This window comes from Mchenga conophoros, linkage group LG20 (genome assembly GCF_057382185.1).
Source record: "Mchenga conophoros isolate Kocher_MC1m ecotype Shallow Benthic linkage group LG20, M_conophoros_male_GT1.1, whole genome shotgun sequence".
NCBI classification, from domain to species: Eukaryota; Metazoa; Chordata; class Actinopteri; order Cichliformes; family Cichlidae; genus Mchenga; species Mchenga conophoros.
Genome location: NC_140545.1, coordinates 14,272,688 through 14,344,776, shown reverse-complemented (window position 1 = coordinate 14,344,776; position 72,089 = coordinate 14,272,688). Strand labels below are relative to the sequence as shown.

The 72,089-nt window shown below is 40.5% G+C and overlaps 3 protein-coding genes across 4 annotated transcripts; 2 read left to right on the top strand and 1 right to left on the bottom strand.

Annotated features, from left to right (window-relative positions):
* The first annotated feature begins 23,584 nt into the window (after nucleotides 1-23,584).
* Nucleotides 23,585-28,166, top strand: krt5 (keratin 5). The gene is made up of 9 exons (XM_085260450.1): nucleotides 23,585-24,216; nucleotides 25,540-25,748; nucleotides 25,845-25,905; nucleotides 26,017-26,112; nucleotides 26,238-26,402; nucleotides 26,491-26,616; nucleotides 26,750-26,970; nucleotides 27,087-27,145; nucleotides 27,279-28,166. Exons 1-9 carry the CDS (start codon nucleotides 23,692-23,694, stop codon nucleotides 27,503-27,505), a joined length of 1,689 nt encoding a protein of 562 aa, XP_085116576.1. The 5' UTR covers nucleotides 23,585-23,691; the 3' UTR covers nucleotides 27,506-28,166.
* Nucleotides 28,167-31,485: 3,319 nt separating this feature from the next.
* Nucleotides 31,486-54,914, bottom strand: LOC146550507 (mitogen-activated protein kinase 14A). 2 transcript variants are annotated; one of them, XM_085260458.1, is made up of 13 exons: nucleotides 54,811-54,914; nucleotides 46,372-46,689; nucleotides 44,791-44,920; nucleotides 43,899-43,957; nucleotides 41,224-41,335; nucleotides 38,331-38,360; nucleotides 34,724-34,771; nucleotides 34,431-34,545; nucleotides 34,240-34,311; nucleotides 33,395-33,474; nucleotides 33,133-33,211; nucleotides 32,719-32,892; nucleotides 31,486-32,509 (listed from the first exon to the last, which is right to left on the bottom strand). In XM_085260458.1, the coding sequence occupies exons 2-13, from the start codon at nucleotides 46,503-46,505 to the stop codon at nucleotides 32,448-32,450; spliced, it is 1,095 nt and encodes a 364-aa protein (XP_085116584.1). In that variant the 5' UTR covers nucleotides 46,506-46,689; nucleotides 54,811-54,914; the 3' UTR covers nucleotides 31,486-32,447. The 2 variants fall into 2 exon arrangements, with proteins under 2 accessions (XP_085116584.1, XP_085116583.1); XM_085260457.1 differs by lacking the exon at nucleotides 54,811-54,914 and adding an exon at nucleotides 46,877-46,920.
* On the top strand, nucleotides 52,399-62,705 carry LOC146550506 (uncharacterized). Its single transcript, XM_085259882.1, has 10 exons — nucleotides 52,399-52,784; nucleotides 55,673-55,885; nucleotides 56,216-56,351; nucleotides 56,823-57,361; nucleotides 57,922-58,238; nucleotides 60,343-60,524; nucleotides 60,632-60,766; nucleotides 61,759-61,808; nucleotides 62,098-62,312; nucleotides 62,449-62,705. Exons 1-10 carry the CDS (start codon nucleotides 52,399-52,401, stop codon nucleotides 62,703-62,705), a joined length of 2,430 nt encoding a protein of 809 aa, XP_085116008.1.
* Nucleotides 62,706-72,089: the final 9,384 nt, after the last annotated feature.

The following is a 72,089-nucleotide window of genomic DNA, read 5'->3' as shown; positions in this document are numbered from 1 at the left end:
TCCCCTCTAATAATAAATGGAGAACGGGTGGAATCTGTCTCCAACTTTAAGTTTCTAGGCACAAACATCTCCGCTGATCTCACCTACCCAAACCAAAGCCCTGGTAAAGAAGGCCCAGCAGCAGCTGCAGTTCCTTCATGTCCTGAGAAAGAATAACCTGGACTGGAAGTTGCTTCTGACCTTTTACCACTCCTCAGTGGAGAATGTGCTCTCCTGCTGCCTGGGTGTTTGGTACACAGGGGTCAATTTAATTCAATTTATTTATACAGCGCCAAATCACAAAAACAGTCACCTCAAGGCGCTTTATATTGACAGGTAGACCCTAGAATACAATACAATACATAAGAGAAAAATCCAACAACCATATGCATGTTGGTGAAGGTGGGAATGAAAAACTCACCTTTAACAGGAAGAAACCTCTGGCAGAACCAGGCTCGGGGAGGGGCGGCCAATCATCAGCGACCGGTTGGGGTGACAGAAGAAAGACAGTATAAAACACATGCTGTGGAAGAGAGCCAGAGATTCAAAACAAGTATGACTGAATGCAGAGAGGTCGATTTACATATAGTGTAAGAAAGGTATAGTAGGTGTAGTATAGTAAGGAAAGCGACTGAAGAAGAAATACTCAATGCTGGAATCCCCCAGCAGCCTACACCTATTGCAGCATAACTAAGGGAGGATTCAGGGTCACCTGGTCCAGCCCTAACTATATGCTTTAGCAAAAAGGAAAGTTTTAAGCCTAATCTTAAAAATAGAGTTAGTGTCTGTCTCCCAAATCCAAACTGGAAGCAACTGGTTCCACAGAACAAGGGCAAGAAAACTGAAGGCTCTGCCTCCCATTCTTCTTTTAATACTCTAGGAACTACAAGTAAGCCTGCAGTCCGAGACCAAAGTGCTCTATTATTTCTACTATAAGGTCATTAAGATAAGATGAGCCTAATAATTCAAGACCTTGTACTACTTAACTTCTGAGAACAGCAAGGCTGCGCAGAGGGTAAATTAACACTGCCCCAAAAACATTAGCTGCCCTCTGCCGCCCCTGGAGACCATCGCAAGATGGAAAACTGGGGGCATCACAGGTGACCCCTAGCACCTACCACCTGTTTGAGCCGCTGCCCTCTGGCTGACCCCTCAGGTCAATCGGGTCCCACAACTCCAGACCCACAGCTTCTTCCCCTGGGCCATTCGGAATGACAACAAATACTATCCCTCCACATCCCACCCCTTCCCAACTACCTCACCAATCTGACCCATGGTCTGAGTAACCATCACTCAGGCCACTCACACATGGACTCTATACTCAGACCAAGTTCCTTTGCACTGCTTCCAAGCACTTTGCTCTTCAAAGTGTTCTTTTCTATTTTTTATATGTTCCTCTAGACCACAGGTGTCGAACTCCAGGCCTCGAGCGCCGGTGTCCTGCAGGTTTCAGTGAGCTCTTAATCCAACACAACTGATTTAAATGGCTAATCTACCTCCTCAACATGCCTTGAAGTTCTCCAGGGGCCTGGTAATGAACTAATCATTTGATTCAGGTGCGTTGACCCAGAATGAGATCTAAAACCTGCAGGACAACGGCCCTTGAGGACTGGAGTTCGACACCTCTGCTCTAGACTGTATATATCTCTTTTGTTTGCTATTTATTTTATATATATATATATATATATATATATATATATATATATATATATATATATATATATATACATATATATATATTAGGGGTGCAACGATACACAAAATTCACGGTTCGGTTCGGTTCGATACTTTGGTGTCACGGTTCAGTGGATCTGCGCTGGACAGTGCAGCCTAGGCGGAGTAGTCGAACACAGATTCACTGAGCGTTCAACACAGACAGCATCGTCAGAAGGGAAATTGATAAAATAAATTACAAATGTTGTATTGTTCGATACATATGCGTACCGAACCGAAAGCACTGTATCGAACGGTTCAATATCGATACGAATATCGTTGCACCCCTAATATATATATATATATATATATACATACATACATACATATATATATATATATATATATATATATGCACATACATATATATATTAGGGGTGCAACAATACACAAAATTCACGGTTCGGTTCGGTTCGATACTTTGGTGTCACGGTTCGATATTTTTTCGATACAAAAAAAATGTTCATGCCTTTTTAATTTGTCATTTATTAAATTTTCACGGCACATTCCGCACCACATCTCTGTGCGTTCATCATTTGTTTGAAGCCAGCTCACCTCCTGCAACTACTTTTCCGAGAATACGCGCTTCTTTTGTGGTTCGGACTCCTTCTGACATTTCTTTGGAGGTGGAGGAACATCACAGTAATTGCTTAAAGGAGCTTGCTTCTTCGACATCTTTAAGAGTTCTAAACAAATGTCTGTCCTCCTCCTTAAAATCTTATGTATGCAAACACGCGTTGCAACTTCTTATCTTGTGCCCATTTTTTATTTTGACAGCGAATGCGCACCTGCGGACCACTTATGTGCAGCCCTGGTTATTTCGCTTGTCATATTGCAGCCACAGAAATTCTTTTGTCCATGAAACCATAAAGCTGCACTTTCTTTTTGCCTTATAGTCTGATTTGTCATAACTTTTCCGTTTTGTGGTAAGTTTTTCTTTGGCTGTCACTTCTTCACCCTGACCTGTCTTATTTGGCTCAGCAGAACTAAAATATTGTGGCGAGCTCAGACAAGAAGGAGACGGAGGTATCGTTTGGTCTTCCCGTGAGCTAGCCAGGGAGCACAGCCGTTTATTGACATCTGCAGAAGAACACTGCCGCTAGCTAACTGCTCAGCGCGGCAACAGCACAGCAACAACAACAACAACACCACACAGGGCGCCCTCTGACCCCGGAAGGACACACCGTCGCAGCGAGAGGGCGTCACCCGTCACTATGGCAACATAAACAAAACATAACTGTACAAACAGAACCCCGAACAGCCCTGACCCGCTACATAGCCCCCACCTAAGGGGTCAGTCGTTCCCGACGACCCCATTACCCCACACAAAGTCATGCAAATGTCCAGGTGCCTTCTTTTGGCGCACCGGCCGGTCACGACCGGCGGGGTAAAAGTCACTTGGGTCAGAACATGGGGTGCCACCATCATCCCACTTCTGACACCAATGTGGCGAGCTCAGACAAGGAGGAGACGGAGGTATCGTTTGGTCTTGCTTCCCGTGAGCTAGCCAGGGAGCACAGCCGTTTATTGACATCTGCAGAAGAACACTGCCGCTAGCTAACTGCTCAGCAGGGCAACAGCACAGCAACAACAACAACACCACACAGGGCGCCCTCTGACCCCGGAAGGACACACCGTCGCAGCGAGAGGGCGTCACCCGTCACTATGGCAACATAAACAAAACATAACTGTACAAACAGAACCCCGAACAGCCCTGATCCGCTACAATATATATCCTGCTGCTTTTACACACGCACTCACATAATGCTCAGCGATTCTCTGCACGATCAACCTCTCACATGTTTAAACTTGCTGCGGGAGATTTCACTTGTCATGTTTGCATAGTAAGCTAACGATTGATAAGACAACGTCAGAGGAATTGGTGCGCAAATTATCATCACTCACCAATCAGTGCTGTCGCTCTCTATACACAGTTCGCGCGATTGCAAAGTGAAAGCAAAAAAACAAGCGCAAATTCAAACGCGATTTCAATATGTCACATATTGGCAGTGGCTCACCGATGCCAATGACATAATTACCCGGCTACATTTCCGAAAGAATGCAAAAGCATTGACATAGATTTTTCCTTCCTACAATAGCCCGACGGGCAGGGTAGCCCGTCTGAAAAAAATCGCTAGCCCCAGGACGTCGGGCTAGCGATTTTGCGAGCCCTGTATCTGATTGAGGAATCACTCATCTTTGGAAAAGAGAGTTTATTACAGAGAAATGCCTCTTTCCAAAATAAAAGCTATACTATCCGCTTCTTCTGGGCTATATTCTCAGCAGCATAAGGAGAATCATGTGCTAACAGCTGTCTAAATGACTCGGCTAAAGTTAGTAGCATGCTTGTTGTTTTTGTCTTTGCACTAGGATGATGTAAATGTGCAGTCATATTCGTTGTGTTCCCACTAGTGCTTTCAGGTTAATCTCGTTGAAATGACCTTAACGCTACAACACGGCAAATCTCCGTTAACGAGCTACCGCCGATCGCCCTGTGCATGGGGCTAGACGGCCAACACGTTAACGAGCTAACTGCGCTAACACACTAGTTCCCACCTATGTAATTGAGCATTGCACGGCACATCCAACATACTGTTTTACTTTAGTCCATGACTCGCTTACCTTCAGGGTCATACGTCACATGAAAACCAAAATAATTCCAAACGCCAGATCTGAATGAGAGTGGGGGAGGTCCATGTTGCAAGGAGAGCTTAACTTCTGTCTCGCTAGCTTGCCCTGCGCTCTTCCTTCTGACTATGCTGTCTGTGTTGAGCGCTCAGTGGATCTGCGCTCGACAGTGCAGCCTAGGCGGAGTAGTCGAACGCAGATTCACTGAGCGCTCAACACAGACAGCATCGTCAGAAGGAAAGTTGATAAAATAAATTACAAATGTTGTATTGTTCGATACATATGCGTACCGAACCGAAAGCACTGTATCGAACGGTTCAATATCGATACGAATATCGTTGCACCCCTAATATATATATATATATATATATATATATATATATATATATATATATATATATATTAGGGGTGCAACGATACACAAAATTCACGGTTCGGTTCGGTTCGATACTTTGGTGTCACGGTTCGATATTTTTTCGATACAAAAAAAATGTTCATGCATTTTTAATTTGTCATTTATTAAAATTATAAATATATATTTTAACTCAAAAGTACAGTTTTTAAATTTAACCCTAACCCTTGTGCGTGTTTTTTATTTTGACAGCGAATGCGCACCTGCGGACCACTTATGTGCAGCCCTGGTTATTTAGCTCGTCATATCGCAGCCACAGAAATTCTTTTGTCCATGAAACCATAAAGCTGCACTTTCTTTTTGCCTTATAGTCTGATTTGTCATAACTTTTCCGTTTTGTGGTAAGCTTTTCTTTGGCTGTCACTTCTTCACCCTGACCTGTCTTATTTGGCTCAGCAGAACTGAAATGCTTTTACACACTCACTCACATAAGCTCAGCGATTCTCTGCGCGATCAACCTCTCACATGTTTAAGCTTGCTGCGGGAGATTTCACTTGTCATGTTTGCATAGTAAGCTAACGATTAATAAGACGATGTCAGAGGAATTGGTGCACAAATTATCATCACTCACAGATCAGTGCTGTCGCTCTCTATACACAGTTCGCACGATTGCAAAGTGAAAGCAAAAAAACAAGCGCAAATTCAAACGCGATTTCAATATGTCACATATTGACAGTGGCTCACCGATGCCAATGACATAATTACCCAGCTACATTTCTGAAAGAATGCAAAAGCATTGACATATATTTTTCCTACAATAGCCCGACAGGCAGGGAAGAGATAGATTTTGGTAGCCCGACTGAAAAAATCGCTAGCTTCGGGACGTCGGGCTAGCGATATTGCAAGCCCTGTATCTGATTGAGGAATCACTCATCTTTGGAAAAGAGAGTTTATTACAGAGAAATGTCTCTTTCCAAAATAAAAGCTATACTATCTGCTTCTTCTGGGCTATATTCTCAGCAGCATAAGGAGAATCATGTGCTAACAGCGGTCTAAATGACTCGGCTAAAGTTAGTAGCATGCTTGCTTTTTTTTGTCTGCTTCAACGTGTCTTTGCACTAGGATGATGTCGGCGTAAATGTGCAGTCATATTCGTTGTGTTCCCACTAGTGCATTCAGGTTAATCTCGTTGAAATGACCTTAACGCCACAACACGGCAAATCTCCGTTAACGAGCTACCGCCGATCGCTCCGTGCATGGGGCTAGACGGCCAACACGTTAACGAGCTAACTGTGCTAACACACTAGTTCACACCAATGTAATTGAGCATTGCATGGCACATCCAACATACTGTTTTACTTTAGTCCATGACTCGCTTACCTTCAGGGTCATACGTCACATGAAAACCAAAATAATTCCAAATGCCAGATCTGAATGAGGTTCAATTTGCCTGTTGCAAGGAGAGCTTAACTTCTGTCTCGCTAGCTTGCCCTGCGCTCTTCCTTCTGACTATGCTGTCTGTGTTGAGCGCTCAGTGGATCTGCGCTGGACAGTGCAGCCTAGGCGGAGTAGTCGAACACAGATTCACTGAGCGCTCAACACAGACAGCATCGTCAGAAGGAAAATTGATAAAATAAATTAAAAATTTTGTATTGTTCGATACATATGCGTACCGAACCGAAAGCACTGTATCGAACGGTTATCGATACGAATATCGTTGCACCCCTAATATATATATATATATATATATATATATATATATATATATATATATTACTCCTGCACAGTGGTGTGGAACAACCACAATTTATTAAATAATTATATAATTCTAATTCTAATTTATATAATTTTATTATACAGTGACAGTAAAGGGCTATTCTTCTTCTTCTTATAAACTGCACAGCTTGGTGTAATTTTCTTATATACTTAGCGCAAACAGCTAAGTAATTACTTTTTTAGTATTTCCTGGGCTGGAGTTCCAAGTCACCTCAGTCAATGTGAAACGACTGGCCCATCAGAGGCATCGCTCCCAAGTCATGAAATCAAAATTGTCCTTTATGAAACCCGGGCACGAGTGAAATGATTGGACAAACCAACACTATGGTCCACCGACGAGTTTAGTTTAGCAGAAAGGTATACCACCGTGTGCTGTACCTTGGAGTCGTGTGTGTTAAGCTTGCAATAGTTTGAGGTGACAGTTGAGAGTTTGGTGGGAGAAACTTTGATGAGCTAACCGCTAGATACCTGGGGCAAATAAGGTTTCAGAATATGTTCATGTGTTTACATGTGTTGCATGTGATAGATCATGACTCAGTGTTTGAAATTGTAAAAACAAGTCAATTACATCACAAGTGTAATATTTTATTTTTCATTTCTGCAGCAGTTTTATATTGCAGCTAACAGTAAACATCTAAAACATATTTTCTGAATACTGGATGTTTATAGTGGATCTGCCATGCTAACTGCAAAGCTAGAAACCAGCTTTACACCCTACTGAGGGCAGAATGCATCACCTCAGTGTTCTCCATTGTTTTGTTGTTTGCGTCGCATGCAAATTATCCAGTGGGACTTTTGGCCACACTCCTATAATGACCCCAAGCACATTATGTTGGTACTCAATCAACTTAGTTTTTATCCTGAGGTGCTTACTGTAACAGATTTAAAAATAGTATCCTGCGTTCTCACTATAGCGAGAATGGTTGGGAGGCATGCGGCAGGCCCAAGCGTCAGCCCAGGAGCATTAAAAGAACAAGCCATCAGTCCGTCAACAGCTTAAGCGTCTCTATTTTGTCTTTGTGAACTAAACTCAAAAAATGTGCCAACAATAACAATCAGAAAGACGCTTTGTGTGTTGAAAGCAACTCTAGTGAATATCTGCATAGTTGCTCTTGTGAAACTTCCGAGAGAGCACAGGGATATATTGTTTTACCCCTTAAAGATTCATTGTCTATATCTGGACTAGTTATTTGTGTTATGTGTGTTGAGTGCTACAGCCCTTAGCATTATCAGCACTTCAACTAATCTCTAAACAGATACCTGCAGCATGTGGTGTATTCATAATTGTCTCTGGTACATTTGTTGGGCAGTATGTGTTCATTGTTTGATTGTGTAATTACGTGTTAAGCACTGGCAAAGCATGCCAGGAGACGGTAATACAGTGAGTAAAGAGTTGGTCTTACCGCACACAGTGGTCCCGCGTACTTATTCAGATTCAGAGTAAGAATCACAATGTTACTGAATCTGTGGAAGCTCCGCGATAGCCACCACACAAAGTAACGAATAACGAGCCTATCTAAATCCCAGTAACGAGTAACGCGTTCCTGGTTTTGGCATAATAACTAGTTACCGTGCTCGTTACCACAATAATAACGTAGTTACTGTAACGCGTTATTATTGTGGTAACGACCACGGTAACATGCAGGGGTGTCGAACTCCAGGCCTCGAGGGCTGGTGTCCTGCAGGTTTTAGATATAACCAGCGTAATAACGCGTTAGTCCCAACACTGGTTATATCTAAAACCTGCAGGACACCAGCCCTCGAGGCCTGGAGTTCGACACCCCTGCATTAGACCTTCAAATGGACCGGTACTTATGCTACAAACCTCATTCGACCAATCATACAAGCATTTTTTTTGTCTAACATCCATCCACACGCACACACACACACACACACACACACTCCAGTGGTTGCACAATCACCTCAGGGCTTAATGTCTTGTCTAAGTAAACACTGACGTGCAGACTAGAGTAGTTGGAGAATGGATCTACTGACTTTTTGAGCGATGGACAACCCGTTCTGCCTCCGGGATTGTTGAATATTAAATCTAGATGGGAATGCAAATTGCAATGATCTTACACACGTATTTTTTGAATTATCATAACTGGCTTAGGTTACAATTAAGCTCATCTTATCATACTCCACAGTAATTACAGCTATTCTGAATAACTTTGTCATATTCTTGGAGTATAGTCAAATACTGTGTAATGTTACATTTTATTACAGTTGATTTTTGTTCCTGTTTTTTCTAGGATTTCCTAGAATTCTCTCTCTCTCTGTTTCTGTCATATTATTTTGTTTGTGTTGTCCGTGGGTTAGAAATGGGGGAGAACTAAAAGATATTCACCACAAACACCTCATGCCAAACATAGTGAGGCATGGCGATGGAGAGGTGATGATTTGGGCTTATTTTGCAGTCACAGGACCTGGGTACCTTGCTGTTGTTGAGTTTAACATAAACTCCTCTGTTTACCAAAGTATTCTAGAGTCAAATATGAGGACATCTGACTGCTAAGGCTTGGTCCACACTGGGTCATGCAACAGGATGATGATACCAAGCACATGACAACAGTATGGCTGAAATAGAAAGGATTCAAGCTTTTGCAATATTCCGATCAAGGTCCAGACATCAGCCTGACTGAAATGCTGTGATGGGACCTTAAGAGATCAAATTGTGCCCACCTGACCTTGCTACAAGAGGAGATTACTTCCGATTGGATCACATCCAAACTCGTCCCACATCTCTGTAAAACCTAATGAATTTTGATTGGATCTTGTATTTCCAGATAACTTTGATCTTGTTTGGTTTGTCGACGAACTTTTAAATATTTACATCTTACATCTTTATCAGACCAAGAAATGTTGTTGACAAAAACTATTAGTAAATAAAATTAACATTGGCATGATCAAATGACTGAAACTTAAAAAATTAGAGACTGATATAGCCATGCAGAAAATTATGACTTCATGTTATTGCTCCTGAAGGTGGTTCTGCAAGCTGCTGAAGCACAGGGCTTGCTATGTTTTTCACACACACTGCTTCTGCAATTCAGCCAAATGTTTGTTAAATAAAGATCAGATTTTTTTATACCCTCATACATAAATGTTTGAATTTAAAAGAGGATGTGCTTTCTTTGACACTGCTGTGACAGCTTCAGTAGTCTTATTGTTTGGTGGACCTGTTTTTGTTTCCTTTTGTTCATAAATGTGGGATGTCTGTTGACATAAGTTTTTGGTTGGAGGGAGCATGTAGCTAAAGTGGTAAATTTACATGTATTTTATTAATTCAGCTCTTATCAAAAGGCACCGAGGGAGTGAATTAAAGTGCAAAACGTCTTTTCTTTTTGGTATTTCTCCACTGCAATTTCTTTTTACTTACAACATACATGTACACAGTGTTGGGGAGTAACGGAATACATGTACCACCGTTACGTATTTAAAATACAAAATATGAGTAACTGTATTCCGTTACAGGGTGACGCTCTCGCTCTGCTGTTTCCTGGGTGAGAGAGCGCCTTTTTGTTGTTGTTGTTGTGCTAAGCTAATAGGCAGAATGCAGAATGTAGGTTCATGGGCACTGTAGTCCGTGCTGCAGGGAGAATGCACTGCCATACTCGTTATGTGTCTGTGAGCGCGAGGTGGGAGAAAAAGGAGAGTCGAAAAGTACGAGTTGTCATCGAGCAAAAACGGGAGCTGGAAGCATGTAAATATACAGTAATAATAACCACTGCAGCCAAGAAGAGTGCCTGACGAGCCCAGTTGTAAGTAAGCTATTAAGACTCGACTGTACACTGTGCTCGTGTTTTCCTCCGAAAACAATAAGTTCCGTTGGAGCAGCCTTTCAACGCCTCTCTCTGTCTCTCGCAAGCAGACAGACCCACACAACAAAGTAAAGCTATTTTTCGGCTACGAGCCCGACACGGAACCCGTATTAGTCAGAGGTCCCTTTACTATGGTTTGGAGCCGCGGACCTTCAGTAATAGTAATAAATCACACAGCAATAGTACATAAGATGTTAAGTAATCCAAAGTATTCAGAATACGTTACTCTCATTGAGGAACGTAACGGAATACGTTACAGAATACATTTTAGGGCATGTATTCTGTATTCTGTAATGGAATACATTTTAAAAGTAACCTTCCCAACACTGCATGTACACTAATACTAAGCTATCTGCAACAAGCTTAAATGAGCTGATATACTAGCCAAGCTAATTTATCATATTAGTACCAATCATGTTGAAAAATCATGTTGAAGTGTGTTTATATTTTACTAATTAACATTTAGAAAAGCTTGTGAAATAATGCGAGATTATAGTCTGACAAGATGAGACCAAAACTGAACTCTTTGGATAAGATAACACACTATGTTTGGAGGTAAAAAGGGCGTGCATATCAGTCAAAAAACATCATACCAACAGTGAAGTTTGGAGTTGGGAACATCATGGTGTGGGGCTGGCACACTTCATAGCATTGAAGGAAGGATGAATGGAAAAATATATTGAGACATTCTTGATAAAATTTTGCTGCAATCTACCAGAATGATGAAAATGAAATGAGGACCGACGTTTCAGCAAGACAATGATCCTAAACACACACTCAAGGAAACTCTCAGCTGGTTACAGACAAAGAAAATAAAGCTAGAATGGCCCAGCCAATCAGCTGACCTGAATCCAGCGGAAAATCTATGGAAGGAGCGTACTCAACCTTTGGGACTTTAAGACTCTGTGAAAGAATTCCAAGAAATTGATTCTGTTCATCTGGACGTAACCTTTTCAGTGCGGGAAATTGTGTGTTATATACTTTTCTCTGTGTCAACGATCATTATTTATGTATGATAATCTCCATAATTTATGGAAATCAATGGTTTGATTTTTTTATATGTATAAACTGGATGTATTGTTACTGAAATATGTTGAGGAGTTCATGTAGATAGCAACTTTAGAAATATATTTACTTAGAAAATTGGTGATGTGTATTTGCTGCATGAAAAAAAGGATGATATTTATCTGGATATGAATGCTAATAAAAGGATATTGTGATTAAGCTATTTACACAGCTGTATAAGACATGCAAAACCTGAAGCAGTTGCATAACACTGCTCATGTTTTCCAGTATGGCTTGCAAGCTTCTACGCAACATGCATTATTTGCATTTACAGTGATGTGAAAAAGTGTTTGCCCGCTTATTTATTTCTTCTATATAGTTTTTTTTGCATGTTTGTCACATTAAATGTCTCGGATCATCAAACAAATTTCTATATTAGACAAAGACTACACAAGTAAACACAAAATGCAATTTCTGAATAAATAATAAAAGATTATCATTAACATAACATTAAAATGAATTAACTATAGTGTATCATATCTGTGGAAACCTTAGTTTTAGTGTTTTAATGAGGGAAACGTCTCCAACTCAATACGTTCTCTATGTCCTGAGTGACCTTATTTGAATTTATGTGTACAAGCAGCAACATTCAGAATGTCACATCAAATCCTTTGAACTCTTGGAGGGAGTGATATAGTGACAACCTGGAATTAATAATACCACGTAAGAGGACTGATAAAACTGGCTGTGAATGTTTACAGTGAAACCCACAGTCTCTCCCATAGGTGAAGCATGGCTCCAGGGCTCTAGAAAGTGCTTTAATTATCTAACGGCCAATGAGGAAAGGCATTATATAACAGCTGAACAACAGCAAGTAGACTCATGCACTGAGAGCAAGCAGAACATAAAGCTTCCTGTAACTCATCTCTGGGATACGCATCAATCATCTATACACAGGCACACAGAAATGAATTCAATAAATGATTTCCATCTGTAGTGTGCACATTCTTGTTAAAGTTTCATGCAATATCCTGACCTGCAGTGTGTGTATAATTTATGGTTTAGAACATGCCTGTAGGATTGCCTGAAGTAGTGACACTGCACACCTGTGCTACTTTTCATGACAACATGTTGGTATTGCCTCTTTATGTTGTTATATCTGGCATTTATGCATTTGGATCTCACTTTTTAAAAATCTCCATTCCATAACTCTCTGCAGTTTGCACTGATGCGAGGTTGCATTTCCCAACATTTTTAAAAAACTTCATACACATCTGAAGTCAGTGCAGACCATTTTGGTACAAGGTACTGAAGTCACACGTCACTGAACAGCTCATTATTTCAAAATCTGAGAATAATGCATCCCAATTCGCTTATGCACTGGGCGACGATCTGTGCCTCAAGGCGGTGAGTAAAATTTGCCCGCAGGACTTTCTCAATCCAACGTTATTTATAGTGCACTTTAAAAACAACATGGTTAACCAAAGTACTTTCCAAAGACAATGCTATAAGTTAAAAGTAAATAGTAAAACATGAATAAAATAGACAATAAAATATCCAATAAATAAAATTAACAAAACAGCAAAGATTAAAAGTGACCAAAAACTGGTTATTGCTGACTACAAGCTGACTCTGGTACTACTCTGGTAAAATGACAAGTGTTGGGACCAGCCTACCATGGAGAGGCAACTTATTCCATAATTTGGGAGCCACAACAGCAAACGCTCAGGCCCCCCAGGTGTTTCAGTTTTGAAATGGGGACAGCAAGGAGTGACTGGTCAGTTGATTTAAGGGACCTTTGTAGAGTGTATATGTGTAGTAGGTCTGCCGCTTAAGTAGGAGCAAGCCCATTTAAAACTTTGAAACAATAAGATTTTAAAATGACTTCTAAAATGGACAGGCAACCAGTGTAAAGAGGGAAGAACAGGGCTAATGTGCTTGTGTTGGTGTATCCAGCAAGCGAGCAGCAGCATTCTGGACCATTTGTAAGCATGATAGTGAGGCCTGATCCATACCAACATAAAGTACATTAAAGTAATCGAGGTGAGCGGTCACAAATGCATGTAAAACTATCTCTGAGTCACAAAAAGAGATAAAAGGTTTGACTTTAGAGAGCTGCCTTAGCTGAAAAAAGCTAATTCTCACCACTGTGTTTATCTGTTTACCCATTTTAAGAGTTGTGCCAAATTTCACTACAAGGTTGGTTTGACACAGGATATAAAAGGACCCAAGTCAGATGGTGGGACTACATGACCCAAATATAATGACCTCAGTTTTGTTTTCATTAAAACATAATGAAAGACATTTTAAAAATAGACCTGAAGGGGTTAGGGTACTCTTTGACTGTAACTCCATTACTGTGATGATCTGAGTGAGTGTCAGCAGTTTTGGTGTGTTTTTTCTGTGCCTGCTCTGGTTCTCTGATATCCTTTGATATGGAAGCAGAAGCTTGTTTCCAAACCTGCATCACCCAACTGCAATCCATGAGCGGCAATCAGTAGGCCGGCATTTAAGACCAGCTGAGCCTTCCACTCACCTCCCATGGTGGTCATGCGGCTCTTACAGCTCTTGTTGTTATGTGCCTCGTCGTTTCTGACTGCTCTTAACTTGTGTGTCCAGTTTGTTTTGCCGTTCCTGGAACAACTCAACTCCACTCACCTGCAGCTCTCTTGGCTGGTCGTCTGGCACTACGCACCTGCTCAGGCTGTATAATCATCGCTGGCTATCTGCCATCACTCATCCAGTCAGGCTACACCCTTTGGCCTCTGACAGCTACCGACTAGAAAGTAAATTAAAAATAAAGAACTAAAATTTGTAAAGATGAGAACACAAGCTTTATGGGAATAGTCAATACATCATAGTAGCACAACAAACCATGATATGAGCTAGAAAGAAAATGTAAAGTTTACTGAAAGATGAGTTGTTTTTTTTAATTTACAGCCAAAATTACAAAATAAGATAATTAGGCCTGTATGGATCTTTGTTGAGAAATGGTATCATTATTTTCTCCAAAATTTTGGGCTCCTTTTCAACTAAACTCATCCAGTTCTCTCTTATCATTTTCCCCCTCCCAACCCTCCCCCCTCCTCTCCAATCTTGTCATCCTCCTCAGAGAGCCATGTGTTGCACCGGACGTTACAGACTCCACCACCCACCTACCCACTCCTCCTCTCCACCTACCCCACCCATCCCTCATTAACCCACCTTCTTTCTTTGACTACCTTTTGTTTTTACAGAACCCTAATGGCAGTTTTTAAGACACATTGTGATGTGTAAAAAAATTAAAGAGGAAAAAAAAAAAAGAGAGAAATGGTATCATTATGTGGAAATCCCACGCAATTCCAAATTACTGTGCGGGACAAAGCCCAGTGCATATATTAATTTTCAGACTAAATGCCTTCCAGTCATCGTTTTTGTTGTTTTGTTTTTTGTCCGTTATTAAAGAAAACAAGTTCTGTTGAACTAGAGTTCAGCAGAAACCCAAAATCTTTGCACAAACCGCAGGTGCACTGTTTCCAGGGTGTGGTTTGCATTTCTCTTTAACAGTCTCTACATGCATGTAAACTACAAATCTAAAAAAAAAAAAATACACATGCTTAAGCATTTTGTACCATGTGACATTCTTCACTGGAATAATAAATTACCTTCACCTAAGATATATAGCTAAATGCATCACCCACACATCAGACCAGCCCTTACCTCAAGGGGTAAGTTAAACCTCCAGGGGCCCTTTCAAAGTAAAACGACAAAATGATCTTACTTTTTGCAGTCCTGTTTCCAAAAAGGTTTTAAAATGCAAATAAAAGAAGAACAGAGTGATGCAGCAAAAACAAAAAATAGTCTTGGGCAAGAAAGTTGCATCACCTCTTTTCTGTACCTGCTTTTGGGAAACGAACGCGACAAAAATCGGTAGTTTTAAAAGATTGTTGTTGTTACATATAGCATTTGAGGCGTTCGACGGTCTGAGGCCTCCTTTGTCGTATTTGCGCTTTCATAATGTGCCAAAAATATTTCAGTGGTGACAGGTCTGGAGTGTTTACATGAGTTTAAGCCCTGACTCGATTGAAATATGTTTAGAAGGTGGTTTGGCATGGTCTTGTTGTAATAACCAAGTTGTTATGCACGCTGACCTTTTGGCCTCGTTTTGAGAGCTGTCTTTCTCTGTGCACCACGTTTGTTTTCATGCTTTTCACACCTTACTGCCTGGCCTCCCCACACCTGAATGTCACCACAGCACATGCTCCGATTGTTCACTGGTAGGGCTTGCAACACTCGTTGCAGTTTTACAGCTTTGTGCTCGATGCTGTGATTCAGCTTCTTTAATATTGCTCAACATGCGTTCCCTGAAATGAACGTGTTGCAGACCTGCTTTTTCTTTAAGGTAGAATAGGCTTTGCAGTGTTTGTCTGGCAGTGTATGTTACAGGCCATGTTCACACTAATACGTTTTCGTTTAAAAAAACGCATCTTTTTCTCTCCGTTTTGGCATCCCGCAAACACTGAGACGGTGTTTTTCGGTCAAGGGAAACGCGGCGTTTTGAAAACATTTGAGAACGCCGTTTTCACGTCACAGTGTGGACAGCAAACCCGGAGCCTTTTCATGTGATGCAGTCATGTGACCAGTTAAACTAAGATAGCGGAGGGCATTGTACAGCAGTTGTTTTGTTTGCTCTCAATTTTGACAGCCCTATTAAAGATTTGTATCAGTCTGTACATGCTCTGCAACTTGCTTTTGCAACTTTTTCCTTTTGTGTTACTCGCAGCAGCAACTCCACCTCATTGTCAGTCCATTTAAAAAAACTCGGTGCTTTTCCTCAACATTTTGCCGCGACATTTCAAAGAGCGGGAAAGTAAATAAACGGCACAATAAATGAGGCAGGGCGAATCGTCTTGCGTTTCACGCATGCGCAGTAGTGGAACATTAGTGTTTTTGGCTGTTTCAATGTGGACAGACAACGCTGTAAAAAAAAAAAAAAGCTGAAAAGGCTAGTGTGGACGCAGAGTGTTTTCAGACAAAAACGCCATTTATCTGGGCTAGTGTGGACGTAGCCACAGTCACTACCATAAATGTCGGTTTTTGCTCACTACTCAAGCTTTAGATGCCAGAGTTACCTCCAGTGGCCACTTCTATATTTCTCGTTAACGGTTGTAACACAGAGCCACCCCTGAAAAACTCACCTGTGGCAGTGATAACAAGCCCACTCCTGGTCCCTTTCCTCTTTAGCCCAGATGGCATGCACGATTGCATCTCTAACTGCAAGAATTTTCCTTTTCTTCAAATTTTAATTAGCATTTGCATAAAATGCTCATTCAACCTTTTACTTAGTGACAAATTCCTTCACATATGTATCTCCACCTCAGCCTCTTATGCCTGTTTTACCCCCAGTCATGTAACTAAGCTGTGATGTGCTCTGTCTGATATGTTTTTTTGAAGCATTGCACACATTTTCCAGTCTTTATTATGTTTTTTTTTTTTTTTGTGGGCGTTGTTGGCCTTCAAATTCAAAATGAGCATTCATGTTTCACAAAGAAAGATAAAAAAACAAAAATTCAAATTTAGTTACAGTTAAGTTTGATATGTTGTCTTTGCAGCCTAGGAATGTTTAAGTTTGTGTTCTGCGCTGATACCCACAGGTTTAACCTTGGCTCCACTGTGCCAGTTTGCCCGGTGGCTGTTGTAGGACTGGGTGTGGTTGCGGAGGTGGAGCTGAGTGTTTTTTTTGTCAGATACTGCTTGTGCAGCAAATTTTTGGCTTGCTAAAGGAGCTGTAAAGCTGCGAGTTATGTGCAGCATTATTGCAGCACAATGGTGTGTTTTAGCCCGCTCTGCAGTCTTTAAGTTTTAAATGTACAAAAAAAATATGTTTATTAATTTATGACCATCAAAAGCACAGGTGGGGAACTCCAGAGGGAACATTGGATGCAGGTGTCCGCCACTATCTGTGCGTTGCACACTTTAGTCAACACACAGATAAGCTGCGCGAGTGCGCAATTGCGCACTGCTGGCACGGTCACTGCGCACAGAAAATCTGTGTTGCGCACAAAAAAAATCTAACCTGAATTGAAATTAAAATTAAAACTTTAACAATTCTGCTTTGCAGTGTTAGTCAGTAAGTCACTGGCTGCTCCCGTATGGGATTAGAACGATGCCACCTTATCCCATAGTCCAGCCAATCACGCGATTCACATTCGTATATACGCAGCTAATCAACGTCGTTGACAGGCTATGACAGCGTCCTTATGTGCCGACACCGGTGTTTTAGCTAACAAAGTGGCGTGGCTGATGTGGAGTGAAGCCACGTTAACGACAACGTGTACAACCATTGGAGATGTGAGCAGGACAGACGGAAAACGTGTGGACTTTATACAAGTCTTAAATTGTGTTGATAGGTCACATAAAACCAGAGTTATGATAAAAATATATGCAATGTTTGTTTTTCTTCCGGAATACTATCGTTGTTTATATTTACTGCAAGAAGAAGCGGTAAAAAGGAAGGAAAACGCTTGAGAGCACTCTCCACCTGTGAGCAAAAAACCCCACCCTTTCCTATTCATCGAAAAATGTATCATGTTGACCAATCAAAAAATGATATGGCAACATGGCATTTAGTTGTTTAGGAAAGGGGGAAGTTCTGTAAATAGTTTGAAATGTTTATTTAAAAAACACCTTGGCTGCATTTTTAGGTAAACAGCTGCAAAAAACTTTGTTGTTTCCATAACTCAGTTACTTTTTGAAGAAGTAACTATATAATTAATTGCCCAGCATTGCTCATTATATACTGTATTTTGCAGACAGAGAGTTACAGGAGTCTCTCCCAGACCACAGACTCATACTCATAATACAAATCAGAGCTTTATTAAAAAAAAATAAAAAAAATGTCACTGTAAGTGAGCTAAAGCAGTTAATTAAAAGTAGTCTAACATAAATATAATGCTGTAATTTGATTATTTTAATAAACCATGTAACTTGGATGGATTCGATGCTGGCATGACCCACACATCTAATGTTGCTCACAGTGGTCCAAGGGACCGCTCAGGGAGTTGGTGTGTTCGCTCAGACACATGAAAAATTAGAGGGAACATTGCCAGCATCAGTCACTTTAAGGTGATTTATACTGTAAGGCAGAGACCCTACCTTCCTGTTTTGACCTTCCCTGGCTTTGTTAAATTGAGTTTGCTCCTCACTGAGCGACATCAAATGAAATAATTTTAGCCTAAAAATAAAGCTGCAAGGGATTGATGCCTAATTGTTGCATTTTCATTCAATTGAACTAAAAGAGGCCATGTGTCCTTCAGAGACAGAACATTACCCTCCCTGCATTTGTCCTCATACCGCATCTTCCTAATTCATTTTAAGGTGTGGCAGCTAGCTTAATCTTTCCATTATAGAATCTGGTAGAATTCCCCTCTGGCTTGATGGACTCACTCCACTAACACTCCCTTGTAGTGGCTTTTGTAGAACAAGCATGTGTATGTGAAAGAAGATTAGGGAGTAGTAAATCTGTGCAGATTTAGTCAGAACCACACCTCAGTCACAGAAACTTACACTAAGACCTGAGTAAGACTTCTTTTTGTCCAAAATGCTGTTTTCTCTTTGCACTTTTATCATTTGTCTCACTCCAGCAGCTGTGTCGTGTACTTTCACCTGTAGTCCATTACTTTAAGAAGTGAATGGCATTTTTGTTCTTTTGACTGACTAATGTGAACAAAACTGACTTAAAACAGAGACATGCTGCCTTTTTTAATGCATGCATTGAAAATGCATGATAGAAAAACAAAGTGATTGCCAGAGAGTTTTGTGCTTATACACCTGATCAAATCCAGTAATGTGCATCAGCTGCATGAGGTGTATAGACTGTATGCTGGGTTATAACATTGCATTTCATAGATCCAACTCTAGTTTTCAGGGTCTTTCTTCATTCCTGAACAAGCAATGTCTCAGTAATTAATCTTTCATGGACAGATTAGCAGGGCAAAAATCTTAAAGTTAACTAGTGCCAGGCACTGTGACATATGTATTCCCCTTGCTCTAAGGCCGATAACAAGAAAAAAGTTAGAAGTCCTCTGCTTTTTTTTTTTTTATCTCTGTGCCAGCAAGATAATGCAAAAACTCCAAATCCAAATGTTCATTCTAAAAAGTTCTTGTATAATCTTAGGAAAATGCTGTTTTGTGATAGATACAAAAACTTTAAATTAAGTTTTACTTCATTTAAAGTTTTTGTATCTATCAAGTTGGTTTTTTTTGTTCTTTTTACTCCATGTTCTAAAAAAATTGAAGTGCAAAATTCTCCTCTACTTAGTGCAGCCCTAAGTCTCATTTAAAGCCTGGAACAGATGACATTCACTACATTTAAAAATAAATAATCTATAATAGTAGGAATAATAATGCAGAAATCCTGTTGTAATGCATATGAAGTTGCTTTTCCTGTAATATTATCTGCTTTTACTAACATATTGCAGACCTATGCAGGCAAATATAAATTTGGCATTTGTCCACTGTTTGTCAAACACTTTATGGATGTCAGTATTATTGTGAGAGAGCACTAAAGTAACATACCGTACTTGTCATATATTAAGCAGAGGAATAGACTGGGACACTTGTCATTATGTTTTTGTATAAGTTCAGGTTCAAAATGCAGCTTGACTATTTGATTTAGCTCCATTATGTCAGTTCATGAACTTCTGACAATTTTAGTAAAGTTTAGTTTTTGATTTGACCCCACACCGACTCTTTCTAGGTGACATCTTCAAACTATCATTTTAACCAGACCGTAAGATGCCTGACTCACCTGATTTGATCACTAAGGTGTAAGGAAGTCTAAATAACTGAAAAACTGTTTGTGTTTTTGGAAAACGTAACAACATGGCCTTTTTACTAAAGTTCAGTGGTGAAGGTTGCCGGCAAATCAGATCCGAGATACAGTTAGGTGTAAATTGTCAAGTTTCAATATTGTATAATACAAAAGCTGTCCTAATTGACACCTGAAACTTAATTACGCTTTCTTCCCCAGCGGTCCCTCTTGCCAAGTTTCAGTAGAGTAAACTCCCATCTCAAGCTTGGTTCTCACAGAGTAAATGAGCTTGTGAACATTCCACTACGTGTTCTGACTAGAAAGCTTGAAAAGCCACCCGTCACATCATCTGAGATGAAATACAGTCTTGCAGAGTGTAGGTGTCACTGCCCAGAGTTTAGTTTTCATTTTAGAATCCAGTCTCTGTCAGTGTAGTTTATTCTAATGATGGTCAGGGGTTTTTACATTTGACTTTTGCAGCTTTTTTTAATGTCTGGGTCCTCGTAGAGTACTATAGCTTTTAAATAAATGTGACCTTCCTGTTACCAAATATCCTTCTAATTTCTAACACAGTTTCTTAGTGTTGCCATGAAGAACAATAAATATGTTGTTAGGTGTGTGGTTTGGGAGATGTCAGAGTTGTCATACTTTCCTCACGGGTTTTGATCATCTAATCAGTTACAAGCCTAGGCTAACTGAAGCCCTTTTTCCTGGAAGTAAGTTGTTGTTTGTTTTAGTTCTAAAGTAAGCAGTACAATTTCATCTTAAATGATCCAATAAATGACTCAAAGACAGCATAAAGGTCATTTGATAACTGCTGCAGCTTGCACAGTGTGCAGCTCATCCCTACAGAGATAGGGAAAGGAGTTGGAGTCGTTGCCTGAAAGGAACCAGTTATATTGGTCTGAGCATGTCTTTGCCTCCTTATTGCCTTCAGCTGGAGGTTTTCCAGGCACGTTGAACTAGGGAAGACTCATAACCCGCTGGGGAGTTTTTAAAATCTCCTATGGAATAACTGGCTTAGCCTGCTACTACTGTGAAATAGCTCTGGGAAAGAGGCAGAAACATGAAGGATGGCTTGAAGAAAGTTTCAAGTCCCCACAATCTGACCAACATGGGGAAACCAACAGCAAAACCTAAAATACTGCAGATTTCAAATTTTGGGTTAACGTGTCTGACCTCATGGGCCTCAGGCAACTAATTACGCCTTGATTCTAGACAAGCAAAAATGACAAATACTATTATATTTGATATTTGAGTTGTCGTCATCGTGTGGCGCTCTGAAGTCTAAAACGGTTTGTTTGGCAAATGCAAAATATAAATTTACTGCTCAGGTAGTGAAGTTAAAATGGAAAAACGTTTGATATAACTTTATAAGTTTGATAAGTTTCATTCTGTATTTATCTTGCATATTCCTGTACACTGATACAGCGATTATCAGCGTTGCCTCACAGAAAGGGTTCTGGGTTTGAACATAAGTTCATTCTCCATGGTCGAGGGTGCAGCTGTGAGTTCTTGTCAGTCCTAGTGTTTATGGCCTTGTCATCTTGTACATCTAGTAAGGCTTTATCAATGCTAAAACGAATTTACTGCTTTTAGAGCGACATATGGCCCCAACCAGAAACATCTTTTTCAGAGAAGGCCTCACATATTTCAGCAAGGCGATGCTGTTTTTTGGAACTGTGATCATGAAACTAACGGCATTGGCACTGCTCAGATACACACATTTGTCTACATATAAGATAAATGATGGGTCCTTACGGTTTCAAACTATTTAGACTTCACTTTGTAGAATTGTGCTCTGTTGGAGCATTACATCATGTGACACACCCAGGTAAGATTGAATCACAGCACTTTTTATGTGCTAACAGAACCTAAAGTTGAATACTTCTAGCAAAGTATGATCAGCTTTGCAGCTGCAAAATAATGCTTGAAATAAAAACATAGTTATAACTTCCTTTTTCAGGTCTGCCTGAGCATATGCAGCCTGCCAGGACAAACTGGCTCATTCTTCATGGTGGTGGTGGTTGGCGATGGTGGGAATTCTTGATGCATAATGAAGTCCATGGATTGCACATACAAATAGTGTTTGCAGCAAACATTTTGTAGGCACAAACATATTTTTTGGCATGTTTCCCTCCTGACTAACGCAAATTTGTGAATGTGCAGTAAGTGGCATAGGAGCATAGTTCTTCCACTAGACAGTGTTGGAAGTGAGAGTGAACCACTGGTATTTTAATTTGGGGTGTGACTCAGTTATGCCCTGGAGCTTGTTTAGAAGCTACTACAGTACAGAGGCTGGGAAGCCAACAGCTATACTGGAGTTGTTAAGATGGTTTTAAACAGGTACCAACAGTTCCAGCTCTGTCGGAGCAAGAAATCGACTCTACTTTTGGCTTCTTGTTCTTCCAAGCTGACATTAAGTTAAAAAAAGACTTGCAATGGACCTTTTTCTTAAGATTGAAATATCTAAACCGATGCAATACATTTACTCAGTAAACCTGGGTGAGTGTATTGTGTATTGAAAGCATTGTGCACAGTAGCCTCAAGCACCCGCAAGCTGCAGGCCTGAGCACATAAGCAGCACGGGGTGGATTCCTTCATATGCTCGCTGTGCATAATGTGGAAACCATGTTTCATTGAAATGACCACCATTTATTCTCCGATTCAACTTTTCTCTATGTGTATCTGTGGGATTTTGTGCAGTGGGTAAGTACTGTACTGTCTGCAGGGAATCTCCTGTAAAACCAGTTTACTCGTCTCAAGGTCTCCACTTTATCTTGGATTATCCTTCAGCCGACTACCCAACTAATTATCTTAATGTGACTTTGTTTTTTTGTTTTTTGTTTTTATTTTATGTACATTTTTTTACTTGTGAAGTCACACTTTGGCGCTCTCTCGCAGATCTTAAAACTCACTTTAAAGATTATTTAAATTTAAGGTTTTCCTGTGTATCTAAAAACATACCTGGAAGAATGTGCATTGCATTTTGACAAGCAAAAACTGGTTAAATTGCTTGCTGAAACATTTTCAGCGTAGTTAAAGGGCAATTTTACCCAACTTAATCCTATAGATAGTTTTATCTTAATTTCATGTCCACAATCCCAGTAAAATACAAAGAAGTGCTCACACAGAGGATACAGAGAAAAAATCTTGCCAGAAGGTAAACAGTAGAGAAAAGAAAGGTGGCACAGTGAGTATGCAGGTCCCCACCCTGTACACAGAACACCCCTAGCTAATCAACAAAAAGAGTCTTTGCCAAATGCCTTTCCTGCCCTCCCAGCTCGGGCTCTGATGCTGTTTCTCTACAAGCATCTGGGTGTGTCAAGCCCAGATCGCTTTAAAGGGGTGGCGCTATTACCTGTCTGACAGGCTGAGCCAATCTACACTGCCTGCAAGCACACCTTTCAGGATCCAGGTAATAGGAGGAGGGTTGAGGGGAGGCGCAGAGGAGGCTGAGCTTACCGGGACCTCCTCCTCAGCTGGAGACAGATAAAAATCCATCGTAGACAGAGACAAGACACTTAGAGGGACTTGACCTTCCTCTTAGTGGGCTCCACTACGCTCCCAAACCTCTCTCTCTTTGCTTTTCTCTTTGAATCCTTCCTCTTAAGAAGAAACCAGCCATGTCGTCGACCAGAATGTCCACAAAAGTTGTGCGGAGCAGCTATAGTGGAGGTGGACAAGCTGGTGGTGGTGGTAGTTTCCGTATGGGAGGAGGAGGAGGAGGAGGAGGAAGACAAAGTTTTTCCTCAAGATCTGTCAATCTAGGGGGGCCAATGATAATGTCATCATCAACCTCAATGCTCAGATCAGGCATGGCTAGCGGTGGTGGTGGTGGTGGTGGTGGTTTCAGTAGTTATTCTTTTGCCTCTGGTGGTGGCAGTGGTCTTAGTTTGGGTGGTGGTGGTTTTGGTGCGGGCGGTTTCGGTGGTGGTGGTGGCGGCGGCGGCGGTTTCGGTGCAGGCGGTTTCGGTGGTGGTGGTCCAGGAGGTTTTGGATCAGTGCCTCTGATCACACAAGTCCAAGTAAACCAGAGCTTGCTGGCCCCCTATAACCTTGAGATCGACCCCAACATCCAGACTGTCCGCACCCAGGAGAAAGAGCAAATCAAGACTCTCAACAACCGCTTTGCTTCCTTCATTGACAAGGTAAGAGTTTCATAAAAAAGTTTCAGGCCGTTTTATTCTTCTCAAGCAGGAGCTACTCTAGTTGCACTGAAAGCTTTGTACACTTCATTGAGAAGGTGAGTGGCACGTTTCCTATCTGATATTGAAAAAGGTTTTGTCTAGCTTTTATTTTAGTCTCACAACATGTCAGCAGAATGAAAATCCTGAAGCTGGTTTCTAATATATTAGAAAAAGATGCAACGGCAGGCTCTTGTTGAAAGGGCCCTTGAGCTCATTAAATATTATGCAACAGCTTAACTAAACCTGGAAATGCTAACTGAATGCTGATGAATGTTGAGAACTGCTGGGTGATTTGCTTAAAATTCACCCCTCAAACTAAGCAACATGATGCTCCTTAAAATTGCATTATGAGCACAGCCTGCAAGCTGTCTCTGTGTAGAGTGAAAGCATGGAAACAGTAGAGCAGTCATATCCAGTTACTGCTGCATTATCAGGTGAGAGGAGCGAGGGATCTGGTTATCACTTGTTCCCATGGCAGCAAGAAGTGACAGGCTTTTACTTTAAATTCTCCCACATGCAGTTTCATGTTTAATTAAAGACGATGCATTGATGAGGGACCGTTTCTCTCAGGCAGTAATGGCAAAGTCGCTAACCACACCCTGTATGAGAAAATGCTGAGCTAGCTCTTTCTGCGCGCTACGTGCCACACCTTATCTGTCTTCAAACAGGTAACCTGATCCCATCCTTTGAAGACTCCTTATTTCAAATTTCAAATAAAACGGTATATTACTGCAATAAAGCATCACAAAAACAATCATTAATAGCAGGAAAAAATGGCTTAGATGTTTAAAGAACATTTTTGTTTAGTATAATATATTAAACTAAAGTATAATGCGCATTGTACATTTGACATAACAGTTAATATCTTTAGGTGTGACACATTAATTGGTGAGGGTTGAGGCAGGCACGTTCAATCAGTGAAAGTATGCATCCTGGAGGCGAGGGAGCGCTGATGTCAAGTGGTTGGAGGAGGGTGTGGCACCTTAAAGACACACCCAGAAATGGACCTTTGGGCTCTACTGTTTAATCAAACAATGGTTGATCTTCTAAGTCTCACAAACAAGCTCCACAGTGCAGTGTGTCTAGAACAGTCGTGCACTGTGAGGAATTTTAATATGGTCGTTGGCATTTTTTTGCCTGCAAGAGTTTTTAATGTGGGAAAGTTACACGTGATCCATGGACTGATGGATCTCCAGAGAAAAACAAGCCGGTCTAGGACCTCAAGGCAAGTATTGCTATTCTATGACTGCAGATCTAAATTTGTCAAATTATATCACCATTTAGGTCCGCTTCCTGGAGCAGCAAAACAAAATGCTGGAGACCAAGTGGAGCCTGCTGCAGGAGCAGACCACCACCCGCTCCAACATCGATGCCATGTTTGAAGCTTACATTGCCAACCTGCGCAGACAGCTGGACGGGCTGGGCAATGAGAAGATGAAGCTGGAGTCTGAGCTGAAAAACATGCAGGGACTGGTGGAGGACTTCAAGAACAAGTGAGTTCCCACGAGTCACAATGAACACAGCAGCTGACTTCCAGTAGATGATGCCTGATCGTGTTCAGCTCATTTTTCTTGCATTTTTTGCGACAGATATGAAGATGAAATCAACAAGCGTGCTGGAGTCGAAAACGAATTTGTGCTCCTTAAGAAGGTGAGAATGGATGTGCCATTAAAAAGTTGTCATAATGATGATAGATGATGCATGAATTATCATTTCTGCAAGCGCCGTGACTAATGCAGTCTACTTTATCCTCCTTTACAGGATGTAGATGGAGCCTACATGAACAAAATTGAGTTGGAGGCCAAGGTTGACGCTCTTCAGGATGAAATTAACTTCCTCAGAGCTATCTATGAAGCTGTAAGAAAAAACAAACAAACATTGAATGGCACTGTGGCACACACAGATGTGTTTATTTTGTACTATTTTTTTTTTTAATCTTTCAGTTCAATTTTTTTTTAAAAGAACTTGTGTCTTGTTCACAGGAGCTTGCTGAGCTTCAGGGACAGATCAAGGACACTTCTGTCATTGTGGAGATGGACAACAGCCGCAGCCTGGATATGGACTCCATTGTGGCTGAAGTCAAGGCACAGTACGAGGACATCGCCAACAACAGCCGAGCGGAAGCTGAGAAATGGTACCAGTCCAAGGTAGGTAGAGAGAGTCTGCCAAGTCAAATAAAAGTGGATTGGTCTGTGGAATCTGGAATAACACTTGTTCTCAATCTGATTCCTTCAGTTCCAGGAGATGCAGGCCAATGCAAACCAGGCAGGGGATGACCTTCGTAACACAAAGAGTGAGATTGCTGAGCTCAACCGCATGATTAGCCGCCTTCAGAATGAGATTGAGGCAGTCAAGGGACAGGTAATGCATGTTTCTGCATAGCTGATGAGATTATTTCTTACATATGTGTTAAACATAAATGCTAAACACATAGATAGCATTGTGAATGAGAAATATCACATTTAAAGCTTCTGCTAATTTTCCAACCTCCCAGCGTGCCAACCTGGAGGCCCAGATTGCTGAGGCAGAGGAGCGTGGCGAGCTGGCTGTGAAGGACGCCAAGGCCCGCATCAAGGACCTGGAAGAGGCCCTGCAGAGAGCCAAGCAGGACATGGCCCGCCAAGTCCGCGAGTACCAAGAGCTCATGAACGTCAAGCTGGCTCTGGACATTGAGATCGCCACCTACAGGAAACTGCTGGAAGGAGAGGAATCAAGGTAAGAAATAAATAAATAAATAATCCTCTAAAACACAGGAGAAGCTAAACGAAGTTTTCATGGTGACAATGACATTACCAGCTCATCAAATTGTTACATTTTGTTCTTCTTTGTAGGATTGCCTCTGGTGGTGGAAACGCAACTGTCCATGTGCAGTCCACAAGCACCAGCTTCGGTATGTATTAACATATACAGCATTTTGGGCTTTTTTGTTGTTGTTGTTTGTTTTGTATCAGAGTTCCAAAGTTTTACCTAAAAAACTAAATTTAAAGCCTTTCTCCTGACAAATGTGTTCTTCTCCTCACCAGGTGGTGGAAGAAGTGGTGGCGGCGGAGGCGGCGGCTTCGGCGGCGGCTTCGGCGGAGGCTTTGGTGGCGGCATGGGCGGCGGAGGCGGCGGTGGCTTCGGTGGCGGAATGGGCGGCGGCGGCGGCATGGGCTACGGTGGCGGTATTTCCGTGGGCGGCTTTGGCAGTGGCAGCACCTCTAGCATCTCAAAAACAAGAGTCAGCTCATCCTATTCCAGCCGCCGTTAACAGAACCAGTGGCCATCTTCCAATCCATTTTTTCTTCTTCTCTTATTTTTCTTCTCCTCATCATGACCTCCATAAACCCCGCCCTGTCGTTCCCTGCATGCACAGAGCAACCTCAGAAACATATACGCTTGACAAGTCAAAGACAGCCGATCCATGTAATGGCACCACATACCCAAAGAGAGTTAGAGACATTAAATCCAAATTCAAGCAGAAAGGTACAGAGATTGTTGTGAGCAGCAAAGATGTGAGTCAGTCCTGTCTTTCTTTGATCAGTCAGCCTGGCTGTCTTTTAGTTGTTGGATGTGCTGTTGTGCATACAAGAGGATCCTTGTAGTGTCAGGACAGAGAATCCTTACAAAGCAACTACTATTGTATACAAAATGGCACCACAGGAAATTTTCTAATATCTGTCATTTTGTTATGCAGTTTGACATCATCAAAAGCAGCCACATGAAACACTTTCATATTTCTTCTCCTGTGTTAAGAGAAAAATGATTTCTCCACTGCAGTAAATAAATGGTGTTGTGATCATGCTTTACTTCTATTTTCACTCTGAATAATAAAAATGTTTTAAAAAGGATCAGGCTGACTGGAACTTCCAGGTTTATTGGGAATTTGTACCAACAAAACTGAAATAAATCTGTGTTCACATACATTTCCAGATCTTGTTCCTGTGAATTCTTACTATTGTAACATTTGAATGTCCCAAACTTTTTACTCATGATTAGCTGTAGCTGAAACTGCTGAAATAATACGGTTGATATAACACAACACTAATGTAGTCAAGCAAATAATAGTAAAATAATGGAACATTATTTACATTACATTATACAAATGTAACTGGTTTGCTTAGTTATTATAGGGCAGTGTTAATCTTCAGTTTAATTTTGAAGTGAAAAGTATTAATAAATAAGCAAACAAGTAGTATTTGTGGATAAGAGACTAGCAAACGGAAACCTCCAAGGCTAAAAATGCAGACACCGCACAAACACAAACACAAACACAAACACACACACACACACACACACACACTGGATTCAATATTTCAAACTTGGATCATATTTAAATTCCACATTATATGACAGAAAAACCAAATATAACCAAATAGGTTTCCTTTATTGTCTTTATAGTGATCTAAAAATACAAAACAAAAAAATAATTCAGCCCTCAAAAGGCTCCTCAAAATGACAGAGCTGGAATTCTCTTTAATATAGGACATTGATATGCAGTGCAAATATGGAAGTGACTCTATAGGCATAATTATATTGTTTCACTTATCCACCTGATGGTTTTTACTTTGCATACTATATATCATGCGGGCACTTATTCAAGCCGATGGATGATCAATTGTCTGGGACAGATACATGCTAGAAAGATATGTTAAAAACTTATTAAGCTACATTTTCGACAAATTTCGGGAAGCCCTGTGAGTATGATATGCGGCCCACACCTATGACACGGCAGATATGTGTAAGCAGGTCTGCCAAAAGTTTGACTAAGGTGAGATGAATGCAACAAGCCCGTGCAGAACCCTGAAACAGGAGAGCACACAGGACTACACTGGAGTGGTGATTGGGTGTGGCATGATAGATGTTTGTGTCTGCAGTAGAGGCTTGTAAAATGGGGCTAAAAATCAGGAGCATCAGTAAAGCAGTCTGTAACAGTTCACAATATGAGTGATCCCCACAGTATCAGTACTGCACATTTGCTTTGTTCTTTATGTAAACTTTTCCTTGGCAGCAGCAGCTTGTTAACAAAGCTGCACTTCCTGATTGAAAGCAGTACACAGGGCCCTCCACTACCTTCATTAAATGCTGTGCATTGCAGCCTAGCTCTGCTGCAGCACTGCAGCACATATTAGACTGATTGGAGTTTCCTCACTTTCCTATTTTCTTTAACTGGGATATCTTGTGTGCCACAATTTCACTGCTTTCTTTTTATTATCAAGTTTTCAGCTTTATTGTGTGTATATTTTAGTACTTACACTGTAACTTCAAAAGAGATAAAACTGAAATAGTTTGGACTGTTGTGGGTGTTTTCATCCTTTTTTAATGTTCATGATTGAAGTTTTAAGAAACAGTGTTGTTACCCTGAACCTCAGACTGTGGACTAAAGATGGAGGGAGCCCTCACCTTTTGAAATCTGCACTACCTTCACCTTTATAGGGAGGGAAAAAAATCAAAATAAATCCATCTGTTTTAATTACACCAGTGCACACATTTGTCCTGATCTGAAAATAGGTGCATATCACAGTCTGACTCACAGCAAAGTTTTGTCTCTGGAGCGGCCAAGCACTCAGCTGTAAACCAAAACAGAGCAAACTCATAAACTTCACTTTGTCTCATGCTACAGCAGAGAGACTGTCCTGAAAGCATTATAAAGAAAAATTGGGACATTATTTGGACAGGGTGGATGAGCATAGATATTGTTGTGCTTTGAATAGTGCTACGGGCAAAAGCTACGTGGATGCGCATCATAGTGATGAATCAACCATAAGAGTATCAGGTATATAAACCTTTGGCTTTGAAACCAGAGGTGGGGATTAAGTCAGTCAACTCAAAATAAGAGAAGCACATGGATTTTTGCCCTTAAGGTCACCAGTTACCTTAGCCTCAATGAGTAAACTAAATAAAACAGTCATGAATATATCCTAGAAGTATTCTTACAGAATGTCAAACACATGCCCGATCATCACCATCAGAATTCCCTACGAAGGTGAGATCTGCTGCTTCTTGTTCCAACTTGTTGAGTTGCTGTTATCCACCACGGCTGCAGTCTGTGACATCGTGCAGATGGATGACGATTCCCTGAAGAAACGTTACTTCCAAGGTTAGTTTGCTCAAACCTCATTGATCAATGAGGATGAGGTACATCAAGTAAGGTGGACTGCAGGTTGGGATGACCAGGAAATAAAGCTGCATTTAAATGTTTGTTTTTTTTAATGGCCGGCACAGTGAGTTGAGTTAACTGCTACTTTAATCTCTTTGAATACAAGATAATTTTGTAGATCAGTCAGACATGAGGATGAAGTATTGGCTCACAATTAGAATACAAATGAGCTTGCAGTGTCCCTCAGTTTTACACAGTGACACATAATTTCAAAAAACTACAATAAGATGTTAGCAGACACAATGTCCATCATTTATATACATTCTATAGGAAAACCTGCCCGAGGATGTAAGGCTCCTCCTCAGCTCTTTTCTAGAAGGGTGACGAGGATGCCCCGTCGGTGGTCCTTCTTGGGCTCTCGTTCTCTGGGGGCCCTCTAGATGTCTAGGGCCTGGATCTCCTCCATGCCTGCATCATGTCCTGGGAAGCAGGGCTTTGGGTCCCCACACCTACTATTAGATAGTTACATGGAGAAACCTTCTGAATACAAGTGCACTCGCGCACACGGGTGTTCACAGACACACACTATCTTCCTTGCCTGCTGCCTCTAAGCATATCGACCATTGACGGTCTTGTGTGCTGCTCAGTAGGCATCTAGGTTGTTGCTTTGGTTTCCTTACCATGTTGTTCTCTTTACTTGTTTTCTTTTAGTCTCCAGCTGATTTTTAGTGTCTTTTCGCTCTGTACCTCTTAACCTGTTTTTCTTTCCTTCTCCGTTTCCTGAACTTCTCTTGACAAAGTCTTTCCCTTTCCTATCCACCAGTCATGTCTGTTCCAATTGTAATAAGTAAAAAAAAAAAAAAATCAAATAAATACTAAAGATCAAACAAGTGGAACAGTGTGGTAAAGCCATAATGATCCACTTGGGAAAATAAAATCTGTTGGGTATTTTTATTGGCCTTCAGTTCTGATTATACAGTGCTGTATGGGACAGGCAAAAAAGGGGGGAAGTATTATTAGCATTATTATTATTATTATGTGTAAGATATGACACTTCAGGTATAAGCCACCACTGAGTAACTTTGTTCTTCATACCTGTAATGCTATACTGCCCTCTACTGAAACTAAACTGAAACCACAATAGAAAACAGACAGTTACTTTTATTTTTTTATTGAAATGTTTTTTCTTCTTGAAATCAGATGACAGAAGTAATAAAAAAACAAAGATAAACAAAACAGTGTAAATGATTAGGATCATTATGAAATGAAGAGAGTAACATTGCACAATATACCCATATTTGTTGTGAATACATGACACAAAAACCTACAGAAAGACAAATACGCCCATGTAAAGTGACTGTAACTAGCTTTTAACCATAAACCCCTGTACTTATGAACCTGATCTTGACTTTGTCACACACGTCTGTTCCCACTGACAATTCAGTGATAAGTAAAATAAAGTGTTATTAAATGTGAAAGGAATCTTGGACTGAAATCTTCTAAACTCTTTGTTAATTAGCATTTCCTTTCCAAACATTCTGACACAGGACGTGTCAGATAAAAACCTTGAATTAAAGTTATACTCAATAATAAAAAAACATTTCATCCTTACTGAAATGAGCAGACACCGCTTCAGCGTAACAAACAAATGTTGCAATGTTGTTATGTTAAGTATGAACTGCTTCCTGTACTTGTATTTTATTTTGTTTGCCTTTCATTCTAAATGTGGTTTAAGTTATTACAAACACCACAGGTCATTGAACAGATAATATCCACAAGCGCCACTTCCAACATAACATTTGTGCATTTCCTAAAGCTTACTTACATTTGAATCACAAATGCATTTTACGTGCAACCACACTTGCAAACACATTTGTTTTCATTGCATAGTGAAAGTATCAAAGTAATCCACAATGAAAGAATATTACTCTTATTGTTACTTCTTACAGACTCTAGTTTTGCTATTGTCCTGTAGAGGCCGCCATACAAAATAAAGCTGCCTTGTATTGAAATGCATTTTAACTGCAATACACATCAGATGCACCAAAACACTTTTAAGATGTTATATGACAAATTTTCACTTTGTGCATATATTATAAACAGTTGAAGGGATCTACATGGCTGTCATACTAGGGTGGTCAGGGTCAAAGGTCATGATCTCCATGTGGATCAGACCTGATTGGAAAGAAAGAAAGGAAAGCAGTGTTAAAAAAATATGACTGAAATTTGGATAGTATTAGAATTCTGTTCATTTTACACACACACACACACACACACACACACACACGCACACGCGCACGCACACACAGTACTCATAAATTATGTCTTCACATGTTGGCAACGTTTCCATCATCTCCATTCTCCAACATAACACCTGCACTTACTCTTCCACTCGCCAATAGCGAGCTCCAGGCTCTCGAAGGAGTCATCATAGGGCTGAGAGTCTGGTTCGCAGTCTGGGTCGTGATATTCAGCCACGTAAGGGTGGGACAATCCCTGCTTAGCTGTCAGCCTGGCCTCAGGATCCAGCAGCAACATCCCCTCCAACAGGTCTATAACTGGATGTATCAAGACACAAAACACTTTAAAGCAGATTTTTTTTAATTCAAAGATTCACTGCAGTAAAATCTACTCATCGCACATGTAAAATGTGCGTCACTGGATTCAGCAGCCATACTCTCCATATACACATACTTGAAATATCTGGTTTGAGCTTTAATCTAAGTGGAGTGTGAGGGAACATCTTTGTAAATAAAACTACTCAAGATTTCAGATGTGAATAAAATAAAGCAGCCCACCATCGTCATCCAAGCCTGGAAAAGCTTCCTTGAAGTTTTTCTTCTTTTGTGGAGGGAGACCTCGCACATATGATTGTGCCTGAAACACACATTTGTTTCCCTGTTAGAGCTTTATAAAACAGAAAAGATCAGCAGCAACAGCCAAACTAAAATCTCTGCAACACATGGAGAGTGTAAAAAGTAAGGCACGCAGACAAAGCCCTTCCAGAAACAACTGTTGCAGCTCCACAGCCTTTTAAAAACACCTGACTGCAAAACTCACATCTTTACTCTGCATCTTCTGCACCAGGGAGGAGTCTGGAGTCCCTGTTAGACGGAGGATCTTCTTCAGCTGATCGATACCTGAACACGCTCGTTAAGAAAGGCTGAGAATATTCAACATGCACGAGGTAGATCTGTTGGCAGAGTATGCTTGCCAGCATTAGCTGAAAGCACTCTCAAATAAATACGGCTTCAAAACACTAACATGGTGCTAGTGAAGCTTTAAAATACAAAGTCCAAAACGAATGGTCAATAGCACGATGGCCGCATCAATTCTTTATGTACAGTAGATCATTTATCTATGGTAAAAACCCAGTTACCTTAAAGACTTCCTATTGTGTCCAGTTCTCTGGGAGCTTTTCATTAAAATCTTTAAGGTAAGTATTAAAGCTTGCTATGTTCTTAGAAGGGAGGCCAGATTTCATCATCACATACTCAAGAGTTCAGTGCTGTCCTACCTCAAAAAGGACTGTTAAAAAAATATATCATTGTTGTTCCCGTCTTGTCTTTTCTTCCCTTATCATCATTATTATTATTACTACCTTATTAAAAGTTTTAGCATTACACTTGAGTGATGGATTTAATAGATAGAAAACTGACTAAATATTCCTGCAAACATCACCAACTCTTGAGTCAAGATTGGGGCAATGACATAATATAGACGTAGATTTTAGCGATAACCTACTCTCAGCTTTCTGGTCATCAAGACACCAGGAATAACAAACTTTTACAGTGCTTCACCTGACTTTTTTTTTTTATTTCCTTAACATTCAAATAAAAAGAAATCACGCTGGGTTGTGTCTCCCATAACTGAGCATACAGTTTCATTAAAATGTGTGTGGATACTGTCCTGTCCTCGGAAAAGCACCTGGCCAGTGATCATTTCAGCCAGTATACAGGCAGCTGACCAGACATCCACTGCAGAGGAGAAGAGTTCAAAAAAGGACCTGAGTATTAGCACATTGTAGCATGTTGCAACAGTCTGTTTATATCTTAAACAAATAACTATTTGCTTTGAAGGTAAACAACATTATTACCTGTCTGGCTGTAGTGCATCCAGTTAAATATGACCTCTGGTGCTCTGTACCACCGTGTTACAACGTAACCAGTCATTTCACTCTCTGTATGTCTTGCCAGGCCAAAATCCAGAATCTGAGATCAAAGATATTTTGTTGCATCTTCATCTACAGTTAAAATGAAATGCTTTGCCTATTTTAAGCATGAATGAGAGGATGGTAAAATTATTTAAAGATCAAAAATCTAACTGCTACATCTTTTTTTATTTTAACTCCTGATTTTGACTGTATACTGCTTTTTTCTTTCATCTTACCTTTAATTCACAGTTCTCATTCACAGCGAGATTACCAGGCTTCAGATCCTACAAGACATTAAGTCATTAAGTCAGTGTATTACAACCTTAGAAAAATGAGCAGTTAATACAAAAAATAATACAGAAAAACCCAAACAGTTCAACATGTTGGGAAATAACATTCTGAATGGCTTCTTTACTTAGAGATAAAGGAATGTTTGCATCCTTTTTGGGTATTTCTCTCATTTATCTAAGATATAACTCCTTGTTTCCTCCATTGGCCTGTTGTGACCTGGAAATCAGTCAAGTCGGTGTGTGGTCATTAAAGATGTTCAAAGAGAAGGCAAATGTTAAAGGAGGAGCTATAAAAAAGGATGCACAGGGATGGGAAAGAGGCCATGTTTGTATCAGGTAATGTTTCTTCTGTTTAGTGGGTCATTCCAAGAGCTGTGTACAAATTGTACTTACAGTTTTACCTTAATGCTGGTAAAAAGCAATGACATCTCAGAATTGTCTACTTTTCATTTTCAGGCATGTGGAAGAAAATTATTTCTGAAACACTGCCAAAACACAGAGCTCTCAGGACGATGTTTTTAAATGTAAACACAAAAACCGATCACATGTTGCCTTGCAAGACTATTTGCATGAAATGAGTTACTAATCCCTCTTTTATTACTCTTAATTATTTTGCTCCATTTATTTTTATGTAAACACAATTGTACATTAATACTTTGGGTTAGGTAGCTTCATTTTGAATGCCTTTGAGCATATTTTAAAATGAACCTGAATTATTAGATTCCTCAAAGACAGTAGGCCTCAAAAATGAAAAATGTGCATTTTCTTTCAGTCTGGCATGAAAGTTGAATGAAAATGGCAAAATAGTATTTTTCCTCATTTTAAGTCTAAGAATTTCATGTTAAAAAAAATATTAATACAATCCAACTTTATCTATCCATCCATTCGCTTCCGCTTAACCTTTCCAGGATCACGGGGCGCTGGAGCCTTTCCCAACTGTCATAGGGCGAGAGGCAGGGTACACCCTGGAGAGGATGCTAATATGTTGCAGGGCTAACACATAGAGACAACCATTCGCACTCACTCATTAACTCATAGATTCACACCTATGGGCAATTTAGATTGGCCAATTAACCTATCCCCACTAACTGCATGTGTCTGGACTGTGGGAAGAAGCCGAAGTACCCAAGGAGAACACGGGCAGAACATGCAAACTGCACACAGAAAGACCCCGGGCTGATGGTGGAATTGAACTCGGGACCTTCTTGCTGTGCAGCAACAGTGCTAACCACCTTGCTGATTCAACTTTGTACCATTCAGAAATTTCGACTGGTTATCTTTTTTTAATGTGAAGTTTGTGCTCTAATGCCATTATCTATGTCTAATATCTGGACTACAGCTTTAAGGCTAACTGTGCCTGTGTGACAAAGTATAAATATGCCAAAATCACTTCACTGGACCATTTTCAGAAACATAAAGTCTCATTTTGCCCAATGTACCCAATGTAAATGCAAAATTGAGGACTGGAGTCAACTGAAGTAGATCAGTGTGAAAAGGGTTACTAAGCTCTTCTTGAAACTATTTTCACACATGCACTCCAGCCCTAAACTTTTCTACACTTTACCCGACCCAATAGCACAGTAATTGTCCAGTCCTGCAGTGTGATAGAAGGGATAACTGTGAAAAATATCTGGATCTACCAGTGGAGAATACTTTGAAACATCCAAGGAGATGCAGGCCACTGTCATCTCAGTAAAAAGTTCTGAAAGATCTGAAAATAGGTTAGGAATTGTCATGAAGTCTACTCCCATGCGACTTTTTAAAATATTTTTTGATTCAGACACTGCTGTCAATAAAAAATGAGGTGTAATGTGTTAAAAAGTGCTAGGACCAATTCTGTTTACATTATACATGCTTCCCTTAGGCAGTATCATTAGAAGACATAGCATACATTTTCACTGCTATGCAGATGACACCCAGCTCTATCTGTCCATGAAGCCAGATAACACACACCAATTAGTTAAACTGCAGGAATGTCTTAAAGACATAAAGACCTGGATGGCCGCTAACTTTCTGCTTCTTAATTCAGATAAAACTGAGGTTATTGTACTCGGCCCTGAAAAGCCTAGAAATATGGTATCTAACCAGATTCTTACTCTGGATGGCATTACCTTGGCCTCCAGTAATGCTGTGAGGAACCTTGGAGTCATTTTTGACCAGGACATGTCCTTCAATGCACATATTAAACAAATATGTAAGACTGCGTTCTTCCATTTGCGCAACATCTCTAAAATTAGAAATATCCTGTCTCAGAGTGACGCTGAAAAACTAGTTCATGCTTTTATTACTTCCAGGCTGGACTACTGTAATTCATTATTATCAATATGTCCAAAAAACTCACTGAAAAGCCTTCAGCTAATCCAAAATGCTGCAGCAAGAGTCCTGACAGGGACTAGAAAGAGAGAGCAGATTTCTCCTGTTTTGGCTTCCCTTCATTGGCTTCCTGTTAAATCCAGAATTGAATTCAAAATCCTGCTCCTCACATACAAGGTCTTAAATAATCAGGCCCCATCTTATCTCAATGACCTTGTAGTACCATATCACCTTATTAGAGCACTTCGCTCTCGCTCTGCAGGCCTACTTGTTGTTCCTAGAGTATTTAAAAGTAGAATGGGAGGCAGAGCCTTCAGTTTTCAGGGCCCTCTTCTGTGGAACCAGCTTCCAGTTTGGATTCGGGAGACAGACACTATCTCTACTTTTAAGATTAGGCTTAAAACTTTCCTTTTTGCTAAAGCATATAGTTAGGGCTGGACCAGGTGACCCTGAATCCTCCCTTAGTTATGCTGCAATAGACGTAGGCTGCCGGGGGATTCCCATGATGCATTGAGTTTTTCCTTTCCAGTCACCTTTCTCACTCACTATGTATTAATAGACCTCTCTGCATTGAATCATATCTGTTATTAACCTCTGTCTCTCTTCCACAGCATGTCTTTTATCCTGTCTTCCTTCTCTCACCCCAACCGGTCGCAGCAGATGGCCCCGCCCCTCCCTGAGCCTGGTTCTGCCGGAGGTTTCTTCCTGTTAAAAGGGAGTTTTTCCTTCCCACTGTTGCCAAAGTGCTTGGTCATAGGGGGTCATATGATTGTTGGGTTTTTCTCTGTATCTATGAAGCGCCTTGAGGCGACTTTTGTTGTGATTTGGCGCTATATAAATAAAATAAAATTGAATTGAATTGAATTAAAAACAAGTAGAAAGGCTGAGTTGTTAGACCACATACTACATGGGTGCTAACACTATGAGCAATGAGTCCTAAGTTTCATTATGCTGGCTGCAGGTCTCTGTCCTCTTTGCTAAAAAAAAAAGAAACAAAACAAAAACAAAAAAACAATGACACTGACCCAGGTAAGGTAGTTTCTGCTGAATATTTCCAATCTGTATGCTAAGCTAACTAAACTGTTAGCTAGCTCAAACGTCATACTGGTCCAGCATGAAGGTAAAAAAGTAGATTTCCCAAAATGCCAAACTATTCTTCTAACAGCACTTTAGAGGCAAACATGATTCTGAGTGAGAATGCGGTAAGTCTGGTAAAATTCAGTAATGTTCATATACCCACCCGATGAATGATCCCTGCAGAGTGAATGTACTGTGAAGAAAGAGAAGAAACTATTTACACCCACAGTATAACACAGCATGTGTCATGTTTAATATAGCAGGCAGTTGCACAGGTTTACTACTCTGTAAACAAAGCCTCCACCCGCACCAGCAAACCCAGTTGCTGTGATGTCACAGAAGCACTGATAACAAGAAGAAAACATCTTGCGATCAAAGATTCTGGCAGTTAAATTCAAAGACACAAAGCTGGCATTGTTTCCCACTTTGAAACCAGAATTCCATACAGTATCCTGGTTACACATTGACGAGCATTACATGAGAAGCATATGTAAAGCTAACTCAGTCTAGCATCCATTAACTGAACAGGCTGGGTGTGCTCTGAGTATTTAAAATAAACACAGTTTACATTTAAATAATATAGACTGAATTTAGAACAACTTAGTAAGTCCAGAGAACTGATTCCCCAATCTTAATTTGCAAGATTTATTTCAGTTTGTGTCGCAAAGAATAAAGATTTAACAAAGGTTTAACAAATATGCCAGACACCATATTTATATACAGTCCTCCATTTTCAGTGGTGATTGGAAAGTTTTCTGACAAGTAGTTCATGGCCAGGTGAGGCCGATTAAGCAGATAAAAGGTCTGGATTTGATTTGGTAGCTGTTCACTGGACTTAGGCTGAACACAGTAAACCTGTCAGAGAAACATTGAAAAACAACAATCTGGTTCATTCTTAAAACGTAGGAAACCACTCAGCTCAGTGACAGCAAAAGGCCCGAGAGGACGATGACAACCACGGTCTGAAGACGTAGAGACTGGTCATGTTTCTCAGTAAATATCTGAGAATACAGACTTGAGCGAATACATTCATTTCGTCATGTTAGGAAGCTGTCTTTCGTTTTCACTCTGCATGTTTCACCTTGTGCTGCTGCTGCAGTATTTTATTACCTTAAAGCATTCAGTTCAGACTTGTTACTTGCTGACTGCGGCACAGTGGTGCAGTGGTTAGCACTATCGCCTCACAACAAGAAGATTCATGCTTTAAACTGGAGCTTACACATCCTCTCTGTGCTTGTGCGAATTTCCTGCAGGGACTCTGGGTTAATCCGACAGATCTCAGGCATGTATGCTGGTCTAATTAGCAATTCTAAATTGGCCATGGATCTGAGGCAGATAGAGTGTTTGAAGTGTTTAGCCTAAAGCACTTTGACTGGAAAGAAGTACTAGAAAAGCAATATATAAATGTCAGTCTATTCTATTCCATATACTCTAAGATCCAGCAATTAATTCTTGTCCTCTGTGAGCGACATGAGTCTGAAACCTCTCCATCGACCAAAAATTATGCAACGTATCAGAGTCCAACTGTAGTGTCAAGAGGACATCCTGGTTTTCCTTTTGATGCCACATTTTAGGGGGTTGGTGTAACAGAGCACGTCGACTTTCGTTTAAAAATCATGAGCATTGCAGCTTCCACATTTCATGGCTACAAGGAAGGTTAGCTGATGGTTTCTTCAACCTTAGGTTCTTATCTTCAGTAGTATTTCAGCTTGTACAGTAATTTTAACTCTTTCAAAACAAAACTTTTATACAATGTCTCTTATAGTGGACAGCAGAACTTACTAACTCCTATTTGTGAGTGAGACAGATGTATAGCCGTCTGGGGATGATGTTGAGGAGGGCCAGAGCAAGAAGGTGAAAGCTCAAAGGACAAACCAGCTTTCAGGGAGACTGAGCAGGGATAAAGTGACTGCACCCAGCGCCCATTGTGGATGAGAAGCAATTTGTGAGCAAGGACAAGAAAACAGAACAACACTAGCAACAACCACAAAGACCGCAGGCAGTCTGATTACATCAGGCAGTAGTTATGCAACCACGTTGCCTGGTTAATTAAATAATAATAATAATAATAATAATAATAATAATAATAATAATAATAGTTCTTCAAGATTTGGCAGTCGATCAAAGTGACCAATCGTCTTAACGTCCTTGATAAGGGTAAAAAGAATAATGTCTGCAGGGGAGTCAAACTTACTGCTGTCAGGTGAAGTTATGGAGGAGTAGCAGGGTGAAAGCTGTACCTCTCCTTTCTTTATCAATTCAATGTTAAACCTACTATAATTGAGTTTTTAACATGAAAACAGAACAACACTGCTTGCAACTAGCAAAACACTAATTAGACAATCTGGCTTTTAAAAAGTCACAGCATACAAACCACAGGGAGGCGCTCATCTCTGAAAGCACATATGTTCACATCTATGGCATGACTTGGATCCAGATATACTGGGTCCTAGTTATAGACAGTACAATAAGTTGAGGCAGATTCTTCAAGATTACCCATATGGAAAAGAAATAGTAAAAACTTATAAAAGACTTGCATAAGATGTGGCCTACTTCATATAGGGAATCATATAAGGCTTATATGATTTACTCATGAGAGTGGCCACTTTCTCATTACTTTCATATATTGTTTTAGTAAGTATCCAAAACATACAAGTTTCATTTATATAATTTTTCAAAGGATCTTATATCTGTTTTCACTCTTGTATGCTTTTCATACAGGTTTCACACAAGACAGATACAAACTTTATAAGATTTGTATATATCTTTTCCATAGGCAAATAGCCATTTTCAACCTGCCGTCATGATTTTACTAAGAATTGACGTCAGCATGGAAAGAAGTGCACCTCAAAAAGGAGCACCTCACATCTCACCTTTCCACAAGGGTTACACAACACTGGCACTGTCACTGCTTTCATCCCTCGCTGCTTAACTGAGAGCGAGATGACGCTCCAGCAAACACTTTCAGCTCAATGTATCACACTTAAACAGCCTCCCCACTGAGAAAATGTTATAGTCTTCATTAAGCCACTGATAATAATCAAGGAAGCACTCACCTTCAAGCCTCTTAGAAGCTGGTAGAACAGGTATGTGACGATGCGATTGCTTAATCTCTTGGTCTTCATAATGTGGCCCAGATCCTGGGCTACGAAGGGCATTACCATATAACTAGAGGGAAAAGAACAAGAGTGAGAGTCCAGCAGCGGTTTACAAACATACAAACACAAAGACAATGTAAACCAGCATGTGGGGGGTGTGGCACATTTACCACTGTGTCGCGCCCCCGCTTCCTGAAACAAATGTGTTTAGAAATGTGGAAACTGAAATGAACAGCAGTGACTTTGCAAAGTGAAATGTTTTTAAATTTTCCTGGCACTGTTTTTTTTAGTTTCAGTTCATGCTTGGATGTTACTGTTATCTCATGACCTCAGGATCTGTGTCTTTTGCCCACCTTCGTCCCGTCTCTGAGTGAGTGTCTTTGTCCCCCTGTGTATGCTGTATAGTCATAGCCTTCATGTCTCAGTGTTTGCCGTGTTGTGGTTATTCCCTGTCTGTGGCGGGGCACAGTCCGCAGTGCTGCTGCAGGGAGATGGATGCACCTCGCCGGCAAAAAAGGCTGTGCTATCTGTCAGAATGATGTTGTTGTTGTGGTGTATGTGTCAGCTGTGAGCTGTGGAGCTGTAGCCGAGTGTGTGAACAGCAACCAGAAGAAAAAAAAGTGTGAAATGCTCAAAAGCATGAAAGTGTGGTCATCGGGTCTGTTGTGGTATTGCTACACTGTCACTCTTAGCAGGTTTTCTCTTGTCTGTTCATCAGACAGACAGACAGACAGCAGTCAGTAAACAGGTGCTGTCAGTTAAATGTAGTGAGATTTGGAACAGTACTGCAGCTGTAACTCATGTGTGTATGTTATATGTTTTTATTTATCTGTTGTTTTGCATTTCATTGTATTATTTTGTGTATTTTTTGTCAGGACTACATTGTTTTACATTGTCTTATGGTTTGCTCAAATTTTTATTTATTGTTTTTGAGATGAAAGGTAGCCTCCTGGCTAAGTCTGGCATATTTACATTGATACATGTTCAATAATACGCAAAGTTTTTAAGCAGAGGTTTGCTCTCTGTTCATTGTCCTGCATTCATTATCTTCACCTGTCGTTAACTGCTTTCAGCTGCGTCTTCTCTTTTGCATCAACTTTGGCCATTGGCTGCTTTTTCACATATTTTCAGTCCAGTCCTTATAAGTGACTGGACTGAAAATGAGCACAAAAGCAGAGGAATGCTTTTTTGTTCGTTAAGTCACCTATGAGCCATTCAGGCACTAAAAAAAGTCACCTATCTCAAACCAGGATGAATTAGTATTGTGTCTACACATAACAGACAACTGAGCAAAGAACTCATTTTAAATTGTTATAGGAACTAGCAGCCTGTCACAAAGTGCATTATATGCTCTAATGTTTTAGTTGAGCTAAGTTGGCTTACACAGTTTAACAGGCATAAAATAGTATTTCTGCACTCACATTCCCAAAGAGCCTTTAGCTGAAATCCTGACATGACGTGCAGTAAGTCCTTAAAGTTTTGAGGAAACTGAACAAGTGGAGGACAAAGGACAAAGTATCTGAAAGCGATGTTGTAGGGAAAAAAAAACACCAGCAAAGACCTGACACAGTACCTAAGAGATGGTGTTGTTTGAATTGTTGGACTAGAGCACTGTGAGGGATCATTTTGACAGAGAGCTGAACGAAAGGCAGCCAATGTACAAAGAAGAGCTTTGAATGCCCTTCAAGAAGCCTGGAGAACTATTCCTGAAGACGACTAAAAGAAAGCTTATCTAAGAGAGGTCAGGCTGTAAATGCTGAGTTATTTTCATGTCTGTTGATTAATAGGCCCATGCTCTGATTTCCTCTACACAGCTGTGCCTGCTTTAAATCTGCTTCTGTCTGAGAGCCTGAAGATCCTGGCCATTTAATATTATTTTTCCAGTCCCATCCTTGCATACTGAGAAGTACCCACACTCTCTGAATGATATTATGTACTGTAGATGATGAAACACACAAATTGATAGCAAAATACACCGAGGGACATTTTCTTAAACTGTTGAAGTTGCGTCTTACAGTTTGTCACGATGGTGAAGCCCTTTCCAATCTTTACTTCTGACAGACTTGCACTCTTTGGGATTTTTTTTAACACAGTTGTGTTACTGACCTGTTGCCATGACAGTGTCAGATGTTTTACCCAGTATGTTTTTAACTTTATAGATACATACTTTGCTGAAATGTGTTGCTGAAGTCAAAATCAGGTAATTCTTTCTTTTTACATGCATCAGGTCCCAATCAGCCCAAATAGCAAAGAGAAATTAAAGATGCATGTCATGTAAGAGTTCGGGTCTTAGGAGGTTAATAATCAAAATTACTTACTTTTAGCATCTGATATATTGTGTTTGTATTTTTTTGGGTTTAAAACACAGGGTTTGTAAGTCACTGCATTCTGTTTTTGTTCAAATTAACAGAGCTGAATAGTGCATTTGAAGCTTTTTACATGTGGAGACACAGTTGGACAACTGCTAAAAAGACAGCCAAAACAAACAAGAATCAGCTTGCCCTCACACTAGCTTTTTTGAACTTTTCACACATCCATCCACACACACGTACATGCACGCGCACACATGCATGCGGGGTCTCAACAAGTTGCAACAACTAGTGGGAGAATGCTACCCCTGACTTTCAACTTACAATGTTTGGAATTTCTCCAGTGTGGGGTCAGGTGTGAAGACATTAAGAAGGCAGATCACCTTTAATGAAAAACACAGTGAGGAAATTAGTAAAACACCAATAGCTCAAGAACAGACTTACAGTGTATGAAACACTTCAGGAGCTCTATATTTGTCAGGGGGTCACATACAGTTCAGTGTTGGTAGTAGGATAGGAGGTAAAATCTACTAGTTCTGGGTTCTGGGTTTTTGTGACTTTGTGACTCCTGTTTTCAAAGCTGTAAATAAAAGTAACATCTTTGTTACAGTGAGTCATTGAACATCAAAGGGATCCAACTTTGAACATCTTTGCACTATCTAAAAATAAAGTGTGATGGTTAGAAATTGTTTAAAAAAAGAAGAAGCTTGAATTAAAAACAACAACAACAACAAGTGATTCACATTTTTAAACATGTTTCCACATGTCAATGGAAGCAAAGCTGAAACTCATTTAAATGTTTTTCCAAGGAAAATACTGAGCGATGAGGGTTCCACCAATACACAACAGTCTCAGATCATCAAGGCCCACTGATGAGATTATGGGGCTTTTGTTGAAGGGTCAACAAAGTGTGCTTATCCTCAAAATTGACCTTTTTTTCCAGACAGGAGAAAAAAGAGCAAAGGTTATAATTAACTCATGTGTATCTTTCCCAACAGAGTCACTTTGACAGCACTAATTTTATATACTAGAGTTCTTCTAATGACATTCAAATTACAAATTTACAGCTTAGAAAAATGACAAATTCAGATGTTTCTGTCATGCTAGAGTCTGACCTTGCTGTCTGAGTAAGGATTAAGCATAAGCACCTACTGTATGACAGGGATTATAATGCTTAATGTTAATAAATCATCTTATTTTCATTGACTTTTCTTACATTGTCATGCTGTATGTGGCGGAGCAGCCTGAGCTCTCTGTAGGCCCGCGTGGCGTGGATGAGGGACTGAAAAGGCCGGTAGAGCTTCTTGATGGCCACCTTCTCCTTGGTCTTCTGGTCGATGGCAGAGCTAAATGGGACCAACCACAGACTCAGTGATTGAAAACACAGTGGCCATTGTAATCTAGCACTGCTATTAATCTGTACTAATTTCGGTGCTGAATATTCTAATCTAATCTAAAAAAATCAGTGAGTTGATAAAGTCATTGAACTAATAGAGTCATACATTGACACAATAACAAATACAATACATATATATCACATGGCTGACCAATCCATTCATTAACTAAACACTGATAAGTATTGCTGCTCTTTGGAAATGTGCTCTGAATGAGCCATGAAAATTTCCCAAACATAGAGATGAATGTTTGGTCCATATGTTGCTCATATTTGCAGTTTCCTATGCAGGACATCTGGTTTTGACTGACTGCGCTTGCCTCAAATCCACTGCAGGTCTGCCTTATATATGCCAGCGGTAGGGTGTGTTGGGATATTTGGGCCACATGTGGTCCAAATAACACTTACCAGCGCTGTACTGCACTGTAAATGCCTAAAAAATAACCCAGAATAGGTCCAACCCTAACATAACTATCTTGTTTCATAATGTTACTTTATGTTACATTACATTATGTTATTTTACATTATGTTATCTTACATCAGGTCATGTTACGTAATGCAACATTACATTGTTACGATGCATTGCATTAGCTTACATTATGTTATGTTGCCTTTGATTATGTGACCTATTTATCTGTAAAGCCAGAAATGCAGCGTTCGAAAAGTATTCACGTATTCTGCAACACTAACGAAAATCTTTATGATAATATCAGTAATACGATTCTGTCTGTCAGTAGCTTATCATTAGGCAGAGCCACGTCTGGGATATCCTGGATTCCTGCAGGCTGGGTTCTTCTGTGTTAGTGGAGAGATTCTTGTCATATCAGAGAACCTGCATTGACTTGCTGAGTGGCCTCAGGCGGACAATTGTGTTTCTGTTAACAGAAACAGATGAAAGCCAGCTAGACCCATTCAGGGAGCGAAATGAATTTCCAAGAAATTCAGAAACCTTAGTGAAAAACATTTCAAGACGATCATTTAAATATATTCAGACTAAGCAGAGAGGAATGAAGCCACACTAAGCCGTTTTTAAAACGCAACATTACCTAATGGAAAATCATTATATTACCACACACTTTAACATGTTTACCAGTTTTCCAAATCCTTTATGATTGTTGAAGTTGGGTCTTTTTGTTATTTTTGTTGTTGTTGTTTTTACATTTTGTGTTTAAAACGCCATAATAAATACTTCCCTAGAGGGGATGAATTCGTTGTTGGTACTAAACCACGTCAAATAATAGTTTAATATGTTTAGCCTTTTAGGGCAGTTTTAAACTTAATCGTAGGCCACCAAAAGACAACCAAAAAACACAACAAAAACAACTTTATAGTTTTCTGTACACAGTAGGGAAAGGAGCGATACAAATTATGTCTGCACTGTCGCCATCGCCCAGGTAAACTCACCACACTGTCCCGTAAGCTCCGGAGCCGATGGCCTGCAGGTTCGCGTATCTATGCGGAACGTCCCACGTCGTTTTCTGGATCTCCATTCTGTGGAAACCCGGTCTCACCGGGGAATCCTTCACTGGAGACTCCATGGCGCTGGGGGTTTTTTTGTTCTCCAATCGGGTTTTGACCAAGAAAGTTCTTTACAGCCTCGGTCTTGCAACCTGACAGGTGAGCTCTAGGATAGGATCCGCATAGAGACACGTCCACGCGTCAGAGTAGCCTGCCCCCGGTCACGTGAGCAGCTGAATCGAGGGTTATCGGCTCGTGCCTGACCTGTAAAACCACATATACCTTTTCAGCCGAGCCAAAGCTGAATATTATTTTTCCAGTCCCATCTTTGCTTACTGAGAAGTACTCACACTCTCTGAATGATATTATGTACTGTAGATGATGAAACACACAAATTGATAGCAAAATACACCGAGGGACATTTTCTTAAACTGTTGAAGTTGCGTCTTACACAGTTTGTCACGATGGTGAAGCCCTTTCCAATCTTTACTCCTGACAGACTTGCACTCTTTGGGATTTTTTCAGCCAGCGCATATTGGGAATGGTACAGGCACCGATCGGTTTTCTATCGCCCATTTGCTGGGAGTAAGGGCGCCCTCCGTTTGCGAGGTGCGCCTGCTGCTTGCGGCACAGGGAGGAGAGGGCGGGGGAGTAGCATCTAATAACCAACTCGCAAAATAACACAAAATAAAAACAAAACAACAAACATGAAAACACCAGACATTATGAAACAGACTTATAATTTGCACCGATGTTTTTTCGAAATTCTATACGGGAAAAGTGAGCGCGAGAGCCCTCGGTGCGCCTGCTCGCTGCTGAAGTCAAAGTAAACTTTATTGTCATCTCCGCTACACAAGTCCAGTATATAGAGAGAGGAGACGATGAGGCTCCAGTTACAGCTCTGCAAGTAAACAAATAATAAATATAAGAACAGTAAGAAAATATACCCTTTAGGACTCGGGGTAAAGCGATCAATAACAATTTAAAGTTTATAATTTACAGTTCTATGATTTAAAGTCTCACACACAACCCGTCGAAAGAGGAGGGAGACCTGCTGCTTCCAAGTAGAGCACATTTCATTCATAATGTTGTAAATTATGTATTCATGATTTGAATCCTGGTTTGTGTGAAATCCCAGAAATACACCTTAGACAAAGTGAATCTGTGAACTAAGGTGTAGGTCTATTAGGTTATGTTGTGGTGATCCTCGAGTTGGGGGACTTGTGTTCATACTGGAGTGCAAAATTAAAACCAATGGAAGATGGACAAGAAAAGTTCAAAGCCATCAAGTCCTCAGTTTAGAAAAAAGAGAAAAGAAGAGGAGGAGAAACGAGCAAAAGATACAGGTAAGCAGATGTGTCATTGGATAATGCAGTGGTTCCCAAACGTTTTTTGCTGGGCCCCCCTTTGTTTTACAAGAAAATGTTCTCGCGCCCCGCGTGCACGCGCGCACGCACACATCCTCCAACCACACACACCCATATTTTGCTCCATTGCGGTTTATTTCACACCTCAAACATTTAGTAAACAATTAAGCAAATACATGTAATCTACAATAAATTACAAGTAGTAAGAAAATAAGCTACTAACTATTTTATGCTGCGTCCGCACCTACACAGGTCCACACGTAAACGACGTTTCGAATCACCGAAAACGGAGATTTTTTTTAAACTCTTTTTTTTTTGCATTTACATGTGGACGAGGAATACAGTTTGTCACGCAAAGTCAAAGGTATGTGCCTTTTTTCACGTCACACTGTGCGCCACGTTATTGTTTACATGAGATGAATTGCAGAATGGCAGATAGAGACAAAATACTATTAATCTGACTATCTGCAGGTTTTACACGCTTACATACACAAGCAGTTAATGTCCCTCCATTTACAAAGGCAGAGGTGTCACGATGTGATTATTTTACGTGTAGTTGTTTTTTTCCTGTGCAATAATATTCAACATTGCTATCAATACATTTTTCAAAAAATGCCTCTCTGTGCAAAATGGGTTCAAAAACATAAACTGCTGTGGGATACTGTTTGTCCGTGATTTGAACCGGGGGAACAAATCGTGCACAGCAAATCACTGGAGTTAAATATTCTGGAGTTAGGCATAAAAGTGCGCAAGAGTTACATTCCGGGAGTTTATTTTTCACCTTATACTACAGTCAGTGTTGGGGAGTACTCTAAAGCGGTGTAATATTTAGGTGTTCATTCACTGGGTGCTAAGGAGTCTAATTCAACACATTGCTGGTGTTGTTTGTCTGTCGACCGTTACAGCGCCTATCTGTGTTTCTTTCTTGGACTCCGACATGTAGGAGGTAAAAATACTTTATTTACTTTGGAATTTTCTGTGAGTGTAGTGATGTTATTTATATATATATATATTCAGTTACATGGATGCACAAGTAAAATATAAAGTTAACTAACTAGCACTACATGTGTTTTCTGTATGTTATGCTGATTTGGAGATAGCAGCTAGGCTAATGCTAGTCAAAAGTTAGCTAACTTACTTATCTTACTGTATTTTAAGATACACATTTCACGTTGTCAATGAAAACGTTTATTTCTATTTCTTAATTTTAACACCAACGTTTAATTTAACGTTAGCTAACTACAGTAATATTCTGTTTAGACTCATGGTAATGGCCGTATTTAACCAAAGAGAGGTGCAGCCTGCACTGATGAGATGTTGAGGTACCATTAACATCAGTTAGTTAGTCCTGCTGCACACTGAGACATGCACACAACCCTGTCTCCAGAACTGTAAAGACAAGGACACAGCAAACATGCAGTCACATTGTCTGCTAAACCAGCCTAGCTAAATAGATTTTAAGCAATATTTAGTGTGGACAGGCTAACTCAATGTAAGACAGTGTTCGTTGATTAAGTTATACACAGTTTACATAGAGTTACCATAAACAACCTCTTCTTCTTGTGTTGTGTTTCATAGTAGTAAAGGTATTTTTTTCCGTAGGTGGCCAAGATGTTGATAAAAGTAAAACACAGAGAGACAAAGAAATATGCAAAATTGGAAGAAGTCAGCTTCACAGATTTTGTGAGAGCAGGTAAGTTATGGTTTGTACTAAGTCATTAAAGAAGAAATGATAATGTTGTTATTAACTAAGTGATGATTTTACTTCAGTGCAGCAGAAGTTTCTCATACCAGAAAATGCAGCACTGAAAGTCACGGATGAGCAGGGTATAGAGGTGGATGAGGATATCTTTCCTGAACTTGCAGCAGTCAAAGAGGTGTGTTTTGTCATCTATACAGCTGAAGGTAAGTAAATATATGCTCTGATAGATTTTGAAGGATTTGATTTGTACAGTTACTCTTAAATAAACATTTTTAATTTGTCTAATATCCTGTGGTAACAATCACAAAATGCTGTTTTCATGGCTCAACAGTAAGTTGGATTTATCACATGCATTTCAGACATCCTGGAAACACAATCATCCAAGAAGCTGCGTGACTGCTCAGACCTAACACACTATGTGACACTCACACCTTGTGGTATGTAAATTGTATATTACCATAATAAAATACAAAATAACCATCTGTTCTCCTGGGAGAAAGTATAATTTAATCAAACCGTGCAATTTACTGGCCCTGTGTGCATAAATGGTATCTTTGTTGTGTTGTGTTTTTGATTGTATATACCTTGTATTCTAATATTTTTATTTGTCACCCTCAGATTTGACTGTCCTGAAGCAACATGTGGAAGAGCCCTCCTCTCCAAGTCTAACAGATACATTGTCTGTCTCAACCACCAGCAGTCAGAGCAGTGACACAAGTGATGCCGGACTTCAAATGGTTCAGCCTCTATTGGACAGCATACATGAAAGAAATGTAGATACAGTACTTAATTGACTTATACTTGACTCTTTAGTTGCCATTACTTGAAAAAGCTTAAACACGAAGATAAAACAGATTAGAGAAAAATAATTTAATATAGTATTTCATGTAGTTTGCTCTGCAACTGTAGTGTGTAATAAGACTTGCTCTCTCTCTCTCGCTCTCTCTCTGTTTTTGTTATGCATGTTAACCATGAAACGTGTTTCCATGATCAGTGTCCTGCTTTTCAGGTAAATGAAACCATTTTTAAGAAGATACTGGTCCTAGAAAGGGAGAAAGTAAGACATTTCAAATGTTTTGATGCCCAAATGTCATATGGGTGTGATTCACAATTTTATGTTCTGTGAGAGAGTTGCATTACTTAATTTGTTGGCTTGATGGAGACTTTACAGAGTCTTCCTCACGTTAACACTGCATTACAAGAAGTGCTTATTCTGTAGTCATTTTTTTCCTTTAATTCTGTTTTTTTTTTCTTTTCGCCCAATGTTAGGCCTTTCTGACCTCAACTGTTTAGCTGCCAATAATGGTGGATATTATGCTATTACAGTACTGTTACACAGAATGTATGTTAATCCATGCAGCATTCATATTTGAATATGTTATTTTTGATAAATAAAATCCATACATTCATAATAATCACTATTGTGTTTTTGTAGTAATTTGCACCAAAAACCTAAAACTTTTTTCAATTGATGAGTAACACTACAAAAGAGTTAATATCAAACTTAACTCTAGTTATGAGTTAAATTTTACTCTATATGGTAGTAGAAATTTCACTCCGTGAGAGTTTAGTTTTAACTCCTATAAAGAGTTGAAAAATCAACTCCCGGAAAAGAGTTACTCTAACTCTGCACTAGAGTTCATTCGATGGTCACGCATGTACACTCAAATGTAGTTAATCTGAACTCCCTGAGAGTTTATTCCAAGGACCAGAATTTGCTGTGTGGGATCAGCCTGATATTATTTGTATCCCGCTGTAACTTTACTGTATAAAGAAGTAACATCTCCAAAATGTCAGGAGTATCTAGTCATTACAAGAAGTGTTTGTGAACTAAAAATCACGAATGTGGGACACTGTTTGTCCGTGATTTAAACAGCCCAGCGCTGTTCCCAACCCAGGGAAAAGCAATTCTGCAGGGGAGACCTACCTCGGCACTTGTGCGGGTGAAACCAAAGGGCTGACATGCTTCACCATATTTTCTAGTCTTTGGCTTAGAATGAAGTTGGTTTGGAAACATATTCAGCGATGCTTCAGCTCCTGCTTTGCGTTTCTGTAGGCGCCCGTGCTAGCAGTGTCCAAGCGTCAGTGTCAATTGTTGATTTGTCCTGTTCTCATTGTATGACGAATTATGATGGCTGTTTGGTAGCCGTTTGCATACAATGCATACTCTCTCTCTCTTCATGTGTGTGTGTGTGTTTTTGTTGTTGTTGTTTTTTTCTTTTTACTTATGTAAACTGTGCATTAATCAACAGCATTTGTAGCTATAATGTTCGAGTTCCCTTTTGGCTTTTCTGATTCATATGAATATATAGAAGAAATCTGTGCATGGTCCTTGTGTGAAAGGTGGCACCACCAACAAATTCACAGTGGAAACAAGGTATTTATGACGGATTCATGGTGAAGTGTCACAAATCTATGAGGGGCCGTACAAGCCAAAATTCATACTTTCACTCTCACATACATATATTCTTCTTCCATGCACATGTATTGTCACTCTCACATACATATATTTTCACTCTCACATACATGTATTCTTCTTTCATGCACATGTATTGTCACTCTCACATACATACATTTTCACTCTCACATACATATATTTTCACTCTCACATACATGTATTGTCACTCTCACATACATACATTTTCACTCTCACATACATGTATTTTCACTCTCACATACATGTATTGTCACTCTCACATACATGTATTTTCACTCTCACATACATGCATTTTCATTTATGCATTCCTACATTTTGCTCTCATTTACATGCATTCAAAATGCATTTAATCTTACAAATAATATATGTATGTAAGAAGAGAATGCATACATATCTGAAGAAAATATATGTATGCAAGATAATAATGTATGTGAATGAAAGAGTATAGTGGAAACGGAAGGAGTTTAATGGAAACGGAAGGCTGGGTGTCTGTACCGCTGTTATTGGCTGAGAAGCACGCGCGGGTCACTTTCAAGTGTCTGACAGCATGGAGGGGGGGAGAAGAAACTCGAGTTCTTCAGCAAGCTGTCGGGTTGTTAAGAAATATTTTATCATCTCCTGAAACGGTCACAACGTTGTCCTCGTCACTTGATCGAGATGGGACGGGCTCAACTGCACCCAGTGTTACCCACAGCACGGTGGAAAGTGAGATGAGGGAACTTTTTAGACCAGCTAACACCCGGGTAGCTTCAACGAGTCAAGTAGCTACACGGAGTTCGACTGGAGTGGGGCAGTCTTTGCGATATCAGACCCAGAAACACTTTGGCAACTGGAACTGCAGATCAAGGAAAAGGTAAGAAAAAAACAGTTTGCCACTTAACTATACAACTGCGAAATACAAAATACGAAATGTGCTTTGCTGATTTAACAACGCACTTTGTTACCCTTATAAATTTTTAGCCCTAGCTAATTTATTCAGCAGCATCCACATTAAGAACAGTAAAGACCGTGGCATTTATTTCAATATTAGTGGCTGTTTGTACTTGTGACCCGAGTGTAAGTTGATGCTTACTTTAGGATTAATTTATATTAAATCTTCTTTATTAATGTGGGAGGTGGTAGCTACATTAGCCTGCTAAATAAAAGGTTGGGTTAATTTTCTTGTTGTTTTTGTTTAGTTTTGTATTTATTTATTTATTTATTTATTTTTTGGGGTAGAATTTTAATCTTGCTAGAAGACATCAATCCAACTCTGTGTTGTGAGTGGATCAATATCTGTACCACTGTAGAGGTAGATAAACATGGATGCCAAGTCCAGTTTCTACAGTGTATGAAATAAGAAAAAAAGAAATATGATTGGTGTCTTTTTTGTTCTTTAGTCAAAGTAAAAAGTAATAGCAAATGTTTCTATGTATGCCTCTTTGTAGGCGTATTTCATTTTAAAGAGCAGTAAAAAAAATCCTTATGCAGTTTATTTTTTGAGCTTTTGTGATTGAAGGGGCCGCACTGTAGTTGAACTGGAGCATTTAGATTTTCTTTCACTGTACTATATATATATATATATATATATTAGGGGTGCAACGATACACAAAATTCACGGTTCGGTTCGATACTTTGGTGTCAAGGTTCGATATTTTTTCGATACAAAAAAATGTTCATGCCTTTTTAATTTGTCATTTATTAAAATTATAAATATATATTTTAACTCAAAAGTACAGTTTTTAAATTTAACCCTAACCCTTGTGCGTGTTTTTTATTTTGACAGCGAATGCACACCTGCGGACCACTTATGTGCAGCCCTGGTTATTTAGCTCGTCATATTGCAGCCACAGAAATTATTTTGTCCATGAAACCATAAAGCTGCACTTTCTTTTTGCCTTAAAGTCTGATTTGTCATAACTTCTCCGTTTTGTGGTAAGCTTTTCTTTGGCTGTCACTTCTTCACCCTGACCTGTCTTATTTGGCTCAGCAGAACTGAAATGCTTTTACACATGCACTCACATAAGCTCAGCGATTCTCTGCGCGATCAACCTCTCACATGTTTAAGCTTGCTGCGGGAGATTTCACTTGTCATGTTTGCATAGTAAGCTAACGATTAATAAGACGATGTCAGAGGAATTGGTGCACAAATTATCATCACTCACAGATCAGTGCTGTCGCTCTCTATACACAGTTCGCACGATTGCAAAGTGAAAGCAAAAAACAAGCGCAAATTCAAACGCGATTTCAATATGTCACATATTGACAGTGGCTCACCGATGCCAATGACATAATTACCCAGCTACATTTCTGAAAGAATGCAAAAGCATTGACATATATTTTTCCTTCCTACAATAGCCCGACGGGCAGGGAGGAGATAGATTTTGGTAGCCCGACTGAAAAAATCGCTAGCTCCAGGACGTCAGGCTAGCGATATTGCAAGCCCTGTATCTGATTGAGGAATCGCTCATCTTTGGAAAAGAGAGTTTATTACAGAGAAATGTCTCTTTCCAAAATAAAAGCTATACTATCCGCTTCTTCTGGGCTATATTCTCAGCAGCATAAGGAGAATCATGTGCTAACAGCTGTCTAAATGACTCGGCTAAAGTTAGTAGCATGCTTGTTGTTTTTGTCTTTGCACTAGGATGATGTCGGCGTAAATGTGCAGTCATATTCGTTGTGTTCCCACTAGTGCTTTCAGGTTAATCTCGTTGAAATGACCTTAACGCCACAACACGGCAAATCTCCGTTAACGAGCTACCGCCGATCGCCCCGTGCATGGGGCTAGACGGCCAACACGTTAACGAGCTAACTGCGCTAACACACTAGTTCCCACTAGTAATTGAGCATTGCATGGCACATCCAACATACTGTTTTACTTTAGTCCATGACTCGCTTACCTTCAGGGTCATACGTCACATGAAAACCAAAATAATTCCAAACGCCAGATCTGAATGAGAGTGGGGGAGGTCCATGTTGCAAGGAGAGGTTAACTTCTGTCTTGCTAGCTTGCCCTGCGCTCTTCCTTCTGACGATGCTGTCTGTGTTGAGCGCTCAGTGGATCTGCGCTCGACAGTGCAGCCTAGGCGGAGTAGTCGAACGCAGATTCACTGAGCGCTCAACACAGACAGCATCGTCAGAAGGAAAGTTGATAAAATAAATTACAAATGTTGTATTGTTCGATACATATGCGTACCGAACCGAAAGCACTGTATCGAACGGTTCAATATCGATACGAATATCGTTGCACCCCTAAAATATACGTATATATATATATACGTATATATATATATATATATATATGTGTGTGTGTGTGTGTGTGTGTGTGTGTGTATTTTTTTTTTTTTTTTTTAATTCAAGCTTCAGTGAATTAAAATGGTCAAACCCCAAAACATTTTCTATTTTACGGACGTTTTCCATTTTTTTCAAAGGAAATTTATAAGCATGCTATTACTTTATGCATTTTTTTTCTTTCAAATTATGTTTCGGTTATTTGTGTTTGCTATTATACTCAACTCTTACATGCACGAGCAACTTTAAACATATTCAAGTGGGCTAAATGGCTAGCTGTGATACTGTTTTTTTAATATGAACTGTGTAACATTTTATTTTATTTATAAAAGCTTAGCAACAGTTTAACGTGTAAGCTGGTCACTACCAAGTGACATTAGCAACTTTCTTAAGGAACTGATAGTGTCTAAGTATAGGTAAGTAAAACAAACGATACATAAATCTGAATATAGTTTCTGTTTTGTTTTATAGGGCCAAGACACATTATCATGATACTTTCAACAAAGATGTCATCCTTCTTCCACGGCCATCAAGCAGTGTTGTTGTCAAGCATCGCACAAAACAACATTTACATGAACAACGGCATATATTGAATGGATTTGAATTCCAAAAATCCTGGGACCAGAAAACTGTCTCTGAACAAATAAGGGACGCCTTTGGAGATAAACTTTCTATTGATGTAAGGTAGGTTGTGCTAGCAGTCGAAACCTAATGCGACACAGCTTTTGTCAGTAGTCTTTTCGATATCTAGGCATTTCAAAGCTTTACATAATGATTTAAGTCAGAGAACAGGTAGACATGAATCAGTAAAGTAAACTAAAAGAACCAAATCAGTTATCCTTTCTTGAACACTCCATTTTTGGCATACTTTTTTGACATTTGTATAAAGTTTACTTCTGTTACTACTGGTTTAAGTCTGATTCAAAGACGAAAACAAGATTAGCTCTAAAAAAGTTATTGGAACATTTTTGCTGTTTTGGATTTTAAACATTTTACAACTTAACTGTTTTCCAGCCTGGAGTTCCTGATGGCTTGTGGCAACATACTGATTGCGCCCAAACTGCGGGCAGGACAGGAGCTGGATGCAAATCTCATACATAAAATTTATAAATCGAAAGCCCTATACATCAGACCATCAAAACCAATTTTGGTACATTATTTGACTTTTGAATGAATCTACATAGCACTGTACAGTAATAATATGAAGACCAAAAATTGGTGCATAAACAACCTTTGAACTTTCTCATCTCTGTTCTTTTTAAACTTGCCTTTCACCTTTTTAGTTGGATAGAATAGTACCAAGTTAATGTTCCTTTTTTAAAATGTTAATCCTAAGCTCTGGTATTGACTAAATTTACAGCTGCTCTGTTGGACTGTTTGTGAATCATAGAACGTAAGACTACTGCTGTTCAGGAGATGTGTTACAATTTGGTCTGCCTAGTATGTAAAAGTAATTGTGAGAAAGATCTATTAACTCTTGAAATTTCTCACCCTATGGTAGCTGGGATAGGCTCCAACCACCCCACCTCTGATAAGAATAAGCAGAAGAGGTTGGATATATGGTATTTAATGTTCAAATTCAAAATATGTGAATTAATATAATTATTATTTTATTTCTAAGGATGATATTACAAGCTACAGCAGTGAGGAAAACTGTGAAGAAAACCCTGTTTCATCAAGGCAGCTGCGCTCATCTTCTTCAGACAGTTTTGCCAGTTCAACAGCTGCCTTCCAACCAATCTCTGCTCCGACGCAATCTCCTGCCTCATCAGTTTGTAATGGAACATTATTAACGGAAACTCCTGCCTTGACCCATGAAAGTAGTATCTCACACAAGTACAGCAGCGCTTCAACAAACATTTCCTTCAGCCAGTTACCAGTGTCTTCATTGGAAATCTACCCTTCCACTAGTCAGCCTTCTACCTCATCATCTGCATCTTTAAGTGATCCAGTTCTGGTCCTGACGTGCCGAAATACCTCAAGCTCACCCTACCAGACCAGGAATCCAGAGAATCATTGTTCAGCATTACCCTCTACATCAACACACAGTCAATCTGTAAACTACGATAACTACCTTTCAATCATGACTCCACTATCTGACATGTCTTCTGATGATGAGGAACTTAACCAGGCTATACTAGCAAGCCTGCAGAGCGAAAGGTTAGTTTCAAATACAAATGTTTTACAGTAGCCAATTAAACACACCATATTTGTTGCAATCCAATACTGTAACCAGTGTTGTGAAGGAGTGTAATCCATCCTCAGATATTTATATGCATATATGATATTTATATTTGCTGTTAACAAAACAGTTTTTTGAATAATGTCTACAGAGTCAAATGATAATGCTGTAATGCTGGCAAATTTTATTTTATTTGAAATAGGCAGCGAATTTTTAACAGAGCCTATCTGACAATGAAGTGAAATTTACTTATTGTTATTTACTTATTGTGCATTGAAACTATTTTTCTTTGCTCTAGTGCTTTCTAGTTCTCCAAAACATATAAACAATACAAAAAGCCACTGAGCAATATACTCCTTTGTACATTTTGCTTATGATTATGATAATTTCCTTTAGGGATTATTAAAGTATGCTGATTCTGATTTTGACAAAACTTTGTATGTCCTTGTAGCCCTTGTATGTGAATGTTTTTACTGATGTTCTTTTCAATATTTTTTCTTTTTTTTTCTTTTCTTTTTTTTTTTTTTTAATCCTACAGGACTTCAAGTTGTTTGGTATCAGCAAAAGATATTTTGGAGGAACTTTCTGCAAAAGTAAACCAGCAGAAGAAATGCAAGTTCAACATTAATAGATCAACAGTCCTGGATGGAGCAATTAGAGGTTTTAAACGAGCGACATATGATCCATGCCACACAATTTCTGTCAGGTTTTCTGACGATATGGGAGTACCTGAAGAGGCTGTTGACTTGGGTGGACCAAGAAGAGAATTTCTAAGACTTCTGATCGAAGCTTTGCCCCTGTCTCCAATGTTTGAGGGTGAAGAAGGCAAAATGAACTTGGCGCTTGATAGTGCTGGTATGTGATGGACCGAGTTGAAAAACAGGAGGAGCCCAGGAATTATTAGAAAAATATAGTTTCCATTTATTTAACCCCCAAAAATTATATTTACAAGACTAATAAATGTTGAGCTCATAAAAGAGGTCAAAGACACAAAACTGAACTCAGGCAAAGACTGCAAACTTAACAAACCAAATGACTGCCACAAACAAACATAATTGACCTAAACATGAAATGACATACAAGGGTATATATAATGGCTGATCAGACCATTGTGACACATGAGGGGTAACAAACAAAACTAAATCATAAATCACAAACGATGCAGTACAATCTAGTTTGTTAATAAACTAAACACTAAAGAAGAAAACCAAAAACCCCATTAAACCCTAAACTCAAAAATGTAATTAAATACAAATACTTTGTTTTTGCGGTTTTCGTCCTGGTCGCGGAACACTGGACCAGCTCTTTATCCTCTCCAGGATGCTTGAGGGTGCATGGGAGTTTGCCCAACCAGTCTACATGTGTTTTGTGGACTTGGAGAAGGCATTCGACCGTGTCCCTCGGGGTGTCCTGTGGGAGGTGTTGCGGGAATATGGGGTGTCTGGCCCATTGCTACGGGCCATTCGATCCCTATACAACCGTTGCAAGAGCTTGGTTCGCATTGCCGGCAATAAGTCGGACTCATTCCCGGTGGGTGATGGGCTCCGCCAGGGCTGCCCTTTGTCTCCGGTTCTGTTCATAATTTTTATGGACAGGATTTCTAGGCGCAGCCAAGTGGCGGAGGGCTTTCGCTTTGGTGGCCTCAGAGTCTCATCTCTGATTTTTGCAGATGATGTGGTTCTGTTGGCTTCATCGGGTGAGGGCCTCCAGCTCGCACTGGAACGGTTCGCAGCCGAGTGTGAAGCAGCGGGAATGAGGATCAGCACCTCCAAATCTGAGGCCATGGTTCCCAGCCGGAAAAGGGTGGAGTGCCCACTCCGGGTCGGGGATGAGTTCCTGCCCCAAGTGGAGGAGTTCAAGTATCTCGGGGTCTTGTTCGCGAGTGATGGGAGAAGGGAGCCGGAGATCGACAGACGGATTGGGGCTGCAGCTGCAGTAATGCGGACGCTGCACCGGTCCGTCGTGGTGAAGAGGGAGCTGAGTGTAAAAGCGAAGCTCTCAATTTACCGGTCGATCTACGTCCCTACCCTCACCTATGGCCACGAGCTGTGGGTAGTGACCGAAAGAACGAGATCGCGGATACAAGCGGCAGAAATGAGCTTCCTCCGAAGGGTGGCTGGCCTCTCCCTTAGAGATAGGGTGAGAAGTTCAGCCATCCGGGAGGGGCTCAGAGTAGAGCAGCTGCTGCTCCACATCGAAAGGAGCCAGCTGAGGTGGTTCGGGCATCTGACAAGGATGCCCCCTGGGCGCCTCCTGGGTGAGGTGTTCCAGGCAAGTCCCACCGGGAGGAGGCCCCGGGGCAGACCCAGGACACGCTGGAGAGATTATATCTCTCGGCTGGCCTGGGAACGCCTTGGTATTCCCCCGGATAAGCTGGAGGAGGTGGCTGGGGAGAGGGAGGTCTGGGCCTCTTTGCTTAGGCTGCTGCCCCGCGACCCGGCCCCGGACAAAGCGGATGAAGATGGATGGATGGATGGATACTTTGTTTTTAAAGTAAAGAAAACACACATTCCCCCCTTCAGCAGGAGGTGGTGGTATGGTCCAATTATCTTCCTTTCCATTTAATGGTTTCAAACCCTTGCTACCATCTTTTGTCCGGCAACTCCCAGGGATGATAGCAGGTAAGAAATAAAAAGACAAAGGTTAGTCAGAAAGCAAAGAAATGAAGTAGTATGAATACATAAGTAAACTAAATGTGCGCGCTTAAAAATAGAACAAATGTATCCAAACCAATCAATGAAGTTATTGGAAACTAAAATGTATTACTATGTTCAAATGAAGAATGAAAATACAAAAGTTACCGACTTTAGAGTGTGGCCACGGGTTTGGCCATCACATGGTATGTATTGATTTTAGGCTGATATCCCTGGAGTAATGCAATAAAAAAATCATTTTTATGAAGTTCTTGTCAAGCGCTTTCATGCATCTATTGACATGTAATGTTTTTCATTATTTCTAGCCATGAGGGAGGACAGGTACTTCATTGCAGGCAGAGCCATTGCAGTAAGCCTTGTACATGGTGGTCCACCAGCAGGCTTTCTGTCCCCAACACTCTTCTCTTGCCTTGTTGATGGCCCAGATTTGGCTAAACCAGTTTTAGAAGATGTTGCCGATAGTGACCTGCGTGAAAAAATTAAAAGGGTAAAACTGATTTGTCAGTTGTTGGATAATGTTTTAGTATTGTGTGCATTTCATTCTACTCCATGTATTAATTGGGGCCCATTAATTTTTTATTTTTTTATTTGAAGGTTAAAGAGTGTAAATCCTTTGAAGATCTGATAGTAGCAACTGAGCCACTTCAGGAATACTTAGCCAATGCTGGCTGCCTGAGGCCGCTACGGAGGCTGGAAGACAAGGATCTGCTTATACATGACATTATCAAAGTCAAGTCAAAGTCAACTTTATTGTCAATTCTGCCACATGTACAGGACATACAGAGAATAGAAACTTCGTTACTCTCAATCCCTAGATAAAATAGAAAATGAACATTTAAATATAAGAGTGATTAAAAATGCAAGTAAAATATTTTAAAGTAAAAAAAATTAAATAATATAATACAATTTTACATATAACAAGAAAGCTATACAATATACAATATAAGGGTAAATGACATTGAGTGCAAACCAGGCAGAGTAGTGCAAATAGGCAAATAGTGCAAATGGAGATTTGGTAATGTACGGTATGAGATAGTGTAACACAAAGTCTTATGAGGTAATGGCAGTCCAATGCTCCACAAAGTGACTGGTAACTGGTGCAGGCCAGTGAGTGAGTCAGAGAGTGTGTGTGTGAGTGTGTGTGACAGAGTTCAGTGAGACCGTGGGGGAGAGGGGGCAGAATCGGGAGGGAGTTAAGCTTCCTGACAGCCTGATGGATGAAGCTGTCCTTCAGCCTGCTGGTCCTGGCCTGGAGACTCCGCAGTCTCCTCCCCGACGGCAGCAGCTTGAAGAAGCTTTGCATTGGGTGCGTGGGATCAGCCGCTATGCAAAGGGCTTTTTTAGTGAGACGGGTGCTGTAAATGTCCTGGAGGGAGGGGAGAGAGACACCAATGATCCTCTCTGCAGCTCTCACTATGCGTTGGAGGGTTCTATGACAGGACGCATTGCAGGCTCCAAACCACACAGTGATGCAGCTCGACAGGATGCTCTCGATGGTGCCTCTGTAGAAAGTGTGCATGATGGGGGCTGGTGCTCCTGCTCTTCTTAGTTTGCGGAGAAAGAAGAGACGCTGCTGTGATTTCTTGGCCAGTGCTGTGGTGTTGTACGTCCAGGAGAGATCCTCTGTGATGTGCACACCCAAGAACTTGGTGCTGCTCACTCTCTCCACAGACGCTCCGTCAATGGTCAGAGGACCATGTTGGGTGTGCATTCTCCTGAAGTCCATTATCATGTTCCAAGTAATACACAGAGTCTGTGGTCCATTTGAAAGGTATGTATGTATGTATGTATTTATTGTTGTCCAATAAGTAACTCAAACCCATGCTGATTGCCTTGTATTCTGGGAATTTTGTGTGACATTTCTTTATGTGTAGGTACACCATGCCTCCAAAGGTGACAGCATCACATGAAAAATGCATGATTTGGGATATACACTTTTGATGATGTGAATAATCGGAAGTAAAAATTATTGTATATATAAATTCATATGTTTTAGATTATACTTCTTGGATCCATTCATTTTTGATGTGATTTTAAAGGTAATTCTGATTATCATTTAGATTTCAGGATGGACTACGGACACTTGAGGTGCTGGACAAAATCCAAGCTCACCCAGAGAGTTTTCGCACCCTTCTATGCTGGTCACCTTCAGTGCTTACAGCTGACCTTCTTGACAGCCTCTTTACCATCCGCCTTTCTCCAGCTGGGAGCAATAAAAGGCATGCTGAAGCAGTTGTCATTAGTTTCTGGAGAGACTACCTAACAGATGCAGAAGGTAAATTTAGCGTTTTAAGCATTGTATGTTCAATTTATAATGCGGTGCATCTTTTCATTGAATCAGTTAAAAGTATAAATGCTTGCTGTGTTTTTTGTCTTTAATGCCATTTTTGACAGTATTGCTTTTCCTTTAGATCAAGACGGAACACAGAAGCTGGGGACAATTCTTGCCTTCGCCACTGGAGCCAACACTGTTCCACCAATTGGCTTCTCTCCACAACCGTCCATTGAATTTCTTCACCAAGAGCCTGATGCACAAGCCATGTCTAAACTACCCATTGCAAACACGTGCATCAATTGTTTAAAGTTACCACTTCATACCTCTTACAAAGACTTTCAGGAGAATATGGACTTTGCATTAGGTAATACACATGGTTTTGGAATAGCGTAATTCCTAGTCAGGTTAGTATGCTAATCTGAGTTTTGCACTCAGTTAAATTAATGAGTGTCAATCATTAACTAATTCTAAAGGGGGGGGGGGGGTGTTTTGAATATCAATGCATTTTCTTTCTCAGAAATCAAACCAAAAATGTTCAAAATGTTCCACCTAAAACACCAATTAACACACTTGAGACCAAGCTGAATTTACTTTATGTTGCCATATTTCATATTTCACCCACCTATTTTGTGATTGGAGGCTCTGTTTTTGCATTGACCTTTTAACAAATGTTCATTTGCTTCAAGTCTATTTGCTTGTCAGGGTACCATTCTACAAGTATACAATAGTTATATATACTAACATAATTCAATAATAATTTTTTCATTGCATTAATGTATGTGCATTGTGATTATTTTTGTTTTCTAGCTTTGTACTTGTTTGTTGCTTTTATTCTCTGGTGTTCTTCAATATTGTTTATCTGACACTTCTATTCTATTTGATCAGTGATCCATGTTTGATGTATTTACTGACTGTATTAATGTTAATGTTATCAGTTTGAGTCATCTTGTTCCAAGACAATACATCTGGTGATTGTGATGACCAAAAACCTCAAAATGTGGTTGAACAAATTTATTTTTTCTTTTAACAAGGTGTTTTAAAACAAAACATGGTTGTAAAATCTCAACAGACTCACATAATACAACTCATAAATTCTTTAAAATTGTATACAAACTGTCAACATGCATGTAAAGGTTGATAGTAGCATTCTTGAAATTTAAAGCTGTGACTAAACTTCTAATAATACTGAACTAACAACAGTCTTGGCACTGTATTCTTTTTAAGCTGCACAACCACAATTACAGTAAATGAAATTTCTCCAGAGGCCTTATTGATATTTTAGGATTGTCTCTCAAGAAAACGAACAAGGTTGCAAAATAAATCTATACCGTTATTGCCATCATCTTCAAATGGATCAAATGTTAATTGATGGAACAATGACATTATTGTTTGTCTCCAGCTCTGGCAGTGGTCTGCATCCATCAATACCAAAGTCATTTTCACAAATACCATTCATATTTGGGTTATGTATTCCTGCATTGTTGATAATGCCCCTTTGCCACAGCTGAAGAGGGGTTTGCTCTCCTTGTGTTGAAAGTCCATGGTTATTCCACTGGTTCTGAAATTCTGTGGCAGCTCTTTGAATACGTGGCAAATATATATAATGAAGACAAAATAAATGGACCTCATTAAGTGAATCTAATACACCATGCTCCTCCATAAAATTGAAAAGATTAACAAAATGATATGAGACCACTCGATTTAATTCTGCCCATAATCGCTCAATTCTTTGATTATGCACAGACCTGCCAGTGATAACACTATGCCTGTTCAGTCCTTGCCTGTAAAGCATGAAACGGGCAACACCAGTGTTTTCTAGCCCGTGATCACATCTCACTCTGGATGGCATTCCAAAGTTCTGAACACCAACCATGAACAGTGACAAAACACTTGATGCCCTGTTGTTATCTAAACACGCAAGGTAGATGATGGTTCTACTGAAACCATCCACACAGCCATGGAACACCATCCTCCATCTCACAAGTTTGTGGTTTCCATCTATATGCCTATAGAAAAATGAAATAAGTATAAGTTATGTATGGGGAAACTATGACATGGTCAAGGATATGCACACGTTTGAGTAAATAAAACAATGAGTTATTTTGCTTTAGATAATCCATTTTGCTATAGACTTAGAATCAGGACTGTTTTTCTGTTAGAATTTTCTCACCATAACTGATTGGGGAAAGGAACACTGTACAGTCGTCGACGTATTGCATTGCGTCTTCTGAGGGAACGTCCAAAGGGGTCAATTTCTTGTAGACTTTGTCTTACACGCCACCTTTGGATTCGTAACCCACGTGATCTCAAGCTGCCATGCACATATCGTTCACCTGCATTTGTGGTATACTGAAGAATTTCCCTAACAACCCTGTTCAGGTTTTCATCGGATAATGTTGCATAAGTCAGTGGCTCAATGCCAAGGTCCTCTCTGTGCCTGTACAGAGTACGGGAGCTAACCCCTAAGCATGTTGCAATGCTTTGCCAGTTCATTCCAAGAGATACTAAATGAGATATTTGTTCTCTTGAAATGCTGTATCGCGGTCGACCTTGAGAGCAAGTCATGAGAGGTGGAGGTAGCAAGACAAGTCTGTTCTCAGATGTAGTTCCTTGTCTGGTTTCATAAGCAGTCAGTAAAAAAAATAGCCATCCATTTAAGGACTGTAATGTATTCACTGCTTCTCTATTTCTTGCATCGTCAACAAATCTTGAGATGGACAAAATTCCAGATGAGGTTTGAATGTGATCACCAAGTTCTCTATGGAGCCTCTGACGAACAAAAGAATCTGTAGCTTCTCTTTGAATTTGTTCCAAACATTCTAATACATTATTTAAAAATGTTCTAATGTCATTTTCATTACTACTTACTCGACAAATTAACTGCAATACTAGCAAAGAAAGCAGGATGACTTTGAACAGCTTCATTGCTTGGTTCTTCTGGTTTAGGTCTGGGTATGTCAAGTAAGTTCTCCAAGTGTATTACATTTCCTGGTTTAAGAATAACTTCCTGCTTAAAGGATTAACTTCCTGTGTTAGGAAATGCAGATGTGAATGTCAGAGTGTATGTATGCAAGGGTAAAGGATAAACACTGGGATTGTATGTATATATGAGTATAGGAGTACAAATATATATGTGTTGAAAGGTAAAGGGTATGTATATATATGTATGACTAGAAAGGGCTGCACCTGCAAGGAGAATAAATATATGTCAGCATAAAAATATGTAGCATTAAGAAAAATAGAATACATGTGTGTGAAAGGAAGATTAATGGATTTATGTGAGAGTGAATATACATGGATATGAAATAAGAATAAAGGTGTGCGAGATGACAATATATGTATGTATGTGAGAGTGACAATACATGTGCATGAAAGAAGAATATATGTATGTGAGAGTGAAAGTATATGTGTGTGAAAGAAGAATATATGTATGTGAGAGTGAAAGTATATGTGAGTGAAAGAAGAATATATGTATGTGAGAGTGAAAGTATATGTGAGTGAAAGAAGAATATATGTATGTGAGAGTGAAAGTATGAATTTTGGCTTGTACGGCACCTCATACAAATCTGTTTTCTGCTCATATTGTAAAACTCTATCATCTTCCCTGTGCAGAGGAGCAGGTACTGTTGCCCCTGGTCTACCAATAGAACTTCCATCTGAGGCCAAAATGTCCTGAACCGACAACAAGAATGGCAGCTGCAGTGTGGAGTACATCCCATATGAGGCTGGCACGTACAACCTCAACATCGCATATAGAGGACAACCTATCACAGGTGCTGAATGGTATTTTAGTAGTATTAAGAAATACAATTGTGAGATAAGAGCGTCTTAAGTAGGGATGGGTACCGGTGTGGTTCTGACATAAACGGTAGTAACCAGACCGAAAAGCAGCGCACATTTCGGTGCTTTATTTCGGTGCTTTTTTTTCCCTGAGCTGTGATACACTTTAGATTCTAGCCAATCATTTTACGTTTCCGAGGATAGTAGGCGGGGCCAGGTACGTACGTTCTGTTAGAGCAGAGCTACAGATTAAAAATGTCCAAGGCGAAGCGGTCAAAAGTCTGGCTGTACTTCACAGCAAAATATGCAAACTCAGCAGCAACAAGTGCTTTAAGCTGATACTGTGATACTGTCAAAGGAGGTAACACCTCGAATCCGATGAAACACCTGGCGACGCATAGCGTTTTTTTTAAAAGCCGAGAAATGCGCCGTATTTGATAGCTTGCTGCGAGACCTCACACTGTGCACGTTGGGTGGGGTTGCCAGTTATCGGACCCGGAGCAACATCCCCCAAAAACACGAAGAATAGAGTCCTGGCCCCTAGCCCTGCCAGTGTAGCAGAAATGATGAGGATGATGATGGCAGCAGAAGCCGTTCTTCTCTGCGTGAGTCGCTTAATGTTGTTCGAGTGTAATTTACGTTGAGTAGGCTAACCACGTTATTACATTAATGCATGTAAGGTGAACTAGCAAAAATCATCATAGCTACATGCGGCTGTCCTCTTGTTTGATGGCAGATACTCCCTTCACCCTGGACAAAAAGGCTAAAATGACCAAAGAAAAAGTGGGAAACAGCTGAACATGAGAGGTTTTTGGACAAAGTTTGTGTTTTTTTTCCATTGTTTAAGCACTGCTTCCAGCCAAGAGTGATACCATATATGCCCCATAGCTGCAGAAAAGGCTAACATTGTTATCTTTTTACAAAAAAAAAAAAAACAGCTGAACATGAGAGGTTTTTGGACAAAGTTTGTGTTCTCCATTCTTTAAGCACCGGTTCGAGCACCGTTTAAGCACCGGCACCGTTTCAAAAGTACCGATTTGGCACCGGTATCGGATAAAACCTAAACGATACCCATCCCTAGTCTTAAGTGTATAGTGTTGAAATGTACTCCATCTGCTGCTGTTAAAAAAAAAGGGGGGGGGGGGGCTTAAATATTTCTTCTATTATTCCCTCATGTCTTGCCTGAGCCCAAGAAGGCAAATATCCATTACAACCATGATGGGACCTACCTGGTGCGTTATGTGCCAGACATGACTGACAGATACACCATTCTCATTAAGTACGGAGGAGACGAGATCCCTTATTTACCCTACTGAACCAGGCTTCTGTTTAGCAGAGATGCCAGCAAGTGTACTTTCACAGGTATGTACTGGACAAATGGGCTTCTGCAGTCATAGCAGTTATAGAGGTTTTGTTGTTGTTGCTGTTGTTTTCTTTACTTTTTGTGGTTTTCTACTAATTTGTCAAAGTCAGTTGTACTGCTGATCAGCTTCTCATTTCAGTAGGAATAATTAGTAGAACATATTGTGTTTAATACTGATACTAAATGCACCTAGATTTTCAACATTCACGTCTGATTCTTATAAACAATATATGCCCCCTTTTTTTCCAAATGTTGCTTTCTATTGCTATTAAAGTTCTTGCAACCAGGAGAGATAAAAAGGTGTTTTGTGCTGGTTTTCACTCAGAGTGCAGAAATCCATAGTTGCTCTTACAGGATGTAATATATTTCAGAAAATGTTAAACAGATTTACAAATGGGTAAATACCTATAAATATGTCTCTTTAGAACACGAGTAGGTGTTTCTCAGCCAGTATAAGTGGCTGGGTTAGTGATATGAAATTACCTTGCGGACCTCTTGAGCTGTTGTTCAGTTTCATACATACAATGAACTGAGGTATTCTCTTTGGTTAATTACTTGTTTGACAATGGCAATGATTACAAGTAGGGATGCACCGATACCACTTTTTTGGAAACGAGTACGAGTACGAGTACTTGCATTTCAGTACTCGTTGATACCAATACTGAGTACTTAATAAAAACATGATTTAAATTTGCAGGTAACAGCTTTAGTCCTATAATTTAACAAAAAACAAACAAACAAGGGACTAGTTTGGAATTAAGAACATTTATTTAAAATGAAAAGCATGTTGTATGCAACATATTACAGAATAAATAATTATAAAAAAACCAAAATTTAATTTTAAATTTGTTCCTCTGTTTCTGTTTAGAAGTCTCACTAGCACAGTCACAGCTGGGATGACATCAGAGACTAGTGCGCCGTAGCTGCTCACTTTTTTTAGTTAGTTCCTCAAAGGGGGCGAGGATAGCAACAGTCGTCTCCATAAGAGCCCATTGGTGAGCGGTGAGATAGTCAGGGAGTTCGTGCACTCGCTTTTGCTCAATGAGGGACTGGAGCATGTAATACGTGCTGTTCCAGCGCGTCTGTACGTCCTGCTGCAGTCTCTTTATTGGCTGGTTGAGCTGTCCCTGAATGTCCTCGAGGCGGGAGTAGGCTAAGGCGGAATGTTTAAAATGCCCAACTATTTTCCGTCCCACTGCTATAGCATCAGCTATGCTCCTCTGTGCTAATAAGCGTAAATTGCTTGTGTTAAATGCGCTACCTTTAGAGCCTCCTCTGGACAATTTCGCTGAGCACAATTTGCAGTCCGCCTATGTTTTCGCGTCTTCGTTCACTTTGAAATAGTTCCACACAGCTGATATGTCTCGCCTCGCTTTCTCCCCGCTCTGAGCAGCAGCCGGGGCGGGCACTCGGCGCCTGTGATTAACCCCTTATATGCCGCTCAAACATAGACAGGTCTCAGACCGTGGTATCGGTCCTCGGTATCGGGGGACTTTTAACGAGTACTAGTACTTTAGAAAATGTGGTATCGAGGCTGATACCCGATACCGGTATCGGTGCATCCCTAATTACAAGTCTTCCTCCCCAACCAAATCTACTAAGGGGACACCGAACTTTTGCTCTCCAGAGATGATTATGTAGGTGTTCTGTAAGGATGACGAGTTTTGAAAAAAGTTAGGTTATACAGATCCCCTCTCAGTATACCTGCTGCTCATATCTCATCATTTTTCTGTGCATTGGTATGTGGTATTCCTCACACTGTGCTCCTCAGTTACACCCCCTGCCCAATCCAATCCTCACACTGCTTCCTCTCTCATAACTGTGTCTCCATTTCCATTTTATATTGCACAAACTAATGGACTGACAGAGTAGGTAGGAAAGCGTGGTGAAATGGCACTTTGGCTAATCTAGCTTCCTGTTTATACGTGGAAAATGTAACGGTTATAGACCCTGTGCACGAGAAAATGCTAATTTCTTGTTTTAAGACCGGATGTAGGGTTGTACATTTCTGGTAGCTTTATTTTGCGGTCAATCGCTACTGCGAAGGTGGACTCCAAAATCATGTCCAAAATACAAAAACGGAGAGATCGCATTAAGTTAAAAAGAGCAGGAGGTGGGAACAGTCGCCATTGCTGTGTCATAAAAAATCAAATGTTACATTTTGACGTTTGAAGCATGTAGATCGATTGGTTGTTTACATCACTCAACACAAGCAAAATTGCATTACAAAATCAGAAGACACATCGTCCACATTCAGAAGCACATCTCTGTATAGTGACAGTTCTTATGATTTAAAGAGGGAAATGTCCAGTATTCAAACTACAGGTGAACAATGGAATAGAATAGAATAGAATAGAATAGAATAGAATAGAATAGAATAGAATGCCTTTATTGTCACTATACAGTTGTACAATGAGATACAGAGCATCTCCTACTCAGTGTAAACATGCTGGGGGGGTACAGTTCTGCAGCGCTATATACATGTGGGCAGTATTAACATAGGGAAAAAGATATAAAACACCCAGCACGCCCCTGCGGGCGGTTTATCCTTCAAGCTCGGGTCCTCTACCAGAGGCCTGGGAGCTTGAGGGTCCTGCGCAGTATCTTAGCTGTTCCCAGGACTGCGCTCTTCTGGACAGAGATCTCCGATGTTATTCCCGGGATCTGCTGGAGCCACTCGCCTAGCTTGGGAGTCACCGCACCTAGTGCTCCGATTACCACGGGGACCACCATTACCTTCACCCTCCACATCCTCTCGAGCTCTTCTCTGAGCCCTTGGTATTTCTCCAGCTTCTCGTGTTCCTTCTTCCTGATATTGCTGTCATTCGGAACCGCTACATCGATCACTACGGCCGTCTTCTTCTGTTTGTCTACCACCACTATGTCCGGTTGGTTAGCCACCACCATTTTGTCCGTCTGTATCTGGAAGTCCCACAGGATCTTAGCTCGGTCATTCTCCACCACCCTTGGGGGCATCTCCCATTTTGACCTCGGGACTTCCAGGTTATACTCGGCACAGATGTTCCTGTACACTATGCCGGCCACTTGGTTATGGCGTTCCATGTATGCCTTGCCTACTAGCATCTTGCACCCTGCTGTTATGTGCTGGATTGTCTCTGGGGCATCTTTACACAGCCTGCACCTGGGGTCTTGCCTGGTGTGATAGACCCCAGCCTCTATGGATCTTGTACTCAGAGCTTGTTCTTGTGCTGCCATGATTAGTGCCTCTGTGCTGTCTTTCAGTCCAGCTTTATCCAGCCACTGGTAGGATTTCTGGATATCAGCCACCTCCTCTATCTGCCGGTGGTACATACCGTGCAGGGGCCTGTCCTTCCATGATGGTTCCTCGTTTCCCTCCTCTTTCTTGGGTTTCTGCTGCCTGAGGTATTCACTGAGCACTCGGTCAGTTGGGGCCATCTTCCCAATGTATTCTTGGATGTTCCTTGTCTCATCCTGGACTGTGGTGCTGACACTCACCAGTCCCCGGCCCCCTTCCTTCCGCTTAGCGTACAGCCTCAGGGTGCTGGACTTGGGGTGAAACCCTCCATGCATGGTAAGGAGCTTTCTTGTCTTTATGTCAGTGGCTTCTATCTCCTCCTTTGGCCAGCCTATTACCCCAGCAGGGTACCTGATCACGGGCAGGGCGTACGTGTTGATGGCCCGGATCTTGTTCTTACCATTCAGCTGACTCCTCAGGACTTGCCTGACCCTCTGCAGGTACTTGGTGGTTGCAGCCTTTCTAGCGGCCTCTTCATGGTTCCCATTTGCCTGCGGGATCCCCAGGTACTTGTAACTGTCCTCTATGTCTGCAATGTTGCCTTCTGGTAGTTCAATCCCCTCAGTTCTGACTACCTTCCCTCTCTTTGATACCATCCGACTACACTTCTCCAGTCCGAACGACATTCCAATGTCATTGCTGTATAGCCTGGTAGTGTGGATCAGTGAATCGATGTCTCGTTCACTCTTGGCATACAGCTTGATGTCATCCATGTACAGGAGGTGGCTGACAACTGCTCCGTTCCGTAGTCGGTATCCGTAGCCAGTCTTGTTAATGATCTCACTGAGGGGGTTCAGGCCTATGCAGAACAGCAGTGGGGACAGAGCATCTCCTTGGTAGAATCCCCGCACTTGATGGTGACTTGTGCTATGGGCTTGGAGTTGGCCTCTAGTGTTGTACGCCACATCCCCATTGAGTTCCTGATGAAGGCTCTTAGGGTCCCATTGATCTTGTACAATTCTAGGCATTCCAGTATCCAGCTGTGGGGCATTGAGTCATAGGCCTTCTTGTAATCAATCCAGGCAGTGCACAGGTTGGTCAGTCTGGTCTTGCAGTCTCGGCTGATTGTTCTGTCTACCAGTAGCTGGTGTTTTGCGCCTCTGGTATTCTTGCCAATTCCTTTCTGTGTCCCGCTCATGTATTGACCCATGTGCCTGTTCATCTTAGCCGATATGATGCCTGACAGGAGCTTCCATGTAGTACTGAGGCAGGTTATTGGTCGGTAGTTGGAGGGGACCGGTCCCTTCTTGGGGTCCTTGGGGATCAGGACCGTCCGGCCTTCAGTTAGCCATTCCAGGTGTCTCTCGTTAACTAGCAGCTGGTTCATTTGTGCTGCCAGACGCTCGTGGAGTGCAGT

Bases quoted from the DNA above. Each gene is read 5' to 3' on its own strand.
- krt5 (XM_085260450.1), top strand. From the start codon at position 23,692: ATGTCGTCGACCAGAATGTCCACAAAAGTTGTGCGGAGCAGCTATAGT. The intron at 25,749-25,844 runs GTGAGTTCCCAC...TTTTTGCGACAG, and splicing joins GTGGAGGACTTCAAGAACAA to ATATGAAGATGAAATCAACA. The intron at 25,906-26,016 runs GTGAGAATGGAT...CCTCCTTTACAG, and splicing joins AATTTGTGCTCCTTAAGAAG to GATGTAGATGGAGCCTACAT.
- LOC146550506 (XM_085259882.1), top strand. From the start codon at position 52,399: ATGGAAACGGAAGGCTGGGTGTCTGTACCGCTGTTATTGGCTGAGAAG. The intron at 56,352-56,822 runs GTACATTATTTG...TTTATTTCTAAG, and splicing joins GACCATCAAAACCAATTTTG to GATGATATTACAAGCTACAG. The intron at 58,239-60,342 runs GTATGTGATGGA...CATTATTTCTAG, and splicing joins CTTGGCGCTTGATAGTGCTG to CCATGAGGGAGGACAGGTAC.
- LOC146550507 (XM_085260458.1), bottom strand. From the start codon at position 46,505: ATGGAGTCTCCAGTGAAGGATTCCCCGGTGAGACCGGGTTTCCACAGA. The intron at 43,958-44,790 runs GTAAGAAAAGTC...TTTTCATTAAAG, and splicing joins GCCACATACAGCATGACAAT to GTGATCTGCCTTCTTAATGT. The intron at 34,312-34,430 runs GTAATAATGTTG...TCTCCTCTGCAG, and splicing joins GATGCACTACAGCCAGACAG to TGGATGTCTGGTCAGCTGCC.